This window comes from Ailuropoda melanoleuca, chromosome 16 (assembly GCF_002007445.2).
Source record: "Ailuropoda melanoleuca isolate Jingjing chromosome 16, ASM200744v2, whole genome shotgun sequence".
In the NCBI taxonomy this organism is placed as follows: Eukaryota; Metazoa; Chordata; class Mammalia; order Carnivora; family Ursidae; genus Ailuropoda; species Ailuropoda melanoleuca.
This window is the reverse complement of record NC_048233.1, coordinates 77,762,279-77,824,915: the sequence shown is the minus strand read 5'-3', so window position 1 is coordinate 77,824,915 and position 62,637 is coordinate 77,762,279. Positions and strand designations below refer to the sequence as shown.

The 62,637-nt window shown below is 35.5% G+C and overlaps 6 protein-coding genes across 7 annotated transcripts; all 6 read right to left on the bottom strand.

Moving 5' to 3' along the window:
* Positions 1-3,769: 3,769 nt before the first annotated feature.
* LOC100470545 (olfactory receptor 5AL1) lies at positions 3,770-9,659 on the bottom strand. 2 transcript variants are annotated; one of them, XM_002926886.2, is made up of 2 exons: positions 8,740-9,659; positions 3,770-3,809 (listed from the first exon to the last, which is right to left on the bottom strand). In XM_002926886.2, the coding sequence occupies exons 1-2, from the start codon at positions 9,657-9,659 to the stop codon at positions 3,770-3,772; spliced, it is 960 nt and encodes a 319-aa protein (XP_002926932.2). The 2 variants fall into 2 exon arrangements, with proteins under 2 accessions (XP_002926932.2, XP_034500503.1); XM_034644612.1 differs by lacking the exon at positions 3,770-3,809 and having other exon boundaries at positions 8,718-9,659.
* Positions 9,660-19,787: 10,128 nt separating this feature from the next.
* LOC100470294 (olfactory receptor 5AL1) lies at positions 19,788-20,738 on the bottom strand. Its single transcript, XM_011234352.1, has one exon. It carries the CDS (start codon positions 20,727-20,729, stop codon positions 19,788-19,790), a length of 942 nt encoding a protein of 313 aa, XP_011232654.1. The 5' UTR covers positions 20,730-20,738.
* Positions 20,739-27,563: 6,825 nt separating this feature from the next.
* LOC100470039 (olfactory receptor 5AL1) lies at positions 27,564-28,523 on the bottom strand. Its single transcript, XM_002926884.3, has one exon. The coding sequence runs from the start codon at positions 28,512-28,514 to the stop codon at positions 27,564-27,566; it is 951 nt and encodes a 316-aa protein (XP_002926930.2). The 5' UTR covers positions 28,515-28,523.
* A 4,696-nt stretch (positions 28,524-33,219) lies between these two features.
* Positions 33,220-36,231, bottom strand: LOC100469781 (olfactory receptor 1044). The gene is given in 3 exon segments (XM_002926883.2): positions 33,220-34,035; positions 34,037-34,197; positions 36,195-36,231. Coding segments are annotated over 3 exon segments (1,014 nt in total).
* A 5,197-nt stretch (positions 36,232-41,428) lies between these two features.
* LOC100483465 (olfactory receptor 1044-like) lies at positions 41,429-43,926 on the bottom strand. Its single transcript, XM_011234351.2, is given in 3 exon segments — positions 41,429-41,464; positions 43,020-43,113; positions 43,115-43,926. Coding segments are annotated over 3 exon segments (942 nt in total).
* Positions 43,927-51,734: 7,808 nt separating this feature from the next.
* On the bottom strand, positions 51,735-52,682 carry LOC100483218 (olfactory receptor 8J3-like). The gene has a single exon (XM_002926858.4). It carries the CDS (start codon positions 52,680-52,682, stop codon positions 51,735-51,737), a length of 948 nt encoding a protein of 315 aa, XP_002926904.2.
* Between the last annotated feature and the right edge of the window lie 9,955 nt (positions 52,683-62,637).

Below are 62,637 nucleotides of genomic sequence, written 5' to 3'. Positions count from 1 at the left end.
TTTTTTTCCTTTATACAGGTTTCCTGGCCTCTATGATAATACTTTTAATAGAGATGTATTGATATTTTAACCCCCAACTAATATGACTACTTACAAATTTTAAAACATCTTTATCCTTTTAGTAAATGGATTATTATTAGTAAATATTTTTAGTAGGGACATTTTCAAATATAAACAAAATGAGAAGATTTGATATAATAATCCCTACCCTAACAACAATTGTCCAGCTTCAGTGTCTACATTAATGGTCAGATATACTTTATCCATACTTCTTACCCCATCCACTGGCCCCCAAAAGTTATTTTGAAATAAATTCCAGAATTCACACCATTTCATCTATCAGGGTTCTCCATGCAATGACCACCAGGAAGAAACTCTAGTCAAAGATGTGTTACCGTTGCTCATTTCAACAAGGGAGGTTGAATACCATGGGAAACAGGTCCATCTCAATAAGTGGCTTAGGTATCAAGTTTGATACGGGATTTCATCCTGTGAAGTTATTTAGGGTAGGGTTCAATACAGCATGATTGCACTCTGAATTAAGTGCTGTCATCAAGTGGCTGTGTTTTTATGATTTGATATGTTAATGGTTCTTATTTAGAACATGGACAGATTGGAGTCAGGCTAAAGCTTTAATTGGTAAAGAAGCAACAGTCACTTATATTAGCCAGATGAAAAGGATATTTGACCATTTTTGTGGTTTAGACACAGCATTCTTGATTTTGTCTAGATCTCTGACATTATCACTCAGTGACTCTTTTTGTCTTGCTTCATTAACATTACCAAGTAAACTTTTCTCATGTTGGTGCTCTGTGAAATTACTGATATATCAGTAATATTATTGATATGATGCTACAACTTAGCTTTTAGCGTTAGACCAGATCTCACCTGACAGTTGTCAAGAGATTATTTTTCTTACTCATATCCACACATATCTCACTTAAGATATATAATTTTGATCACAAGGATAAAGTGTAGGGTTAATATTTTAAGCAGATAGTAAAGATCCATGCACCTTACAGATCATTTCCTCATTTCTAGGAATAGTAATCTTGTCCATTCTTTAAATCCTGTCTTGAGTGCTTCATTTATCCAAAGGCCTTAGAATGCACCCACTCTCACTTAAATAAATAGACGTGATCTTACTTACTAACAAATTCCCAAAGCATTTGATTTTCAAAAACACAAACAAAAAATGAGATGACTTGCAATGGAATTTGAGAATTACTGATCAGATTCCTGAGAATAAACCTATATAATTCGATTGAAGAGATGTGAACAAGCAAAGAATAGTGAGGCATCTAGAAACTAACAAGAGTGCAATCTTATCAGCACCTCTAAGTCTGAAGGAACATAGGAAGTTGTAGGAGTCCAATGGGAGCAAGACTGTGGATGAGGGGCTGACTGGAGGGAGCCAGAGAAACACGGTTGCATCTGCTGTTTGAGACATGGTACTAAAGAGAGGAGGAAGCAACGACAGGGACACTTAAGTGCTCAGATCTCCCTCTCTTGGTCCTCTTGTCACAACTTCCTTTTGGCTGCATCCATTTGGATCCAGGTTTCATGCATTCCTGGGAGATGCAGTCAGTATATTTATGCTTAGAGCAGAGAAGGGAAGAAGTGCCAATTCATGGTTGTGTCCCTGGGATCAAAGTATGGCTCTTCCACTTACCCAGTGGGTGACCTTGAGGAAGGTGCCCAATCTCTCTATATTTTGGTTTCCTCCTTTGAAAATAATAATAATAATACTTATGTCACAGGATTGTTATGAAAATTAAATGTATATATAATTATATGTATAATATATAAAATTTATAAAATATATCATATATAAATACATAAAAATTACACACAGAGGCACACTCCTACACAAAGTGCTGGGAACAATATGAGTGACCCTAAATAAGTGTCTGTGAATATTATTGTTAGTGAAGACAGTGATGTTCTTTTATTTATTTATAGAGGGAAACTGAGGGAATTACTTAAGGTCGAGGAGACTTAGTTTCCTCATCTGTTTAAATGATCATGTTAAATTAGATGACCTCAGATGTTTAGATTGAGGATGATTCAAATAATAAGTTGTAAGGCCTTGAGAAATTGAAAGCAAGGGTTAGTGTTGGTAGGGTTGTTGAGAAATTGCCTTGTACATAATTGGTAGGAATATAACATGGCATAGCTGCTGTGGAAAACATTATAGAGGTTCCTCAGAAAATGAAAATAGAACTACCATATAAATCTCACTTCTGGATATATATCCAAAGAATTGAAATCAAGATCTAGAAGAGATATCTGCGTCTTCATGTTCCTTACGTCATTATTCCCAGTAATCACAATGTGGAAGCAACTTAAAGGTCCATTGATAGGCGATGAATAAAGAAAATGCAGCATACACCTACAATAGAATATCATTCAACCTTGAAAAAAAGAAAATTCTGCCATATGTGATAACATGAGGACATTATGCTAAGTGAAACNGTCATTATTCCCAGTAACCACAATGTGGAAGCAACTTAAAGGTCCATTGATAGGTGATGAATAAAGAAAATGCAGCATACACCTACAAAGGATATCATTCAACCTTGAAAAAAAGAAAATTCTGCCATATGTGATAACATGAGGACATTATGCTAAGTGAAACAAGCCAGCTATAGAAGGATGAATATGCATTATTCTAAGTAGAATGAGGCATCTAACAAAGGCTCATAGAAAGAGAATGGTGGTTGCCAGGGACTGGGGGGTGGAGGAAATGAGAGTTCTTTGTCAATGGATAGAAAAGGTCCATAACGTAAGATGACTAAGTTCTAGATCTCTGCTGTACATTTTGTCTATACTTAACAGTGCTGTATTGTGCACTTAAAAAAATTGTCAATGGGCTTGATCTCACATGAAATGTTCTTATCATGATTAAGAAAAGAGAGAAAACTGAAAAAAAAAGTGTGGTTTATCAGATGACAAGGAGTGAGACAATATACATTTTTCCAGGTTTCAGAGGAAATCTGACAAAGAATTGAAAAACGCTCGTTGTATGTATCAGTAGAATAATAAACAGACAAACGATAAAGAACTGGCTTCAGTGGTGGAGGAAAAGCTGGTTTGGAAAGGACAAAAGTTGGGAGAAACTGGAAGCAGTAGACAAATTTTCCAGGAATTTTTGCTTCTGCTATGAGTTTTGTTTTACACACACACATATCTAGCAATATATGAGATATATTAGACTTGAAAATGGTTTTCTAGTTTGAAATTTGGTGAGAACCTATGTTTACCATTAATAAAAAACACATTTCCCTTCTTGTATAGATTCACCAAGGTAGAATCTGAAACTGTCTTTCAAGTATGATTTTGGAAAAATTTTGGCTTAATTTATTTTTTGTTTCCTCTGATTTTTTAAGCAAACATCTTCTGAACACTTATGACTTACCATAGAGTTTACTGAGTACTTCACTTACATTAATTTGTTTAATACTCACAAAATCATAAAAGATGTATCATTATTATATGATTTTACAATTGAGGCTTAAAAAGAATATGGCCATTGTCCAAGGTCTCATAAGATAGTTACTCAGGGCTTAAGTATTGGTCTTTTACTTTCATAAAACTTGAATTTTTATTCAAATGAACCAAGGTTCACAGTATTTTCATGTTGTTTCTAGTAGTATAGTCTACTTTTGCCTTTATGGAAATTGTCTGATTGCTATAATTGAAGTATGGTTCCTTCAGGAATACAGATCATTAAAAGATTTTTTAACCTCCCCAATATAATTTGTCCACCTCACCTTAATTTGAGAAAAATAAGAAAGGAAATGTTACAACTTTCAGACGTTTCCAAAGGTTCAAATTTAATCCCAAAGGGATCTAGGAACTAATAAATCACCCAACTTCAGAATGAGCTCACCGGGATCTAGGATCATTGCCTAGCAGGTGAGTCATGGAGTTTGGGTATGGAGTGAATCACCAATGCTCTACCCATAGCCAGGCTCCCCATTCGAAACCTCTCCCCTTGGTGAGTGGTGGTATTCGATGACATCTGTCTGGTTTTAAAGATAATACCAATAACATCCTAATTGCATTTCTTAGTTTCATACTCCTTATTGTCACACTCTTTGCTTTTCAGTACTTTCTAAAGGATGCCTGCTTCTTTCTTCATCTCCAGTTCCTCGTCCATCTCTCCCTCCCTCCCTCTTTTCTCTGCCTGTTTCTCTCTCTCTCACACACACACATTCCTTCAGTGACCTCATATTGAGTTAGCTAGATAATCTAGAATCACCCTCTGTGTGACAGTAGTACCCGCAAAAGCTAGTTGTTATTATATGGCCAACGGAGGAGAAATACCAAGGCAGGTGGGTTTTTCTGTCTAAAATTCTCTTATGTGAATGGGCGACCAAGAATCGTTCTATACTTAAGTGCTGGTAACAGTGTTTTTCTATCCTTAGCCTTTGAAAACACCAAATGTACTGTAAAAATGCTCCTCTTAAATGAAGAATGGGTACTCACTGTAATTTTTGAATCCTGAAATAAAATAGAAATCCACTGGATTTCATTTTCCTAATTTTGCTTCTCAGAAGAGTGTTTGGCCTCAAGAAGGGTTTTAAGGCAATCAGACTCACACCCATGCTTTCTAAGCCTTTCTCATGCCATGTCATGTCACTGGTATGTGTTTTGGGATACACAGAGGGAGCGTCGGATGGCTGAGGAAGTCACAATGTCTTGCCTAAGTTCATGTGGATGGTAATATGATAATTCTAAATGCAAATATAAGTCTATAATTTAAAAATATATGTGAGGATGACAATCATTGGCACCTAATGTGGGGTTTTTTCTGTGCCAGTTTAATGATCATTATTAGTGATGGACCATCCCAAAGATATGTTCTTATAGATCAAGGATTTTTTTGGTAACTACAATGGATTAGTGTTTTACTTTGAATAAAAATCCAAGCAAATGTTTTGTCATATTGATATTGAAAGCTTTAGACTTTCTATTAGATTTTCTTTAATTGGGCTACTCTTCACTTTTTTCAGTTTGTTGAATGAAGACTGACTTGTTCTAAAAAGAACCGTGCCCTTTCTGTATAACTAGTTTTTAAATGTTTTATTTGAATAAAAGGCCATCACTCAGTTCTAAAATTTTTGCACTAACACTCACAATAATATTAAGAGTAATGCAAATAAAAATAGTTGGCATTTTTAAAGTGTTCAGCACTGTTTGGCCTAATTCCGTGTGGTTAGCATTTATCAACTCATTTAATATTCTTATCGATACTAAGAAATAAGACACACACATCGACGTTTAATATGTGAAAATCAGAATTTAGAAACTACAGAAATTAAATGGTCTTTAACCTATTTTACCTTCCAACAGGATAATTTAAACATGTACAAAGTTAAAATTCCTTAAAAACATAGTTTACTTAAAACAATTCAATTGTTCTAGAGGCACAGGATTTTCAGGAATGTATCTAGAATGTAAATGTTCTGATAAACTTAATGTTTTTGAAACATTTTTGAAATGCTTACTTCTAATTCTCTCACATTCTCTCAATTACATTTCTTACTTATATATTAGTTAAGAGGAACCCATTTTTTCTACATTTTTTTTTGACCTCACCAAAGTTTGTATTAGAAAGTAATCTATAAAGAAGAACCACTAGTGATTTTACACTTACTGGCTCTTTTCCTCCTCAGGCCTTCTTTTTTGGCACTTAATTTGGTCATTAAACAATTAAACTAAGCATAGGGTGTTGGTATTCTATTATGTAAGTAATCACCCAGACTGAGGACTATTAGAGATAACTTTTCTTAAAAGTCTCAATTTAGGGTTGCCTGGGTGTCTCAGTCGGTTAAGGCTCAGGTCATTATCCAGGGTTGGGGAATCCAGTCCCGCCTTGGGCTCTCCGCTCAGTGGGTAACATGCTTCTCCCTCTCCCTCTGTCTACTTGTGCTCTTTCTCTCTGTCAAATAAATAAATAAATAAATAAATAAATCTTGAAAAAGAAGTCTCCATTTATTTTTTAAAATTTTTAAAGATTTTATTTATTTGAGAGAAAGCACAAGGGGGGGTGGGGGTGGGGAAGAGGGAGAGGGAGAAGTGGACTCCCCACTGAGCAGGGAGCCTGATCCCAGGATCCCGGGATCATGACCTAAGCTGAAGGCAGATGCTTAATCCACTGAGCCACCCAGGGACCCTTTAAAAGTCTCAATTTGTCAATGAGAAGATTGTGTCTCCAGTTGCTACGGCCTTTCCTTAGGTTGTCAACCAAGGCAGTTTTGTGATAGCAAATGGGAACCAGCGACATCAAAGTGTTGAAGTGAAATATGGTTAAGCTTTATGGAAACAGTTAAGAACCTGACTTTTCAGGGAGATGGGAAATTCTCAGAAATATTTGAAGCTAACTTCACTGGTAGGGAAACGGATGATAAAGACAGAAGGTCCTCAGCTCTATATGTGGTGACCTTTCTCTTTACTTTTTTCTCCAGAGTGTATGACTAACAGGGGAGATAAATTTTCTGTGCCAGACTAAGGCTCACATATCTTTCTAATTATTTCTTTAGCTTGTGAAAAATTTAGCTTCAATCTAATTTTAAGTGACATTTTTGTGAATCACCATTCAGTGTTTTAAAAATCCCAAGGTTGTATAACTGTAATTGAAAATATAAGATAGCCATTAAAAAAATGAAGTTTTACAGTCGGACAAAAGTGAACTCAAATCTTGTTTTTCCCCCCAATTATTAGATACATGTTGTGTTAACGAATTACATAAACTGTTAAGAATTTTTTGGTTTTTAGATAATTGTCTCAAGTAGGGTGCTAGGAAAATTAACTGAGCAATTAATTAAAGTAACTAATTTAAAGCACTTCTGTAAGCACCTGACACATGGAAAAGCATTCAATAGAAAAACAAACAGTGGGGCACCTGGGTGGCTCAGTTGTCATCTGCCTTCAACTCAGGTCATGATCCCAGGGTCCTGGGATGGAGTCCTACATCAGACTCCCTGCTCAGAGGGGAGTCTGCTTGTCCCTCTCCCACTCCCCCTGCTTGTGTTCCCTCTCTCGCAGTCTCTCTCTCTGTCAAATAAATAAAGAAATTCTTAAAAAAAAAAAAAAAAAGACAAACAGCATAGATTTCACTCATATGTGGAATTTAAGAAACAAAACAAAGGGAAAAAGAGACAAACCAAAAAGCAGACCCTTTAACTACGGAAAGCAAAATGGTGGTTACCAGAGGTGATGTGGGTGGGGGATGGTGAAATAGGTAATGGGGATTAAACAAAAAAAATCAATGTTGGCTCTATTTTTACTTTGAAAAGTTTCAAACTAGTTAAACTCATTATTTATTTGTCCATTCATTGCTAAATATGACAAAAGTAGCTTAATTCTTTTTTTCAAGGGAAAAAAGATGCTTATTTTTATAGCAGGAATGTAAGAACTTGAACAATTCAATTTAAAATATGTTCACAAACAGGGGATGCAAAAGGAAATTTAAAAGAACTGAATTGTTTGAAAGATCACAATAAAATAATTTCTTAGCTTTTACATCTTCATTTTGTTGATTTTGAAATGAAGCATGTCATGTTGCCAACTATTTCCTAAAACCTAATACCTAATAAAAGGGATCACTGATGTAATAACAATTTTAATAATGAAGTCTAATAGGTAACACTTATGAAATGCTTGCTATGTGTTGGGAACCGTGCAATAACCCCCCCTTTTCTTAAAGATTATTTATTTATTTATTTGAGAGAGAGAGACACCAGGAGCAGGGGGAGGGGCAGAGGGAGAGGGACAAGCAGACTCCCTGCTTAGGGGAGCCTGACAAGGGACTGGATCCCAGGATTCCAAGACCATAACTTGAGCCAAAGTCGGATGCTTAATCAACTGAGCCACCCAGGCGCCCCCGTGCAACACCTTTCATATTTAAAATCTTATTTAATCCTCACAAGCAGTCCTAGAGAAAAGAACTATTACTACCTTCTGCACTTGGAAAACCAAGATATGGAAATGTAAAATAATTTACCAATAGCAACACCTCTTGGAAAAGCTAAGATTGTTACCAAACTTATGGGAATGAAGAGTCCACACTCCTAACTATACACTTAATATCACCTAGGCAGTAATTATAATCATGTATGTAAAGTGACTCCACTGAAATAAACTGATACAAAATCAATGTCAAGGTAACTTGGTTGGTGCTATCTCTTAGCTGAATGCCGAAAGTGGAGTATTAGGGATATTATCCATAGTGTTAAAGTAAAAAATCCTTGCTATTCAACATTGACATTATTTGCAGATTATTTATAGAGCAACTTGAAATACAAGATACCAGATATTGATCTATTTCAGTACAACCCAAATTTTTCAATATGACACAGAATTCTCATAAAGCCACTATTCCCACATACTCTGTTCCTTTGATTTTGGAGAGGATGTCATGGTCAAGCAGGTTAAGAATCTCTCTCTGTCTCCCCCCTCCCCTCCCTCTGGCTCTCTGGCTCTCACTCTCTCACTTTCTCTATTTTTCTCTCTCCTTTTACAATTCAATAATTTAAAACTTACAAAATACCGTTCATGTGGAAATCACAGAATGGAATAGGGGGTAAGACATCTGATTGAATTTGAGCCCAGGAAGTGAGGAATTCAAATCTACCATTTATCAGCATGGTAACTCTAGGTAAGACACAGCTCAAAGTCCTCCGATTCTTTCCTGTTCAATGATTTTTAAGTTATTTGGCAGGCAAACACAACTTTCCTATAATTCTTTTCAGTGCATTTTTTACCTCCTGATTTCTCAAGCTGTAGATCAGCAGGTTTAACGTGGGAATCACTACCACGTAAAACACCGAAGCAAATTTATCTGTGTTCAGAGAATGGCTTGACTTGGGCAGTAGGTACATAAAAATGATTGTCCCATAAAATATTGTGATGGAGGTGAGGTGGGAAGTGCATGTAGAAAAGGCTTTCTGTCTTCCTTCAGTAGAATGGATCCTCAGGATGGCAAAGAAGATGAAGATATAAGAAATTATTACAAGCAGTAGAGAGCAGAGGGTATTGAACCCAGCGATGATGAACAACATCAGCTCTTTGGTGTGAGTGTCAGAGCAGGCTAGAGCAATCAAGGGAATATCATCACAGTAAAAGTGGTTGACCACGTTGGAGCTGCAAAAAGGCAAGAGGAATGTTGCCACTGTCTGTATGAGACCCACTGTGAATCCGTACGTGTATGTGCTAGCAATCATTCCATGACAGAGCTTTCTAGGCATGAGAATGGCATAGAGTAGAGGGTTGCAGATGGCTACATACCGATCGTAGGCCATGATCGCGAGCAAATACAGTTCACAAACTACAAATGTGATGAAGAAGCAAACCTGAATGGCGCATGCATAAAATGCTATACTTTTAACATCACACAGGAAATTCACCAAGGTGTTTGGGGTGACGGATGAAGTAAAAGAAAAATCAACAAAAGCCAGATGGCTGAGAAAAAAATACATGGGTGTGTGAAGCTGAGGGCTGACGTGGATGAGCACCATCAAACCGAGATTACCCAAGACACTAGCTAAGTAGATGAGTAGGAATATGCCAAAGAGAAAGACTTGAAGCTCTGGATTATCAGTGAGTCCCAAGAGGATGAACTCAGAGACTACTGAATGATTGCCTCTGGCCATGGAATAGACTTCAAAGACTTTTTATGTTTGAAGACCCTCCAGAGTGTATGTTCTGAATATGCTCGTCTCCATTGGCAATAATCAAGCAGATGTTAGGAGCTGGTTCTGACCACCATGATCTTATGTTGAACACATTCACAGGAGAATCCTCATGTTAGTTCTGGCTTCAGAATGAAGTGATTTGTTCTAGGCAGCAATTCCAAAAGATGAAAATCTGGGGATTTGTAAACAGAGTAAGATGGTATTTTATTTAAATTTAACATAACTGAATAATCTCTGTCATAACTATTTTTAGTAAAAGAAAATAAAGATTGAGCGTTATGTGAACACAGATAAAATATTTTTTAAATTGATGAAATATTTTAAACAAAATTATACTAATTCCTTTGAAATTTTTATTTGAAAGGAAACAAAAATTAAAAAAAATCAATGCCAGAAAAGATAATATGAAAAATCATAAACAAAATTTTGAATACTGATATCTGTATCTAATATAGATATAGTGATATCTATGTCTGATATTAATAATATTTTATAGTTTTTTGAAAGATTTTATTTATTTATTTGACAGAAAGAGAGAGAAAAAGCACAAGGAGGGGGAGTGGCAGGCAGAGGGAGAGGGAGAAGTGGGCTCCCCGCTGAGCAGGGTGTCTGACTTGAGGCTCCATCCCAGAACTCTGGGATCATGACCTGAGCCAAAGGTGGATGCTTAATTGACTGAGCCACCCAGGTGTCCCTGTATAATTTTTGGTTTATGTTATTTTCTTATTTACTATGATTTCTAGTTTTCCTTCAATGTTATGTAGTATTTGTAAATTAAAGGGTGAAAAAAAAAAAAACCCTTAGAAATAGAATCATCGAACTTTACATCGGAAACCGGGGATGTACTGTATGGTGACTAACATAATATAATAAAAAATCATTAAAAAAATAAGTAAAAAAAAAAGAAATATGGATAGTCTTGCTTTTATTAAAATAAACATTAACAACATTAAACTATATTAAGTAGTTCAGAAAACACATTTATCATATATCTTCAAACACCCAAAAGCACAGCGGATGAAAAAAATTCTAGAATAAGTTTTTATAAATACAAACCAGTTTCTAACTAATTAAAAGGGAGCAGCTTTTATGATCTTGAGCAGAAGAGGGAGATAAATTTGATTTTCTTTTTCACTATTTCATCTCAGATTATCTTTATACCTATCCTCTATATTGGCAATATAGCTATCATCTTCATTTTCAGATATGGAAACAGAGTGTAAGAGCTTAAACACTCTTCATGGTTCATAATTAGCTAGGGTAAAGCAGATACTCTTGCTAACTGGTCCTTGGTTCCCTAGCCTCAATTCATAAAGAAATGATCTTTCAGAGAGGCCAGAATTTCCCAGTTAACCAGAGATCAAGGCAAGTTTGGAAAGGGATTTATCAGTTTGCCCATGTCAGGCATTTAGAATAGTGCCCATCTTATACTACGTTAAATAAGTACATTTTAACTGTAATAGTATTAACGATATTCAGACTGAGCCTTACTCTGTGGATAGCTGTGTGCAATCCCCTCATGCTGATGACTGCAGGAGGTTACTATTATTACTATTATTATTATTATTAAGAGAAAGATAACGCGTGCTCCTCAGGGTGGGGTGGGGGTGTAGGGGAGGTAGAGGGAAAGAAAGAGAATATTAAGCAGGATCCATGCCCAGCTCAGAGCCCAACACAGGGCTTGATCTCATGACCTGAGCCGAAATCAAGAGTCCCACGCTTAACCAACTGAGCCACGCAGGAGCCCCAGGTAGTTATTCTTTTGACAGTGCTTTGAAGTGTTCTTGCATCACCTCACAAGCTGTGATCTCAAATCTTTGCCTTTCCTGGCTCTTATTCTTTCTAGTACTGATAGTTTCCTGATGTGTTGGAGGCTGTGTAAATCTTACTCTGATATTATAAAAGTCTCCAACATCTTCAATCATTTTCTTTTCCTTTCCTTAAACTGAAATTTGGGTCCCCCTTGAAAACCTCCTTCTTTCCAGGTCACTTCTCCACAAACCGTTCCATATGAATGAAACTCTCCATATATTTCAAATCGGGCAGGTAAGATAAGTCATTGTTCATGTTTGGAGCAGTGTCCTTATTTATGGTTACATCTTGCACTTGTGTTAGCTGCCCCGATGTTCAAAGCTCATACCCATATTTGCTGTTGTCATCTATATGTCCAGTTTCTACTTCCTTATTCCTTGAAGACTCTGGCCCTAAAATCACTCTCTTCCTCTGCCACAAAGTTGTCATCAGTGCCCATACACCCCACATATTTAATAATATGGCTTCTCAGATTTTTGATCTTGATATCAGTGACCCCACCATCATTCCACTTGAGCTTCCTGCTCCCATGGTTCCATTTTGAAAATTGTTTTATCTGGAAATAAATTAAATGCTAAATAACCAAAATTAAAAAAAAAAATCTTACGATCACAACATTCTACCCTTTTCTTTTCACCTCAGTTGTGACACTACAACTTTTCCTTTATGGATGTGTGTCACTATTCCTTTAACTTCACTCATTGTCCTGGATCTATTGGCATCTCCTTTATTCAACTCCTACCCCACAGGTTGTGTTATAGAATGTGATGTGTTATAGAACGACTCTTTCCAGCTTCCAAATTTTCTGGCCCTATTTCCTCTCAGATATACCAAAACTTGAGTATTTTGAAATATTCCTGTCTTTTGCAATTGTTCCTAAACTACCAAGAACACCATGTAGACAAAAGTGAATTATTACAAATGTATTACATTTAACATCAAGTAGTCACTTACTTGGCCTGCTTTTTTGCAAAACACTGTTTGTCTCTCAGTCTGCATACAGTCATTTCACACCCTTTGGATGCCTTCCCCACCCCCCTCCATCCCACCCCCTTACTCCCAGTAGTCCTTAACAGTTCTGACTTCACAGGAAGACTTAGGGTCATAAAATGGAACATTTCTCAACTTCCTGTCACCATTTGTGCAAAACTACCTGCTTCCACATCTAGTCTTTCCACTCTTTTAGGGAGTGGGGTGTGTATTCTTTTTCAAATATCTTAACTTTTATTTTGGTTCCCAAACTTTTTTGTCTTCTGTTTCTTCTTCCTCTACCAATTCATTCAGTCTTTCCCACCAATCTAAAAATATATGTTAAAAAAAAAACCCTCACCAGTGACTTCTGACTTCTTTTCCTTTACCCTCCATGAAGCTCAGCTCTTTATCCCTTCAGTACCAAACATCCTGGAAAAGTCATTACTTCGTCCTTCAGGCAGATATCTCAATCTATTGTATTCTGAAATCTGTTCTCAGCGTAATTGCAGTGCAATTACTCATTTCAAGTTCACCAACACGCTCCTTATTCCCAAAGACAGTGAGGGTTTCTTTTATGATGTCTCTGTAGCATTAGACACCACTGACATCATCGTTTTGTTTCTGAGTCGCTAAAATCTTTGGGTTTTCCTATCTTTCCGTGCACTTTTATTCCTTGGTGGCTCTGCTTCCTTTGTTTATGCTTTAAATAGACTATTACCTTATGGTTCTTCCCTCAGCCAACTCATACTATTTTCACACATTTCTCTTGAGAGCACTCATCTAATGCTATAAGGAAAATTGTCACATTTATATGCTGGTGATGCAAAAATTGAAATTTCTAGGCCAGATTTCTCCTCTGAACTCCAGGTACATATATTTAATAGGTTCCCAGACAACTTCGTTTAGGTATTCCCAATGCGCCTAAATTTAACATGTTCAAAAGAAAATTCAGCAATCCAAGAACCACCCTATCCTGTTCATACACATGTATTTTCTACCTCAGTGAATGGTACTGTTTGTCAACCAGTTATCCACATAAGAAACCAAGAAAACATTTTTCATATTTCTTTTTAACTTCCACCAATACACAGTGCATTATTGAACACTATTAATTATTTAACTTATTTTAAAAAAATCTGTCTAGTTCTAACACCGCCTATATTCTTTTATTTATCGAGGACTCTATCAAAACTTTCTGGATTATTTCCCTCTAACATTTATTTTATCCACCAGTTTTGCACTCTTTCTATGCATATAGTAGTGCCTTGAGTGTAATTTCTGACGTAATCTCCATGCTCCAGCCATGTTGCAGACTATTTGTTTCTCAGATGTGACCATGGATTTTGTACACATTTGGGCCAGAAAACTCTTCCCTTTATTTTAACCTCTTCTATTTGGCTACTATTTTTCTATTTATCCTTCAGACTTCAGGTGAAATTTCCCCTTTCTAGATGTGTTTCATTACCTCTCAAGTGTTTAATCCAACAATTGAGTCACCTTTTAATTTGTTTGTAACCTACTCTAAATTTCAAATTCTTGGCAAACAAAGATAGTTTTATATTTCCCCCTTTTTTTCCTTCAATACCTCATAGGACTCAACAATTCATAGATGGTCCCAAAGATAGTTTTATATTTCCCCCCTTTTTTCCTCCAATACCTCCTAGGACTCAACAATTCATAGATGGTCCCAATACAATAGTAGAAAATGGAAAAAAAAAATACAAAGTTTGTGATACTTCAAACCCTTTTTATTACCTCAATTACCTTGATTTTTCCCCCCACTACATGCTGCCTTTGAGCAATCCACAGTATAACCAAAGAGTCCAACTTATCTTGAGACAAATTCTGTGAATATTTAAACATTACTAAAGTATGGGGACTCTATCTTGTACTATTTGTTGATCCCTGTAGAACATTTTCTTTGTGTTACATCATTTTAAGCAATTTCTGGAAAAACAGAACAAAACAGGTAATGCTTTTTCATGAGCATGAGCAATTATGTTACGGTTAATCTTTTGAGATCCTATTTGCTTAACAGCCAAAGAGCAATCATTTGAAATTTCAGATTACTGTGCTGAGCCCAAGTATAATAAAGAACTAATAACTAGCACAAAGATTATGTTAACACATGGGAAAATGTGATCACAAAATATTTAATTATATTTTATTTAGTTCTTTTCTTTTAGTATGGATTTTATCAAAGTTTGGATTTTAGCATGAGGTAACAGTATGCATTTGATCAAACTTCATTAGCCTGCTGTTGCAGTTTGCAAGGCTACCAAGTATTGATTTAGATTGCACCAAAGATCCAACCTTACATGGGAAAGTCAGTATCTATTGAGCTGTAGGCAAATAATAATTAACCATGAATTTCTTATTGACCTGGAGGTCCATTTAACTTAATCTCAGAAAATTGTTTGAAAGTTCTTGTCAAAGAGGAACATGACTTACAATGAACTTCACTTTGTCTTCACTTTTGGAAAGCATTTAAGGCCTGCTAACCACAGAGAAATGACCCCCCCTCCTCAAACTCTTTAGCTGACTCTGTTCCTCCCCATTCCACATACACATGTATGTATAGAGTGATACATAGAAAGATACATGGACAGAAAATTCATAGACAATTCCTTATTTTTACAAAAGAAAAAAAGAACATTTAAGTCTTATTGAATGTGGATATTTTATCCTAGGAACACTGTTTTTCTGAGTTTTTATAACACCATTCTGCCTAACAGAATTAAAACAACAACAAAAAATCTAAAACCTAAATTATACAGAAGCCACCATATTTTTTGCATTTTAATTTTCTGCATTTTATTTTTATTTTGCATGTTTTTGCATTTTTAAAAACTAATCTGTAAGGATTATACTAAGTGTAGCTTTCCTCAGAGACTTGAAAAACATCCATCAGCATGTGTGCAGCCATGGCCCTTTGAGAATATGTTCATACTTTGTTTTATATCAGAGGGGAAGAGAGGAAAAAATGAAACAAGACAAAACCAGAGAGGGAGACAAACCATAAGAGACTCTCAATCTTAGGAAACAAACTGAGAGTTGCTGGAAGGGAGGGAGGAGCGGGATGGGGTAACTGGGTGATGGACATTGGGGAAGGTATGTTGTAATGAGCACTGGGTATCATATAAGACTGATGAATCACAGACCTGTACCCCTGAAACAAATAATACATTATATGTTAATAAAAAAATAAACTAAAAAAGATATTTTTAACTTTTTCCTTCTGTCAAAATCATAAAGTCTAATTTTAGGATTTATTCTTAAAACTAATTTAATCTTTTTTTTGAGAGGGATTGGGCAGCAGAGGCAGAAGAAGGGAGAGAAACCTTGTTTGTTTGTTTGTTTCATTGTCTTTATTTTATTTTTTAATTTTTTATTACGTTCAGTTAGCCACTGTATAGTATATCATTAGTTTTTGATATGGTATTCAATGATTCATTAGTTACGTATAACACCCAGTGCTCATCACAACATGTGCCCTCCTTAATACCCATCACCCTGTTGCCCCATCCACTCATCTTCCTCCTCTCTGAAACCCTCAGTTTTCTTCCCAGGGTCCATGTCTCTCATGGTTCATCTCCCTCTCTGATTTCTCCCTCTTCAGATTTCTCTCCCTTCCCCGATGGTCCTCCATGCTATTTCTTATCTTCCACATATGAGTGAAGCCATATGATAATTGTCTTTCTCTGCTTGACTTATTTCACTTAGCATAATCACCTCCAGTTCCACCTATGTTGATGCAAGTGGCAGGTATTCATCCTTTCTGATGGCTGAGTAATATTCCATTGTATATATGTACCAGATCTTCTTTATCCATTTAGTGGTTGAAGGCCATCTTGGCTCCTTTCACAATTTGGTTATTGTGGACATTTCTGCTATGAGCATTGGGGTGCATGTGCCCCTTCTTTTCACTACATCTGTATCTTTGGGGTAAATACCTGGTAGTGCAATTGCTGGGTCATAGGGTAGCTCTATTTTTAGAGGTCCTGAGGAATCTCCATACTGTTTTTCAGAGTGGTTGTACCAGTTTGCATTCCCACCAACAGGGTAAGAGGGTTCCCCTTTCTCCACATCCTCACCAACATTTGTTGTTTCCTGTTTTGTTAATTTTTGCCATTGTAACTGGTGTAAGGTGATATCTCATAGTGGTTTTGATTTGTTTTTCCTTGATGCCAAGTGATGTGGAGCATTTTTTCATGTGTCTGTTAGCCATTTGTATGTCTTTCTTGGAGAAGTGTCTGTTCATGTCTTCTGTGGATATTTTGACTGGGTTATTTGTTTATTGAGTGTTGAGTTTGAGAAGTTCTTTATAGATCTTGGATATCAGGAAGGGAGAGAATCTTAACAGGCTTCATGAGGAATGACCAACATCAAGCCTGACTTAAGGCTCCATCTCACAACCCTGAGATCAGGACCTGAGCAGAAATCAAGAGTTGGACGCCTAACTGACTGAGCCACCCAGGCAACTCAGAACTAGTTTAATCTTTAAAAAAATGCTATTCTTGGGCACCTGGGTGGCTCAGTTGGTTAAGTGTCTGCCTTTGGCTCAGGTGGTGATCCCAGGGTCCTGGGATTGGGTCCATGTCAGGATCCTTACCCTGTGGGGAGCCTGCTTCTCCCTCTGCCACTGTCTTCCTCTCTCTCTCTCACTGTCTCTTATGAATAAATAAACAAAACCTTTAAAAAAATTTAAAAATTGCAATTCTTTTTGTGTTTACTAATGTTTCAAAATCTATTGCAATATAAAGAAAACCCCAAAGCCTAGTGGCCTAAAGCAACCATGATTTATCATCTCTCATGATTCTGTGGACTAACTGGACAATCCTTCTTCATGTGGTGGCAGTTGGGCAGTAGGACTGATGTATGGTAAGATAATCTTGATCACAACTGATACTTGGTGAGGGTGACAGCTGGAATACTTTCTTTTATGCAAGTGACATTTCCAGGTGTCTAGCTTGGGCATCCATAAATATGGTGGTCGGGTTCTAACATTTAGCACTCCCATGGAGATAAAGAGTCAAACCTTAGAAATTACAGTGTAACATCACTTTTTAGCATTTTATTTTATAAAGCAAGTCACAGGGCCAGAGTCCATAAGAAAGGTAACTCTACAATTGTGTGAATATAGACTTAGGAATTTGTGTGGCCTATTTGGTAGTAATCCACCACAACTATGATCTTCCCAAATCTGCCTAAAGGCACTTAAACAAAGCAAACATAGAAAAGATATGACACATTGAATCATTAGTCAATGTCTGAGAGTATTAAAACCATGAATTTTGAATTCAGAAATATTTGGCCCCCCTTCCTAACTTTGCCACATACAAGCTGTGTGTTCTTGAGCAAGTCACTTATTATCTTTAAAATTCAATTATTTATAAAATGGGGATAATGCACACACAAACTTAATACAATTATTTAACCTGAGAAAATGCATCTGCTAATATGGAACAATGAAGAATTTGCTTACCCTTAGTTTCTCTACCAAAAAAGAAAAAGATATATAAATTACTTCAGGGCAGACTTCTTCAAGGATATGTAAACTCTTTACTTTCAAAATTTGTGCATGTACCTGGAAGATGTTATGCTAAGTGCAATAAGTCAGACGCAGAAAGACAAATACTGCATGGTCTAACTTATATGTGAAATCCAAACTTTTAGCAAGAGAAAATGGAATGGTTGGCAGGAGCTGGAGGTGGAAGAAGAAATGGGGGAAATGCTGATAAAAAGTTTTAGTTACGCAAGATGAATATGTTCTGGAGATACAGTGTACAGCAATGGGACTATAGTCAACAGTATTGTAGTGCATACTTGCAATTTGCTAAGAAGGTAGAAGCGTTCTTATGACAGAAAGAAAGGAAGGACCCAGCGATTGTGTTCATTGGTCTTTAACCAAAGGAGCTGAGAACTTATATCCACACAGAAGCTGGCACACTGATGGTTATAGCTGTTTTATTCATAATTGCCAAAACTTGAAAGCAGCTAAGATGTCATTTAGTAGGTGAATGAATCAATAACATATAGCACATTCAGACAGTAGAATGTTTCAGTACTAAAAAGAAATGAGCTATCAAGCCATGAAAAGACAGGGAGGAAACTTACGTTATCACCAAGTGAAAAAACCCAATCCGAAAAGGCCACATACTTTATGATTCTAACTCTATGATATTCTAGAAAAGAATGGAGACAATAAAAAGATCAGCAGTTGCCAGGTGTGGGAGAGGTGGAGGACAGGCGAATAAGTAAAGCACAGAGGATTTTTAGGGCAACAAAAATACTCTGTATAATATAATGATGGATATAAGTCATTGTACCTCTGTCCCAACCCATACAACGCACGACACCAAGAGGGAATGCAAGGTGAATTATGGACTTTGGATAATTATGATATTTTAATATAGTTTCATCCACTGCGACAAATGTACCTTTCTGGTGAGGAATGTTGATAATGGTGTGTGTGTGGGAGGGCTATGCTGGTGTGTCAGTAAGCATCTGTGAGAAATTTCTGTACCTTTCTTCCAATTTTGTGGTAAACCTAAAACTGCTCTACAAAAATAAAATCTTTTTAAAAATGCTCAACCATATCAATAAGGACATTTAAAATAAAGAACAAGGTCAATTTTCAGGCATTTTTCAACCAAAACCCTTCAAACAAGCACCTTGCTATCTTTTACTTCAGTTCAACTATGGAAGAAAATTAGACCTGGTATTTTTAATAACGCTTACATAGTTGATGTCTCACAAGACCACCTAAAATTCTCAACATCACAATGAAATAAGATAAAGTTATGCTTTTAAGTTGCTTTGTTCATCATCTCTATTACTGAAGCATCTCATGGAAAAACAGAATGGATGGTTTTTGTCTCTTTTTTACAATTCAATAATTAAACAAATAAGCATTTTTAAAATACTACAAACATGTAAGCAAAACCGAGAAAATAACTGTTTTTTCAAGGAGATGAGACTGAGCTTCAGAAGACAAAGATTTCTACACTTACTGGCACTGTACCATGTACGAGCCTTCATTTAAAATTTCCTAATATGAGAAACAAACTGAGGGCCTCAGAGGGGAGGGGGAGTGGGGGAATGGGATAGACTGGTGATGGGTAGTAAGGAGGGCACGTATTGCATGGTGCACTGGGTGTTATACGCAACTAAAGAATCATCGAACTTTACATCAGAAACCAGGGATGTACTGTATGGTGACTAACATAATAAAAAAACATTAAAATAAAAAAAAATAAAAGTTCCTAATATCCAGCATTTCTTTAGGAAAAACACAACCCATTATCGATTACTAGAATGCGCTTTTTCAAAAATTTTCTTGAAAGCATTTTTTACCTCCTGATTCCTCAAGCTGTAGATTAAAGGATTTAACATGGGAATCACCACTGCGTAGAACACTGAGGCAAACTTGTCTTTTTCCAGGGAGTGGCTTGACTTGGGGCGCAGGTACATAAAACTGAGGGTCCCGTAATACACGGTAATCGAAAACAGGTGCGAAGCACAGGTAGAAAAGGCTTTTCGTCTTCCTGTAGCAGAACGGATCTTTAAGATGGCGAAGACAATGAGCACATAGGATAGGAGAACAACAAGAAGAGAACAGAACACATTGAACCCAGCAATGATGAGCAACATCAACTCTTTGACTTGGGTGTCTGAGCAGGCCAGAGCAATCAGGGGAACATCATCGCAGTAGAACTGGTTGACCACATTAGAGTCACAGAAATACATGTGGAATGTAGCCACTGCTTGTATGAGCCCCACAGAGAATCCATAAATATAAGAGCTAGTGACCAATTGGATGCAGAGTTTCCTGGGCATGAGAATGACGTACAGTAAAGGGTTGCAGATGGCCACATACCGATCATAGGCCATGACGGAGAGCATTAATAATTCCCAAACCGAAAATGTGATAAAGCAACACACTTGAACGGCACATGCATAAAATGGCATACTTTTAATTTCACGTAAAGCGTTCACAAGGGTGTTCGGAGTGATGGCGGAAGTACCATAAAAATCAACAAAAGCCAGATGACGGAGGAAAAAATACATGGGTGTGTGAAGTTGAGGACTGATTTGGATGAGCACAATCAAACCAAGATTACCCAAGACAGTAACTAAGTAAATCAATAGGAATACACAAAAGAGAATGGCCTGAAGCTCAGGGTTATCTGTGAGGCCCAGGAGAATAAACTCAGTGACTGCTGAATGATTGCCTTTTGCCATGAAATAGATGAACCATAAACAATAAGAGACAAATCTACAATTAACTCTCTAGGGCACACACTCTGAATAAACTTCACTGTGTAAGGAATAATCAATTCAATGTGAGAAGATAGCCCTGGCAGCCAGGGTGTTACGTTAAATTCAGCCAAAGCAGAATCTTGATAAGCACTCTGAATTATGGGTGGATTTCACTTATGCTTTCAGCGTGAAAGGATTTTGGTCCAGGCCGAAATTCCATGATTTAAATTACATTAGGGATCTGTAGAAGAAGAAAGAGAGTATTTCAATTAAAATTTTATAATCAATACAATATCAAAGTCTGTGTTGTACTTTTCTTTAAATATAAAGAAATAAAAATGAACTTTAAGAATGTAAGTGGCTTTGACAGCATATATCAAATGATTTCTTAAGTTGTATCTCATAAAATTATTACAATTTCATCATTTCATAAGAATATTAAAAGTTACTGAAATCAATTGTAGAAAATATAAAAGTCAAAATCAAAATATTAGTACTATTTTTACGCATCCTGCTTGGTATAATTTTATAATTCTCTTCTTTTTATTTATCTCCACGTTGTTGTTTTTTTTCAATACCACATATTGTATCGATATTAAGGAAAAATAGGACTGTGATTTTTCTGCCTTTGTCTTTTGGCAAAGTGCACACCAGAGAGTAATTTTCCAGATTGTAAAACAGCTCTCAATGATTAGGAGACATTATTTACCTTCTTTCTTCAATTATCTAAATGGTCCAAAGTGAATAGAATTGAAGCAGAGTTTATGTTACAGAACATTTCCAAAAACCCAGGCTGGATTCTGAATGCATGAAAGCTGGCAGAATTGAAATCATCTCCCTTCCTTTCTTAAGCACAGCAGATGATAAGTTAACTTGATTTTATTTATCACTACATTGTCTCATGTTACTTCATATGGTTAGGACGCAGATGAGCAAGACAGGTAAAATATAGTAAAATATAAAAAGCACTTCCCCCACTTAAGTTTTGATTAACATCTCCTTGGAAACTTTATCTTGGTTACTATTTTATTTTTTCTCTCCCCTTCAACACTTTCAACCAAAAGCGCTTAGAACAGGCATCTAACCCCAATTTTTCAATCATATTTATGACAACCAGGTATAACCTACCTGCTTTTCCCATTAAACCAAGAAATCCCCTCACCAAGTTAACTATCAACTTCCCTACTCCCAAATCCAATAAAGCCCCCCTCCCTCCCTTTTTTTGGCAGCTTGGTAGCATTGAACTCTTTTGAATACACTTTGGTTTCCAGAACATAGCAGTCTCTGAGTTTACTATTTGTCCATTTTGATTTTCCTACCTTGGAGGCTCTGCTCCTATTATCTCTGCTTGAGACAACATGTTCTTCAGACGTTCTCTAAAGCCCCCCCACCCTTTCCCCTTTAACCTTCTTGTTCACTGATTTTATCCAATCCTGTGTCCTCAATAAGCATTTATATGATGATTATACATATGCAAGAGTATCACATACAGAAAATAGTTTGCTATCTCTGTACATTGGACCTAATACTCAAGACCTGGAGTATGTATTTTACAGCTTCAATGAACAGTGCCATTATCCATTCAGTCTTCCAAATCAGACTAATTATCTTTTACTATGCTTTTCTGTTCCCTGTGCCAATATTCAACTTGTTTCCACTACCCATTTCATACTTTACATACTTTTCAGATCCGTTCACTTCCATTGTTTCCTTGATCCAAAACACAGTGACTTTTTGTTTTGTTTCATTTTGTTTTGTTTGCAACTGACCCCTAATTTTTATTCTTGCCTCCAATCTTTCCTATGTCTTTCTGTTCCTTACATTTTAGCTTATATGAACTTTTATAGACATGGACTTCATTTTCAAGTTCTCCTGATATAATCCTTCAGTGTCTTCCCATAGCTCTCAAGACAAAATTCTAAGGTCTTTAACATGGCTGACATAACTCTTAAAAATCTAGTTCCTGTGTCTCAGATTAGGCTGATCTCTTTTCATAGTCTTCAAATAGTGTTTCGGTCACAGGTATTCCAAACTACCATAGCTATTCAAATGTAAGCCGTAATTTTATACACGTTTTAATCTTTGCCTAGAACACTTTCCTTTTGCCATCATTCTCTTTGTTTGACTTCTCTTCCACTAAACTTCCCGTGCTCTGTTGCACCATTTCCTCTTGCAGGCTTTCCTGACTTTTCAGGGCAGATTAAGTGATCCTCATATATACATTTTTGCATCCATTGGTTCCTTCATCCTAGCACTTGCTACACCATATGGCAAACAACCGTTAACATGTCTGTAGCACATTCTAAACCTAAAACTGTTATTTCTAAGCAATAAATTTGTATTTTATACCCAATTTAATCACCTACCTTTTATAATATCTAATACCAAGAAGATGGTCAATAACTATCTGTTCAATGATATATATAAGTCCAAAGGCTTTCTCACCAAGATAGAGTATATTTTTTCCTATGATTTGATATCTTCCAATATTCAATACACTGTCATTCAGTTCAACCACAAACCCTTAAGTAGTCTGGTCTAGTGTACCTGAAAGGAATCTTCGAGAAGCCAGTAACTTTTAAAATTACCCAGGTATTATGGGACAACTATGTATTGTGTGTGTGTGTGGTCCCTCAGGAAACTTTTTTTGGGTATTACACTATTTTTAACAAGCATTGAAAACCAACATAATTATATATATACAAGAACAGGCATTTATTTGATATTTATTGTTTGGGGACCAAATTATTTCCCTTGAAATGGAAGATCACCTTCTGGGCTATTACTTAAAGGAAGAACCTAGGGTAGAGGAACATTTTAATTATCTCTTTTGGGAAAACAATTTGATTAATTGCTATTTCTGCTTTGATTATTTGCTATATCTGCTTTCATTTTTATTACACTGGTTTCATGTTAAAATTATGAATTTATTTCAAATAAACATTCAGTTTGCGGGCCTTGTAGTTAGTAGCAGTTTTTGAAAACCACTGGGCAAAAATCAGTTTCCCAATGAGCAACATCGAAACCTTTCTTCTGAGATTAATGTTTCAAACTGTTATGACTCACATTTCAATTCAACAGCAAAGACGAATTTAAAAGAAAATCCATTTTCTTCTTCCATCTCTAGAAAACTGGGAAATAAACTGAGGGTTTTAGAGGGGATGGGGGAGGGGGGAGGGGTTAGCCCAGTGGTGAGTATTAAGGTGGGCACGTAGTGCATGGAGCACTGAGTGTTATACACAAACAATGAATCATGGAACACTGCATCAAAAACTAAGGATGTACTGTATGGTGACTAACATATCATAATAAAAAAATAGAAAACTGAGTGCATACAAATCATAGGGCATTTGATACCTTGTTGTAATCACTGCACAAAACTGGATGAACGACTCTAAATTTGCTTTAGATGGAAACCAATGGTGTCCTCAGCACCAGCGATGCAGAACAGAAAGCAAATGACGTACGAAGTAGAATCTCATTTTGGTTTTGATTTGCATTTTCCTGATGACTAATGCTGCTGAGCATCTTTTCATGTGCCTACTGCCCTTTCATGCATCTTTCTTGAAAGAATGTCTACAAAATGTTTTGTCCACTTGGTAAACAAACAAACAAGCACAGAAACAAAAACCTGTAGAGGAAATATGCTGTTATCTTAGGGACAAGGAGGTCAGAGCAAAGAAAAGGGAAGAGAAGGAGATGAAGTCTGCTAGTTGACATGGCCGCACCATTCAGAACTTTTTGGATCAATGTAAAGACTTGCCTTTTATTTGAATGTAATTAGATGCACCAGAAAGCTTCTGCAATGAAGGTCTACTTTTTTTTTTTTCACCTTTGACTTTTGTTTTTTAATTCCTTGAAACTTCGATATGCTTCTAAAAACCAAAATGGATAGTGTAATATATTCAAAGTTAAATTGCCTTCCATACCTGTCAGCCCCCACTCCATTCCCTGTTTTCCGTGTAGGGAACTGCTTTTGTTCATTTTGACTTGTCCTCTCAATGCATTTTCTTTTTTTTTTTTTTTTTAATCAGATGTTACAAAATACATGTACATATCTTTTCCTTTCCTTTTTTTTCCTTTCCTTTCCTTTTCTTTTTTCTTTCTTTCTTTTTTTTTTTTTTTTCCTTGAGAGATAGAGAGGGTAGGGAGAGGGAGACAGAGAATCTTAAGCAGGCTCCATGCTCAGCACAGAACCCCATGCAGGGCTCGATCTCACAACCCTGAGATCATGACCTGAGCTGAAGATCAAGAGTAGGTGCTTAACTAATGAAGCATCGAACTTTACATCGGAATCCGGGGGTGTACTCTATGGTGACTAACATAATATAATAAAAAAATCATAAAAAAAAAAAGAGTAGTTGCTTAACAGAATAAGTCTCCCATGGGCCCCACATGTACTTATCTTTAATCATCCCCTTTTCTTGTTTTATATGAAGCATCCTTTCTTCTTTTCAATAATATATTGAATTTTTTTTTCTTTTTAATATCTTTCTGATTTAATATTATATTCTGATGCTCATCGCGTAGCACACCTAGAAATCGTCTTCAGTTCTAGAATAGCTGCCCCTTACCACTGGAAATTTGGGTGCCAATATGTTGCTAATATCAATAATACCCCAGGAAAAAATCTGACTGTATTTCAAGCATTTGCTCACAGGGTCAGGGTTCACTTCAGGCATGGAAAAAAGTGTCTGCGTACACCCGCATGTGCGTCTGCATGTGATATCTGCAGACAGGTGCCTGCATATGACAGATACAAAGGCTCATTTTTTTCTTTCTGTCATGCCTGTAAAGTATAAGACTTCCAAATGTGATATAATTAAAATGAATCTGAAAGAGCCAGATTCATTCTCACTCAATGAAGAGCTGAATCCTTATGAGGAGACATTGACATGTTTCAATAACTTGGCTATATTTTTATGGCTGATCATGAAGTTATTAACAAAATGCAGTAACTTTAAGAATTGTTATATAACATTGTGATTTAAAGGTTTCTTGTTTTTTTAAAGATTTTATTTATTTATTTGAGAGAGGGAGAGAGAGAGTGAATGAGAGAGAGCACAAGCATGGGTAGGGGCAGAGGGAGAGGGAGAAGCAGACTCCCTGCTGAGCCAGGAGCCTGATGCAGGACTCAATCCCAGAACCCTGGGATCACGACCCGAGCCGAAGGCAGACACCTAACTGACTGAGCCAACCAGGTGCCCCTGATTTAAAGTTTTCTATAAAAGGTATGGTATATTGTTTTAGTTTATAATAGGTGAAAAATGCAATTTTAGTAATAAGTCCTTATATAGCAAAAGTCCATTTTGTTAAACTAAGTTCTATTGAAGATGAATGGATGGTTTCATTTATTTATTTTCTTAAGAAAGATATAAGTATTATTTGTTAAAGTTATATAATAATAAATAAATAACAAATAAAACTTCTATTACTTATACAAAATTGTAGCTTTTTATTTTTAGTTTTTTAAGTTTTTTCTTCTTTTTTTTATTTGTTAGAGTGAGAGAGAGAGAGCGAGCACAAGCAGGGGGAGCAGCAAGTAGAGGGAAAGTGGGAGCCCGATGTGGGACTGGATCCCAGCACGCTGGGATCATGACCTGAGCTGAAGGCAGTTGCTTAACCAACTGAGCCACCCATGTGTCCCCAAAGTTATAGTTTTTTAAAGTTACAAAGAATTTGGGGACACCAAAATGAGAAATGTGTTAAAAGATACCAACCAACTAAAATATTGAAATTTTTAACATTATTTATTTATTTTTGTTTTAGAGAGGAGGGAGGGACAGAAGTAGATGGAGAGAGAATCCCAAGCAGACTCCCCACTGAGCACAGAGCCCCATGGGGGGTCAATCTAAGGATCCTCAGATCATGACCTGAGCCAAAATCAAGAGTCAACACTTAACCCACTGAGCCACTCAGGCACCCCAAACGTTAAAATTGAATAATAAATGCTGAAGGGCTTATTTTAGTTTTAATTTTTTATTTTGACATAGTTTCAGAATTACAGAAATGATGCTAACATTTTACAAAGAATTCCTGTACATCCTTCACCGAGATTTCCCAAATGTTAACATTTTACCACATTTTTTTTATCCTGAACAGTTTAATAACCAGTTGGAGACATAAAGCTTCCTTACTTTTATATACTTATCAGTGTATATTTACTAAAAGCAGGGGCATTCTTAAATGACCACAGTACTATTATAAAAATCTGCAAATTAATATTGGTGCAGCATTATTACTTAATCCATAGACCTTATTCTGCTCCGAAGGACTTGTCTCATTTGGTAGAATTCAACTTTGTTCTTTTAGGTTTTTTTTTTGGGGGGGGGTGTTCTACCAGTGTTGATGCCATTGTCCCTGTGAGGTCACCAGAACCAACAATTCTTTTCAGACTCACCTTTATAGACAATGTTAATAACTTAAAGCTGCTTTAGTGATCTGCAGTAGACATGGTTTTTATCAATGTCAAGCTCATGAATTGGAGTGTTCAAGCCAAAACTCCGCTATGGTAAAGAGATTGATTATAAATGATCTGTGGACCAAAATTTAACCTACGCTTTGCAATCGAATTTATTTTATTTTCATGTCTTTCAATATTTTCAGGAGTTATAATTTTCATGACAATAGAAAATAAAATCAGAAAATTAAAGTATCCTGTGTTTTGATATGAATTTGTCTAATATTACAACATTTGAAAGCATGTTACTAATGGAATGCTAATGCAGAAAACTTGATGACTTTTTTTTTTGTTTGTTTGTTTTTTTGTTTTTTTGCATCCCAACTCTGAGGACTTTCAGTTAGATCACAGGTCATTTATTTTACAGTAGAGGATGCTTTTTCCATAATACTTTTCAAAGCATTTTTGACCTCCTGGTTCCTCAGGCTGTATATTAAAGGATTTAGCATGGGGATTACCACAATATAGAAAACAGAAGCTATCTTGTCAGTATTCAGAGAATGGCCTGTTTTTGGCTGCATATACATGAAGATGATTGTGCCATAAAATATAGTGATGGAAGTCAGGTGGGAGGCACAAGTAGAGAATGCCTTTTGCCTGCCTTCAGCTGAATTAATCCTCAGAACGGCGAATAGAATGAATATGTAGGAGATGAGGACAATAAGAAGGGAGAATAGGGTATTGAAACCAGCGAGTGTGAACAATACCAGTTCTTTGATATCTTTGTAACGGGTTTTACGGCAGGCCAGACCAACCAGGGGAACATCGTCACAGTAGAAGTGATTTATGATATTTGAATTACAAAAAGGTAAGTGGAATGTAAGGACTGCCTGTAGGAGTCCAACAGAAAAGCCATACACATATGTACCAACCACCATTTGAATACAGACCCTCCTGTTCATGATAATGGTATAGAGTAAAGGGTTGCAAATGGCAACATACCTATCATACGCCATGACTGAGAGCACATACACTTCACAAACCACAAACATGATAAAGCAGCACAACTGGGTGGCACAAGCAGGTAAGGATATTCTCTTAATTTCTTGGAGGAAGTTCACCAGGGTGTTAGGGGTGACAGAGGAGGTATAGCAAAAATCAACAAAAGCTAGGTTGCTGAGGAAAAAATACATAGGTGTGTGAAGCTGAGAACTGATATGAATTAGCATAATCAACCCAAGGTTACCTATGACACTAATTAAGTAGATCATTAGAAAGATCCCAAAAATTAGGACCTGAAGCTCTGGACTTTGTGTAAGTCCCAAGAGGATGAATTCAGTTATTTCTGAATTATTGCCTTCGGCCATGGAAGACGTGTAGAAGCATTTCATATTTATCTTGAGAATATCCATGCTGGATAATCTTCCACTTCTTGGATTAAGAATTCAACTTATGGGGCGCCTGGGTGGCACAGCGGTTAAGCTCTGCCTTCGGCTCAGGGCGTGATCCCGACGTTGCAGGATCGAGCCCCACGTCAGGCTCCTCTGCTATGAGCCTGCTTCTTCCTCTCCCACTCCCCCTGCTTGTGTTCCCTCTCTCGCTGGCTGTCTCTATGTCTGTCGAATGAATAAATAAAATCTTTAAAAAAAAAAAAAGAATTCAACTTACACTTATTTTATGATGACCATATTGGAAAGATAATCCTCACTGGTCCTATGGACCATTCTTAGGTTTCAATACTGCCTGCTTTTGATCTGAAGGGCTTTGCTTGAGGCAGAAATTCCAACATACCCAGTGGCCTGGAGGATTGATGAAGAAGACAGAATGCCTTGAATTAAAATGTGGAATCGCATATACACAATGAAAACCCAGTATTACAGCAATAGCAAGAAATTATTTCAGTGATAAAAGAGATGGGAGCACATTTCAGTAATATATTAAGATTAAATACTGAGCATTTCAACTCAACTGGGAATTAAAACAATCGTGACTCTCACTAAACATTATTAGTGTGCTAGCCAATGCAATAAAGGAAGAGGTAAACATATTGTTTATAAAGTACATGATATTGTATCAAAATCAATAACTTTAGTAGAAAGATATTAGATATATTATGATTGTGGAAAAGTCTTCTGCTGCAAGTCAATATAATGAAAACGATGCTGTAATAAAAATGTAACTTCAAAGAAATGTGAAAATAGGGGCTCCTGGGTGGCTCAGTCAAGTGAACATCTGCCTTTGGCTCAGGTCATGATCCCAGGGTCCTGGGATCGAGTCCCACATTGGGCTCCCTTCTCAGCAGGGAGTCTGCTTCTCCCTCTCCTCCCTACCCTTGCTCTTTTTCATTATTTCTGTCACTATCTCTGTCTCTCTCCCTCAAATAAATACATAAAATATTTTTAAAAACAAACAAAAAACCAAATAAAACCAACAAAGAAATGTGAAAATATAGTTTTTAAGATTCCATTTAAAACAGTAAACACATTTAAAACCTATGGTTTAATTTAATATTTACTTAGCAAACTCTTGACCTTATATGTTCCTGTTGTTTAAGCTGAATAAACTCATAATTTCACGGTATGTCTTAGTGGAATGGTATTTAGGAAAGAAGAACATTTGTATAAGTTAATTCAGATATGTAATTCATGCTAGGTAAACCTAAATAAATCTACTAAATAAACCTGGAAGAACAGTCTAGACATTTCTTAAAATAAAGTGTAATGTAGGGTTATTTATCCTTATAAATAGCAAACTGTACTATAAACTACAGAATGTAAAATCAAATGGGAATCTGTGGCAGGACAGCGAGTGTTTATCAACTGGCTTTCAAAAAAAAGTGCTGATTTGTAGCATCTGTTGGTTTTCTGATTTCTATGGTGTAAATATTCCCACTGTCACTGATTTCAGGCTACAAACTTGAAGCCACTGAACACGGAGTTGGGATGAATACAGATTATATCTTCTACAAGCTGGCACTGGTGGAACTTTTATACAAAAGTAGGTTGGTATTATAAGCAAAATCATATAAAATATTTAATAAAACACATACATATTTAATATATACCGTATGCTAGAGAAACACTTAAAATCAATGATGAGTCTCTCTTCACAATGTATTTGTATCTATAATTATAAATATCCCTCTCAATATACTGATTAATTTCAAAGAGAAAAAGTTCATTCTATAAAATATGAAAGGATCAGCAAACAATAAGTTGTCCATTAGATTGATCAAATTAAAAGAATGGTTATATCCAGGGCTGGTAAAGTGTAGGAAAACAAATATAGCCTTACACATCTAAAGAAGATGAAATTTGTCTTCATATTTCTAGAAGGTGATGTAATAGTAAGCATCAAAATTGTTCAAATTAGTCCTGCTGTGTGTACAATGATTTTAATGATAGGCAATTAGGGAAATAATAAAAGTATGCAAGTATATGAATGTTTTCATTTTTACTTACCAAAAAACGAAAGTTGTGTAAATGTATTCTGATAGTTATTCATTTATTGCACATCTCAGTAAAATATTAAGTAGCCATTCAAAAGCTGAAATAAGTCTACATTTATTGATACTGAAAAATGTTCACAGTATAGCAGGTGGAAATGAGCAGCATGCTAAACAGGTTATACGTGATAAATGATTTCTATATATGCACATCCCATTATGGCCTATTCATTTATACATAGAGGGAAAATACACAAACTGTGTATGCCACAATGTTAACACTAGTTACATCTACAAGATGGTGTTGTGGTCCTTCCTTCCTCCCTGCTCATTGTAATCATCCTTTACATTGTGCACTGTAGAATACTGACAACTTGATTTTTCATATTGGTTATTCCTATAATTTGTGCTCACCTGGTGCCATACAGATGTTTGAAGTGTCCATTATCATTTATCACTAAAAATGACTCCATAATCCCCACATTTTGGGGGCAATATTTCATCGTGTTATGTTGCAAAGGTGGACCAATTTGTTAACACATTAAAAACAATTCTCAAAGAGGACAAAACCAATTTACAAAATCATCAAATATGAAAGGAAAATCGTGACAACTGTTTTTCCTCTTATATTAAACTTGTGTGGCAAATCTTCAGATTTAATCTGAAGTTCTTAAGTCTTACTTTGTGTGGTTTCCTAAATGCTCAGCATTTTAAAATTAAGAGAAAGGAATCTAGAAATTGTCAACTTAAAAGTCTTTTACTCTGAAATGTTTTTATTTTAATCCATTGCCTTTTTAAATCCTAAAATGATAGATTCATCAGATGATACTGTTTTTATCTTCTCATTGCTGAGGAAACTGAGGAATAATTTGTAAGCGAATATATTCTTTCCATTCGGCCAATGTTAGACCCAGCATTCACATCCGGGCTTTTAGACGCCAAGGGATCCATGATTTTTAATGGCACAGCAAATGCACCAGTGGCCAAGACAGGAGGCTGTGAATTCAAGGATGTTAATGATAAGCTTTGGGTATATAGCATACAGAATGAGAACCTGCTGCAGGAGTTTTGTCAGAAGACAGGGAGCCACTGAAATGTTCAAATAGTAGGTAAATGTGTTTAGAGAAAAGATAAGGAAGGAAGATAAGATAAGGAAGGAAGCTGAGAATCATAAATCAGAGCAGCCAGCTGTGTGTCCCTACGATCCGTCAAAATGTATAGTAAGATCAAAAGCACATCTTGACCTAAAAGGCAAGTTTAAATATGATCTTCACTCTCTGGCTATTAATAACATCCCAGTCTTTTCTGTCATTAAGCATTTACATGACCTCCTAGATTGAAAAAAAAATTAGTACTAAGCATGAGTTGCAAACTCAAAACCATTTTCCATATAAATTAAAATTGTAAAATGAGCTTTGCATTTATTTGAAACATTGTAAAATGAGCTTTGCATTTATTTGAAACATTTGAAACATATCTACATATAGATATTATATAATCTATAAATGTAACTGTACATTTATCTATATCACAAATATCAGTTGTGTATGGGAAAACTTATTTATAAATTGCTCCCTCAAGTTCATCAATACACCTGGGACTAGAACTCAGGTCTTCAGGCTCATAGAAGGAGGGAACATGATTTACAAACATCCACCATTTACTATTACCCCTTTTCATGTTGTTTAAGACGACTCCAAAATGACCATCATTGTCCTTGCTTGAGAAACTAGTGAAAGCCCACACATAGGCTACATTGTCCAATGGGTTCTCTGTGCTTTAAGCTATATTTTGATTAATAAGGATCAACTTACCCAAGGTTTGCCCAGTATAACTCATACGAATCTTGTTACTGGCAAAATGTTCTGTAATGTTTCCATTGTTTTGAGTTAATTTATTTGGAATGGATGATGCCCTTGGGATGTTATCCTTGAATTACCTTATTATTTTTTAAATTTTAGATAATTGGAAAAGATATATGAGATCTCATAGGCTTAAAAAAAAAACAAAACAAAACAGTTTACTTAAGAGTCTTTTGGGACCCAGCCAGACTTCCAGATCAGTAGAAAGTTGTGTTAAATCAGTCAGAGAGTAAGTTAGGATGTACTACTATTCTCTTTAATAAAGGCAGTTTGTTAAATTACAATAGGGAATGGTATTATATTGTCATATTTCTTCAAGAAATTAGCACATCAGGAAAATAATATTTATATTACTACTTTTTGCTTTTCACATGGGAGAGTGTTAATGTAGCCAGAGAACACTGAACTGGGAATTTTGGAGAGGTGGGGTCAGAACTTGTGTCCATGCTCTGCTTGTAACTAGTTATATACCAAATTAATGGCTTTTTATACTTTTTTTTTTTACTTGAGAATTGGGAAAATCAGTAATTTCCTATGGAACAAAAATTAATTATTTTTAATACACATTCCATTTAAAATGAGAGAGTGGGTATAAATTCTTACGGTTATTTTTACATCTGAAATCTCATTCTAAGTGAAAATATTTAGAAAATTTCATTATATAGTGAACAGATATACAGAAATCACATTAAAAATAGTCATTCTGACAGTTTTTTCAGAGGAAAAACCAGACCATGAAGAAAAGCCTATTTATATTTATTCAAGTCACTTCCTTAATTTCATGAACATTTTAAAAGCCTGGTTTCTACTGATGATAACTTTCTTCAGGGCATCTTTCACCTCCTTGTTCCTGAAGCTGTAGATCAAGGGGTTCAACATGGGAATGATCACTGTGTAGAAAACTGAGGCCATTTTGTCTGTGTCTAGAGAATGGTTCGAGCTTGGCTGTAAGTACATGAAGATGAGGGTCCCATAGAATATGGTGACTGCCAGCATGTGAGAGCCACATGTGGAGAAAGCCTTGCGCCTGCCCTCAGCTGAGCGCATCCTCAGGATGGCAGAAATGATAAATACGTAGGAGATGAAGACAATCAGAATAGAGGAAATGAACATGATCCCAGCACAGGCAAAGATCCATAGCTGTTTGGAGTGAGTGTCTGAGCAGGCTAGCCTCAGGAGAGGCATGTCATCACAATAGAAATGATTGATGATATTGGAGTGACAATAGGAGAGGTGAAAGGTGAGGATGGTATGGAACAGTGCCACCAGGAAGCTATAGATGTAGGGGACAGCCACAAGCTGAATGCAGATTCCTGGAGACATTACAACCATGTAGAGGAGAGGGTTACAAATGGCCACGTATCGGTCATAGGCCATGGACGCCAGCAGCAAGCACTCAGCCGTCATGAAGGCCAGGAAACAGCCTAATTGAGCAGCACATGCACTGAAGGAGATAATGTTTTGTTTGTACAAGAAATTCCCAAGCATTTTGGGTGTAATGACAGAAGAGTAACAGAAATCGACAAAGGCTAGGTTGCTAAGGAAGAAGTACATCGGTGTGTTGAGTCTTGAGTCCTGTTCTAATGACTAGGATCAAACCTAGATTGCCTACTACTGTGAAGAGGTAGATAGATAAGAAAACCACAAAGAGGGGCATCTTTAATTCCTGTCGACCTGTGAGGCCCACAAGGATAAATTCTGTCACCTGGGTCAGTTTCTCTGGGCCATATGTCTTTGGTGTATCTGGATGAAGAGAAGAGAATTAGATTTAGTTTAATTAAATTAAATGTAATGTTTATCTCCCTCCCCTCCCCCACCAGAAGCTCTCAGAACCCAGTCCTCTGGTGTCTTTATGAAGACTTCATTAAATAGTCATGACTAACTCATTGGCCATTGGCTGATTCAGCTTCCTGTCCCCCACTCTAGGGTGGGGTCCAAAAGGTATGTCATTAACATAACAAGACACCTGTGTCTCCTTTATGTCTCTGTATCATTTTCAGGAACTGTGAATGAAGACCAAATATATCTAAAAAATAAATATTTCTTATAAATCATTATATCACAGTGTTATAAAAATAATGAGACTAGAGTTCCAATTATGGCAAAGCAATGACTAGTGTCCCTTTTCAAAGCACTCAAACTTTCTTGGCTTATTTGGTGAAATTCAAAATACAGGTAATGTTCTGAAGGAATAAATGTAAAATTTCCATTGGAGCTAATTCAATTTATTACATCTTGGAGAAAGAAGATGAACTTGAGTTTCCAGCTCATTTAGCATTTTTATAATGAACAATTGCTCTTCTGATGACAAATAACTATTGAAAGATGACATTTCATTGGGATTGAAGCCAAGAAGGATAGTAGAAAGAACCCTGATACAATTGGGGGACCTGTATTTTAATTTGGCTTTGTTACTCTCTAGTCACATAAGCTTTAGGGTGGCAAAGCTTCAGTTTGTTCTTCAGTTTCCTAATTTATAAATGATGCTAATTTGTATCTAAAAGGATTGTAAATATTAAGAGGAAATTATTTATCCCCAGCCCAAGATGGACAAGAATACATTTTAAAATAGAAAATATTGGGACACCTGGGTGGCTCGGTCGTTAAGCGTCTGCCTTCGGGTCAGGGTGTGATCCCAGGGTCCTGGGATAGATCCCCCAGACTCTGCTGGGAGCCTGCTTCTTCCTCTCCCACTCCCCCTGCTTATGTTCCCTCTCTCGCTGTCTCTCTCTCTGTCAGTCAAATAAATAAATAAACTCTTAAAAAAAATTGTTCCCCTGATACATTAAAAGGTAGAAGTACAGAGAAGGCAATTGAAAATTCACTGGCAGCAGGGTAGACAGTGCTTATGGATCAGGGTACGATCGCTCCAGGCCTTAGAACAGAGGTTATTGAACAAGAAAAACAGAAAATTCTTAACTGTTGGATACAGATAGCCATAAAGTTTTATGTGCAATATGTCTTTCAAATTAAAGATGGAGAAGAGTGCCTTAAAATTTTAGATTGTCAAATACAGTTTCAGCAAAGAATAATTACCAAAAGAGAAATATACAACTTAATTAATATATTTCATTATGTCAGGAAACAGATGAAAAAATACATAGGGAGAAGATAGATGTTCTTCATAAAGCATAAATATGGAAATCAGAAATACATTTTTAAAGTGTGTACGTGCAATGTTTATACCACTTTCTATGGGATGGAGACAACCTCTTGGATGATATTGATCATAGATGTCAGTCACCATTACATGAAATGAGTAGGTCATTAAAGCTTTTAAAATCCTAACTAGAGATCCTACAAATATGTAAATTCCATTTTGAAGTAACTTGGCAACTATTTGATTGGGAATATTGTTTTCAAATCCCAAGATCCTGAATCTTTAAGGCTTCACTGTTTGGCAGCTGTAAGAACTTCAGTATGTCATTTTATCTTATCTTGAAGGGAGGGTATGCATATCTATGCAAATATCTTTGAAGGCATATTATATATGATCTCTTACCAGCAAACCCATGATATATCATATTCAAATTCCACTCACATGTCTTCCCTCTGTCACAGCAAACACACATAACCTAATTAGAATGATTGTGTTGCAGTCCTCAATTACAACACACCCCTATAGGCTTCCTTACTTTCATATGTGCTTTTTCATAAGTGCTCATCTCTACCAGGTGAATGGTGGATGGAGAGCTGGAAGGAAAACTATTTATCCTTCAAGGGGTCTAGCCAAATCTTACCTCTCCTGTAAAGACCTCCCTGATTTCTAATTTCCATGCTGCATGACCCACCAGTTTTCTTTTTTGTGCTCCAGAAACATCTTACACATAACTCATTTACATTTTATCTCCCATTTCTGGCAGCCATCCGTTTTGATATATCTTCTCTTAATAGACTGAGACTCCATTCACTTTGTAATGTAGTCTTTTTTATGTGCTTGGTAGTGGGGTATCAAATATGACTTTTTCTAATAATATTTCAATATTTATTTCCCTTGCTTATAATTTACGCTATTTACTTATATCAAATATATTAAAGAAATATTGATGACGATTTTAATGTGCTCACCTGTCATTCTGGGTAAATTGACTAGCTTTCACAAAAAAGAGAAGGGCAATTTTGATAGATTATAATCTAGTCGATTAAGTGCCTAACTTTCCCAAATGATCTAATAGACACTATTTTGGAGATCTCATTTTTTTAAAAAATTTCAAATTAATAAGAAATATATTTTATATAATGGCACATACATGTAATTTAAATAAAATTAGAGGAAACAGTCTTTACCTTTATTTCAGAAAATGCCACCTAAAAGGTTTATTCTAAAATCCATTCCATTCTATTCTAGTTCATTTTGAAAATACTCATTTTGATCCCAATTTTAAAGATAGTCTTCAAAACTACCTGGGTAGACGGTCTTCCTATTTCTCCTCCAGGTGTGTTTGGGCAGCAGCAGACTGCAAGGTTTTGTCAGTGACTCTATCCCAAGGGATCTTACATAGAAGTATGATGCAAGTAGATCATAAAAAAAATTACAGTTCATATCCCTTAGGGATCCCACAGATGGAGATGAATTAACAAGATTCTCTGGTTTTATGGAACTACAAAACTATAGCTCTTTCTTTAGTATGGCGTTATTTCCCTAACATTCCTAATTCTTGATATGCTATTATTTATTTATTGCTATTTTAAGCATTCGTGTTGTTGTCGATGCTTAGTAACAAGGTTTGAATTTATCTGTGAAAGAAAGGTAAGAGTTACCTTGTGAACCTTCTTACAACTTATCTTTCAAAGAACTGGATAGTTAATTCTCTCAAGAATTATTCCTGAATATTTTTAACACATGATACTCTTCCTTTAGCTCACTCTTTGAAATGCTTACGAAGCATTTGTTTCTTCTTTCAGGTTGTCTCTATCAGTTATTACTTCATTTCCTTGATGACTTGGTCTGAATAGCACTTTTCCACATTCTTTAGTTGGTCCATCTAAGACCAGAGTAAGAGTGTGCAGGAAGAACACAGCTTTAATAGTCTCTGGAGGAAAATGCATCTATGGTGGACTGAATTGTTTTGTGTCCCCCCTCCCACCATTCCTGTGTTGAAGCCCTAACCCCCAATGTGATGGTACTTGGAAATGAGGCATTTGGAAGGTAATTAGGGTTAGATAAGATCATGAGGGTGGGGTCTTTATGATGGATTAGTGCCCTTGTAAGAAGAGATACCAGATTACCTCCCCCTCCCCCTACACATGCTAAAAAAAGAGGAGGTCATGTGAACAAACAATAAGAGAGTGGCCCCCAGGAAGCCTAAAAGAGAGATCCCACCAGGAACCAAATTGATCAGCAAATTGATCTTAGACTTTCCAGCCTCCGGAACTATGAAAAAATAAATTTCTGATGGTTAAGTCACTTGGTTTATGGATTTTGTTATGGCAGCTTGAGATGACAAAAGCATCTTTGTGGAAACAAAAAAATCCTCTATAATGCAAAAGGTTTCTTTTGTGGGGGGTGGGGGGATTATGGAATTATTTCTTTTTTTCTGATATAGTGCATTTTCTGTTGTCTTCTCAGTAATTTAAGGAAGACAGCATTTAACTGAGGTTGTGCCAGATACCCCAAATGTATCTTTTAAAGGTATCAAATAGACAGGAGGTGAAAAATACAACTGAAATTATACACAGTAACCTTAAAAGATGTAAGTGAAAAGGTCAGGAAGGCATTTGGTGCAAACACCTGTGGTGCAAAGCAGGGAGAAGTTTGTATCACCAGTGACTGTCTCTGGGCTTCAATATAATGGTGGTGGGGGGAGGTATCTAACATTACTTGTGAATGATGCATTAACATATCTGGTTCACTGAAGACTAAAAAGAAGCAATTCCCTAAGGATCACAGCCTGACATGGTCACATTGTGTAAGTGTTAATTAGAATATATGTATAAGCAGAACTATGTTTGAAAAATTATTCTATGAATAATCAGTACTTGATTTTGTTTTAAGCTGGCAAGCATACTACAGATGGCAAAATGCCCTGCTCTTGTTTATGTACTGTTATGAAATGCCGTGACTTGGTAGGTGGGATTGGGATGTCAGAACAAAAACTAAGAGATCTTCTACTTAAGTTCATGCATATAAATAAATTGGATTGAATTCAAATGACAATGAAGAGAAGTTATTCACCATAATTTGTTATAATCGTGTTTTTGTAATGTTACTGAAATATTAGTTTTATATATGTAATCAAAGGCTCTTCCCAGTGAACGTTTCATCTTCCCACTTTTTTTTTTTGCATTTTTTTTCACATTTATTTAAATTCACTGCAGGAAGTAAACACTAAAGGATTAAAAAACAAAACAAATTCTCTAAATTCTTAAATCTTTAAGTAAGAGTTCAGCTTAGTTGATCAAATTTTGGGGGAGGGGACAGTGACTAGGAGACACCTAGGGAAACTTCCAAACAGAAGGAATTGTTTTTCATGTTACTAAGGGGGTGGTTCCCTGACTCTATGCATTTGTGTCACTTGTCACAAATGCATAGCGCCATGCAACAAAACAAGTAAAATTTATATATAAACAAATAAAAGATTAATGAGACTGTTGGCAAATACCAGGAAGGAATGCATGCTCTGACAAATGCATCTAACCCTATTGCAAATGTATGATGTAATCACACTGAAGTGGGGGATGAATTGACCAAAGTCACTTTGGACAGTGGTGTTTTGATTAGAAACTGAAATTATAGACAAAAGGAACTGCATATAAACTCTGTATTCTAGTTTGCAAATTTGTTTCTCATGGGGGTTCTAGTTAACAATTCTGAAATTGGTATTCATGAATATTAGAACTGAACAAAGAATTAAGAAGTTTTTAAGTGGAAGGGTCTAGGCTTCTCCCTGTTGGAGAGGACTTTACAGATAAGCATGAACTTAAGTCTGGAATGAATCCTGTGGTACTGCATTAGAGTGGAAGATGTCAGAACGAACTCATGTTTAGCTTAGTACATACACACAGAGCTCTCTCTCCAATCCTCCACTGGAAAATTTTCCTCAAAATTATGTAGTGTTGGGGGATTTCTTCTTTTCTTTTTCTCCCTTGATCCTCATGTGAAAGCTCTAGAGCACTTGAAAGATTTCATGGCATCTCTCGTGAGAAGATACCACTGGGACTCATTTATCCCACATTCCTGCTCAAATTGCAATAAGAGAGCGGTCTGGGAGAACTTGGGGTTGAGCCTCTTACAAATAAATATATTAATGCAGTTATTTAGAAACTTCCTCATATTGTGGAATAAATTATAACAAATTATGATAAATGATGACAGTGGAGGGGCGCCTGGGTGGCTCAGATAGTTCAGCGTCTGCCTTTGGCTCAGGTCATGATCTCAGGGTCCTGGGATTAGCCTTGCATCCGGCTCCCTGCTCAGTGGGCAGCCTCCTTCTCCCTCTCCCTTTGTCTCCCCGCCACTGGTGCTCTGTCTCTCTCTCTCTCTCAAAGGAATCAATAAAATCTTCAAAAAATGATGACGGTGGAAACCATGGATCTCCAAACATGTTGGTAAAATTAAGTTCATTTCAATAGCATGTGAGATCAAATTTTAAATCAAACCCACCCAATAGTTTTCCCAACTCTATGTTTTCCTTAGCAGCATTATTGAAGAGATGTTATACTTCTTAACAATTTGGAAAGAACCACCATCTTCCAAGCAACGTTAGCCATTCAGATCTCAAATTTTCCAAGCGACGAAATGTCCTTTTCGAGCTTGGATATTACAGCTACAATGCAGTAGAAGCCCTGGGGACCTATATCTCCTCATGAATGACACTGCAGCTAATAAAACTGCTTGCAATTGGAGGTGCAAGTGGACATACATGGATGTTATAAGGAATGGAGGAGTTGCAGGCAGGGGTCAGGGGCAGTACTGGTGAGAGAGACTTCCATTGGCAACGTTGAACTTTTGAGATGCCCGTGAGAAAGCAAAAATCAGAGAATTATGGGCTGCAGGGGACAATAGACTATATTTAGATCCATAGTTTTCAGACAGTGCTTTGAGCAGTCATGTGATTCTGAAGAGATAACTCAAGTGTTGTTGAGTGACCGGAAGGAAGATGTCTGGAAACTGTGTTAAGAAGAACAATAGGGTCAGTCTTTGTGTCTCCATCCCATTCAACCAGAGTAGCTGTAAATAGTATTTTTATTATTAATAATAATATTAAATATTCATTTGTGACCAAAGTAATTCTGCAAAAGAAAGCAAATTAAAGCCATATACTTTGTACAATCCCATCATTTTACCAATGAGAGGGAAATAATGGATTTCTAAAAGTAATTCTACTAGTGGTTATGTGAAGGGTCAGGTTCACACCCCCTGACATTGATATCTATTCATTTGTCTTCTTTCTCCTAGAAGAAAAAGGATCCAGAGTTTTGTGGTCAGGAATAAGCTAGGCCTAACTATACATTCTAAAGTATTATTCAGACTTTTATTTTTTCAAAGTTTTGTTTTTAAACATCTGAGCCTATTTTGTGATAAGAGGTAATGGAAACATTCAAGAAAGGCTCCACATGCTGAGAAAGGGTGATAAATGTCAAACAATTTTAATGTTTCAAGATATATTTATTATTAAAGAGGCATTGTTTTCTGCCAAATTATACAAATAATGTAGTGTATAGAAATTACAATACCATCTTAAATTGGGCTTCCCAAAAAGGAGACATTGAGTCAGTTACATTTATAAATTTGATTTATTAGGAATTATCCCCAAAAACACTTACTGAGTTGAGTAGAAAGTGAGGCCTGGAAAGGAAATAGACCAAGCATGGGTGCAGTACCAAAATCCTATAATAGGAACTTCGATAAGATTCCACAGGAGAGTTTTGAAAACAGAGTAGGTCAAACTTGCAGTTGCTCTAATGAATAGGTACAGGAACTGGAGTATTTAGACTCTTGTGTATATAGCAGTGTTTGGCTAAGGGCTATCCCTTACAGGGTGTAAATTCCCAATAACTTCTCAGTCACCTGACAGGCAGGCAAAACATCTTCACAAAGCCTGTTATCATTCTCTGACAAAGAGATGTAGGCACTGGCTCTTGAAGGGAAAAAACACCATAAGGTAAAGGGATCACATGAGGGAGTGGTTATAAAAGTGTGGTCCTGGACAAGCAGCATCAAGCCAATTTGGGAACTTGTTGGAAATGCAAATTATTTGGTTCCACACTAGAACTACGGAATCAGAAACTCTGGGGATGTGGCCCAGCAATCTGTGTTTTAATAGGACTTCTAAAATGCATGCTTAGTTTGAGAACGAACCAAAGATGGTTCACAGAAGTACTGATGGTATCCACTGCAAATACTATTTTACTAAAGAACTAATTTTAACACAAAAATTATAGTGATATTTAAATCCTAAATAACAACTGCCTTAAACTAGGTACATTTTTAAATATGGAGAGTCTCTTTATGTTCTGATCACTTTGATGGGTTAGGTATATAAGTTTGAGAGCAGAAGGTTGAGGGAGCTTGGCTACCTGCGTAAATTTGGAAGAATTCTGAGCTGTCTGGTTCAATCTGGATTACTTATATTAAAGTAAAAAAAAAAAAAAGAGACTTTAAGGTAAGAAATGCTGCCAGAAAAAAGGGGTGCATTTAATAACGATAAAAAAATCAGAAAATTTAGCCATTATGAATGCATGTATAACTTACAAAGACAGCCCAAAATATATGAAATAAAAATGAGTAGATAAGAAGGTAAAAACAATTTAACTGGTGTTTGATAACACTCAACAATTGATTGAGTAAATAAAGAGGAAACTATCAAGGCTATAGAAGAAGGCTTGGACAACACTCTCCACCAGCTTGACCCGAATAATATCTCTACGAAAATTGTTTCAGAAACAATTGTTTAGGACAAGCTTTCTCAACTGATACTCTTCGGTTTTTGGATTGGATCATTTTTCTCGTGTGAGGGACTTGCCTGTGAATTGTAGATGACTTAGTAGCATCCCCAGCCTTGATCTTCTAGGTACAAATTGTCACGGTCAAAGCTCCACTTTGTCATGGTCAAAATCAATGATATTTCCAGACATTGCCAAATGAAAATCAGTCCCAGTTGAAACCACTGACTTACAGTTTTCTCTTGTCATTTAATTTATAATATACTACTGAAGCACTCATAAATATATTATTAAAGCAATCTTATGATCCTAAGCTAGCCGTTCATGGTGTCTCTACGTTTGTCTGTTCTTAGCCAGTACCTAGTTATGTAGCTAGCAGATGAGATAAAAACTTAAAAAAAAAAAAAATATATATATAGTTTCGTTTGAGAAATAACATGATATAATTTCTTCTGGTGCTTTCAACATACAAATTTTAATTCTAAGTCGCACTTATTTACAAAGAATTCAGAGGATGATATTATTTTACAGTGAACAAATGTTTATTGACCACCAACTGAAATCAAGGCATTCTACTAGTTTAATTAATCAAGGAAAAAATCAGGAAAGTCCACTTTTATTTATTAAACTCATTTTTTTGAATTTCATAAACACAAAGCCTGGTTTCTGTTGAGGATGACTTTCTTCAGGGCATCTTTCACCTCCTTGTTCCTGAAGCTGTAGATCAAGGGGTTCAACATGGGAATGATCACTGTGTAGAAAACTGAGGCCATTGTCTGTGTCTAGGGAATGGTTCGAGCTTGACTGTAAGTACATGAAGATGAGGGTCCCATAGAATATGGTGACTACCAGCATGTGAGAGCCACATGTGGAGAAAGCCTTGCGCCTGCCCTCAGCTGAGCGCATCCTCACGATGGCAGAAATGATAAATACGTAGGAGATGAAGACAATCAGAACAGAGGAAATGAACATGATCCCAGCACAGGCAAAGATCCATAGCTGTTTGGAGTGAGTGTCTGAGCAGGCTAGCCTCAGGAGAGGCATGTCATCACAATAGAAATGATTGATGATATTGGAGTGACAATAGGAGAGGTGAAAGGTGAGGATGGTATGGAACAGTGCCACCAGGAAGCTATAGATGTAGGGGACAGCCACAAGCTGAATGCAGATTCCTGGAGACATTACAACCATGTAGAGGAGAGGGTTACAAATGGCCACATACCGGTCATAGGCCATGGACGCCAGCAGCAAGCACTCAGATACCATGAAAGTGAGGAAACAGCCTAATTGAGCAGCACATGCACTGAAGGAGATAACGTTTTGTTTGTACAAGAAATTCCCAAGCATTTTGGGTGTAATGACAGAAGAGTAACAGAAATCGACAAAGGCTAGGTTGCTAAGGAAGAAGTACATCGGTGTGTTGAGTCTTGAGTCTGTTCTAATGACTAGGATCAAACCTAGATTGCCTACTACTGTGAAGAGGTAGATAGATAAGAAAACCACAAAGAGGGGCATCTTTAATTCCTGTCGATCTGTGAGGCCCGTGAGAATGAACTCCTTTACATGGGTGCAATTTATCTGAGCCATATCTTTTCAAGGCATCTGCATAAGGAAGTAGAGAAAAAAGTTAAGTTAAATCCTATAAGTAGTATTTTTATACTTTAATATCTTGTGAAGAGGTTTTGTTTTTAATATTGAGCTTGTTAGCATTTTGGGATTCTGGGAATGAAATGGAGAACAGAAAGAGTTGTATGTGACAACAGCCTATTTCTCTTCTCTCAAATCCCATGTATATGCAAAGAAGGGACCCATGGAACCGTCCACGTTTTCTTGGTTTCTGTTCAAAGGTCTCGTGCATTAAGCTATTTAAAACTATAATGTGCCTTGTTGAAATGTTTAAGCTATTGTTTTTATTGGAAAAAATGTTGACATTAATAACCTAAAGCAAAATAGCTCTTCGGCCATGGCAACACCCTGATAGATCTGTTACTCTCCCTGTGCAGACAGAAATCCACATTGTTCCAATGTTGGTGGAAACTGTATTTTCTATTTTACTTTATTAATTTCACTTAAAGGCCCTTCTAGGTTGCAAAATAATCTTCATAGTTATGTTAATAATTCAAATAATGAAAATGGATAAGTATGGAACGTACAATGAGGTATTTATTGGCCTCATTTGATCTCACTAAACCTTTATTAAAAACTGTATTATGCCCAGGAAGAGGAAATTGAAACAGCTAACACCTGAAACAAAAGGAGATAGCCATTCTGAGTAGTTAGTTGGGTTTCACACTCATATGTTTTTGATTCAGGAGTCCTTATCTCATTATTATTTTCAAATTTTGCTTTCTACCATAGTGCACAAACGTTTTTACCTCTGAAGCATGAACCTACGTGACCAAAGGGAATGAACCCTCACAAATTTATAATATGTTACAAAACATATTATATTTTAATATAATCTATATTACATCAACATAATGTAATATATTTAATATAATCACTCATAGTAGCATAATATAATATATTCAATATAATATATTACATAATAATATACAATTTAATAAATTATATTATAAATTATGATAATTTATAAATTAATACTTGCTTTTCGAGAGATTTGGAAATTTATATCTCTTTATCAGTCAGTTTATGTTTCTTCCAACTTTACCTTTTATTAAGGAACATAGATTTGAATTATGTTTTATGTATTAATTTTAATTTTCTTATTTAAGTTGGCTCTCTATTTCTCTTACTCATTTCACCCAAATTTCTTTTTTTTATTTTGAATGATTTGTAATTAATGTTATTTATCATTTTGAGATAGAAAGTGTTATTGTGTGTTGCCCATGGAGTTAACCAATTTATATCTTTTTATATATCCATATAATTCTGCTAATTTTCAATCGTTAGGTATTTTATCTTTAGTGGTCTCTAAAAGGCAGATAATGACATTATCTAAGTCAGAAGAATGGAACAGATAGTTCTTGGCATTAGTGATTGACCTTTATATTGAATTATTGAATATCTAAATAAAATTTTTGGAAATTTATTTTAGGAAAGCATAAAAATTATAGAACCATATTCTTACTATTAATGTCAAATGTCATCTCCCTCCTCTTTTTCTTCTCTCCTCTCTCTCTCCCTTTCTATCTGTATCTTTATCTGTCTCTCTTTCCTACTTTTACACTTGAGAAATGAAAACAAATCTTGTTACATGATGGCAGGGAGCTTATAAATATATCCAGAATAATACTCTCATGACCCAACATGTGCTTATCTTGCATGTTCTTTTGTGTCCTACTATAATTAGTCAAAATAATCCTGGTTAAGATCCTAAAAATTGAGGGGCGCCTGGGTGGCACAGCGGTTAAGCGTCTGCTTTCGGCTCAGGTCATGATCCCGGCGTTATGGGATCGAGCCCCACATCAGGCTCCTCCGCTATGAGCCTGCTTCTTCCTCTCCCACTCCCCCTGCTTGTGTTCCCTCTCTCGCTGGCTGTCTCTATCTCTGTCAAATAAATAAATAAAATCTTTAAAAAAAAAAGATTCTAAAAATTGAACCATGATCTAGTAGTAGTTACAACACAGTTTCAAAAGCTACACTCTGGTACAACACGCACCATCACCATTTTCACCAACTTTAGTAGATAAGCAACTCACCTACAAACAGACCTAAGCAGCACCTCCCACTCTGATCTATAAGCAAGACCGTGCACATCTTACCCTTGTCTTGGTTTGTCCAACTGTCACTTCCTTAGAAACCTATGTCAATTCACTCATTCTCTCTTTCAGTAATATATGTTGAGAACCATTAATTCCCAGGCACTACTGTCTGAAGACAGAGCAGCCAAAGAATAGGCAATAGGCTAGACTGGAATGAAGGAAAGCTTTATCCAAATTTACTTTATTTTTCTGGTCTCTTTTCTTCTCAATTGTTTTGCTCCATTTCCAAAACACAAAACTCTGGACATTTGTACATACAAACCATTTTACTTTGTTGTAAAGGTAAAATGTGGGTAAGAATATTTAAAAATGTATGCAACTTTTTACAATCTCTTCTCTGATTATTTTTATAATCACAATTCCATTCAATCATCTCCACCATCAGTGGACATCCATTGGTCCAGTTAACAGAATTGGTCTCCACTTGTCAATAACATGCCTTTCCATGCTTCTCTACTTTGTTCTTGCTGTTCCTAGTACTCTCCTCTACAAGAAAAATGGATGATGAGAGAAATTCATTTATCCTTAAGGCCTGTTGAAACATCATCTATTCTGTGATGAGCTACTTCCCATGTTAATATATTTCATATTTTTGTTCTAGAATCACTTTAGGCATAATTCGTTTATAATTCTTGCCACATGTATAATAACTGTCTGTTTCCATACCTCTTCCCTTGCTGGATGTTAGTTAGACATGGTTGAGGGCCAGGCTGGCTTTTTGTCATTTCTTAATGCAGTCTCTTCTAAATGTTAGGTAATGAAGAATTAAATATTAATGCTGGGTTAACCAATTTAAGATTAATATCGTGGGGTGACTGGATGACTCAGTTAGTTGAGTGTCCGCCTTCAGCTCATGATTCTGGAGTCCTGAGATTGAGACCGAATTGGGTTCCCAGCTCAGCAGGGAATCTGCTTCTCCCTCTGTCTTTCACCAGATTCTCATTCTTTCTCTTTCAAATAAATAAACAAATAAACAAACAAATAAATAAATCTAAAGATTGCTATCATAATAATGATATTTGAGTATTTCTTACCCTAATTTTTATTTTATAAAAATAAAAATTGCTTTGGAAAATATTTCTAATGACACATTGATGACTCCTGTCCAGTATATAACTCCCTGCTAATCCTGAGTAAAATCTCTAGCTACTGTAAATGCAGAAACACAGTTTTGTTAGATTATAATCTGGTAAATCATGGGCTTGATTTTTCCAAATTTTCTCATCGATCCTAAGCTGGAATTTTTATTTTCTTTATCTAAGAAGAAATTACATATATGAAATAAAATATATATAATAAATAAATATATAATCTAAAAAGAAAAAATATGGGTATATAAAATAAATTTTTTAATCTAAAATATATATAAATATATATACAACTAATGTAAAATCAGAGAAAACACTATTTTCTTTTATGTTACAAAATGTATTCCAAGTTTTTTTATCTAGTCCATCATATTATACTCTATTTAATTTTTAAAATTCTGATCTCGAGCTCCTATAGGGATGTTATTACAACTCAGTAAGTCATAGCCAGCCATTTTGAAATACGCTCTTCTAACCTGCCCAGGTAGAAGGCACTCCTATTTCTCCTCATAATAGCTCTGAATAGCAGCTGAGTGTATTTATTAGTGTCTCTGTCCCAAAGGATCTTACCTCAAAGCACAATGCAAGTAAGATTGTCAGAAAAATTATAATCCATGCTCAGCTGGGATCTCAAGACAGGCTGAAGATTTATTGATGTGATTCCCTGTTTTTAAAGAAGCGCATATCTATAGCTCTGCCTTTAGTATGATGTAATTGCTCTAAGGTTTTCCTAACTCTTAAAATATTATTAGTTAATTTTTTGAAAAAAATTACTTTTTATAGTAGATTATGAGGGTCAATGTTTGAAATTGGCTTTTAAGGACATGATCCCGGCATTCTGGCATTGAGCCCCACATCGGGCTCCTCTGCTGAGAGCCTGTTTCTTCCTCTCCCACCCCTCTGCTTGTGTTCCCTCTCTCCCTGGCTGTTTCTTTGTCAAATAAATAAATAAAATCTTTAAAAAAAAAAAGAAACATTTATCTAATTCTCCCTGGCTGTTTCTCTCTCCCTGGCTGTTTCTCTGTCAAATAAATAAATAAAATCTTTTAAAAAAAAAAGAAACATTTATCTAATTCCTCAAAGGATCTACCCCTAAATACTATATACACAAGACATTTGGTGAAAGTTCTGGGCATTAGCTTGCGTCCTAGTCACTTTGACCTAGATAATGAATAAGAAGTATATTTCCAATTTAGTGTGTGGGGAAAGACATATGGATATGTGAGTTTTATATACTGGCTATGAATTTAAAGTTTGCCCCTTACTTTTCCTTTAATGAAAATTTAACTATAACACTGGCTACAATATAATGAATAAGGCAATGGAGTCTTACATTTCTTTTTCATGATGTGTAAACAGGACACTTTGACTGAAGGAGAAAATATAGCGAATGATTAAAAATCACAACCTGCTTACTTTGTGTAAATGACGATCAAGCTAGGTAAAGATCAAGATGGGGTCAAGATAGGGAATTGTATATGTTTGAGTTATATGTTCCAGATATTAAATAATTCTTTTTTATATATTTAGTGTGTCCCTCCCCCCCCCCGCCCGGTTAGGGAACACATCTGGTACAATTGGCTAAACATCCTGTCTCTGCTTGTACCTTGTTATAAAATGCTATGACTTGTGGTTTAGTATTGAGATGCTTGACCATTAAGTACAGTTCTATACTTAACACAAAAACAAACAAAATCCTTAGGGGTACCAGCAGTGATTCTGAACAAGCCATTCAACCCTAAACGTAATTAAAAGGAAACTCTTTCTAATTAATCAGAAATATTTAACGAGTCCAGAAATTACATTTGATTCCTCAATCCTTTTTTGTTTTTTTATCTTAAAGTATTGTATCAAGTTAAACAATTAAATAAAATAGAACTGATAGAAGACATTTTAAGGAGGGCCATAGAAAACCACCACTACATTGTCTATGGGAGTTTATAAACTTTATTCAGTGAATCCTGCATGTACTTCACATGATGGTCTTGTTTAATGTCAGTTCACAGCTTTCTATTCGGACTTGTAGCAACCACTGTAAGCATCTGTATGTAACTCATGGCTTAGTTCCTCCTGAATATCCATTTCCTCACTCATGTCTCATCACAACGAGATTTATAAGGCACAGTGTCTGTGAATAAATGGGTAATAAAGACCATGCCCGGTGAACAGAGCTTGGCTGCTCAAACAAATATAGTAAATTAAGGATTTCCGTCTTGTAACATTAGACTACATCAATATACCAACATTTTTTTATTTAAATTTTTATTATATGTTACTCACCATACAGTACATCATTAGTTTTTGATGTAGTGTTCCATGATTCATTGTTTGCATGTAACACCCAGTGCTCCTTAATACTTAATATGTGCCCTCCTTGATACCCCTCACTGGGCTGGCCCATCCCCCCTCCCCCCTCCCCTCTAAAACCCTCAGTTTGTTTCCTGGAGTCCATATTTTAACATTGATTAACAGGGGGCATGTACTAAAAGATTCTACATAGTTTTATTCTTTCCTATTATTTAGTGGACCTGTAAGTTCCCACACCTAAGTTCAGGGTAATAAGAAGATTCCAAAGGACTATGTGGCCTCCTTGCTTACTAAAGCATCTGATCTAGCTGTCCATTCTAAAACTAGGACCATTCATCAATAATTTTATAATAAACTAAAGGAAAGAAGAGACTATGTAAAGTATCAATTAACAGTTTTGTCACAATATTAGTGCAATTGACAAAAGAAAACATTTCTTTGGGATGCTTAATATTTCTTCTCCTTAAGTTGGGGACTTTAGAACTAATTTAACTTGATTAGTAAGGAAATTAGTAGGGAATAGTTTAAAAAGGATTTGGGGGAGTAATCCAAGGATACCCCGATTACAATGTTTTCATGTCTATGAGTCTAATTTTGTTTTGTAGGATTACATTTCTTTTCTTATATCATAATTATTGTGATTAAAGATTTAACGCCTATACTTGAAGAAACTCTTCAACACTGGAATTCATTTATAAGTAAAGTGAACATACCCATAGAATATTAATATGATTTTCCAGATACAGACATATCCCAAAGTATTGAGGGGTAGGTTCCAGCCCAATATAATAAAAAGTATCACAATAAAGTAAATAAAATGAATTTTTTGGTTTCTCGAGGCAAGTAAAAGTTATGTTTACACTATACTGTAGTCTATTAAGTGGGAAATAGTAGTACATCTAAAAAATGTACAAATCTTAATTTAAAAAGAAACAACTTTATTGCTAAAATATGCTAACCATCAACTGAGCTGCCAGTGAGTCATCATTATTGATCACAGATCACCATCACAAAAGTGTGCCAGAGTACAGAGTGAATAAATGCTACTGGAAAAATGGTGCCCATAGACTTGCTCAAGGCAGGGTTGCCTCAGACTTTTTAAAAACTGCAATATCTGCAAAGTGCAATAAAGCAAAGTGCAATGAAATGATGTATGCCAGACTCTCTTCCAGTTTAGTTCTTTGATTATTTGTCAAGACATTCTTAAGTTTTAAATGTCAGATCACCCATAGAGCAGATTAAAATATGGGTTTTTTAACCTTTATGTGGTGATGCTGATTTGATAGTTCTGAGAGGCAGGCTGGTTACCTCTATTCAAATTTGTACAACAGATTTTGGTGTACACTCACTGATCAAGATCTATCAGAAGACAGAACAAAAATGTTTATAAAAACAATTAAAAAAATAAAAAATAAAATAAAATAAATAAAAAAATTTAAAAAATTTTAAAAATTAAAAAATTAAAAATTTAAAAAATAAAATAAAATAAAATAAATTAAAAGATTAAAATGTCCCTCTAATGATATAAGGAATTATCACAAACATAATTCCTGGAATGTCTGATGATATCACGATACAGTAGAGAGAGAGGAAAATAGTACAGAATCTGGTAAGTTTATGAATCAACATGAAAATATCAATGATTGTACTCCAGGTCTTTCACTAATAAGCTATATACATTATATTAATTGTATTAAAATAATTGCAATCATATTTGGTTAGCGTTCAGAATGTTAATTTTATCAGTGGTATTTTTTTTTTAATCAAACAATATTAAGACAGAGTTAGAGAGTTCTGTTTTAAATATACTTTTCAGTTTAATTTTCCTGACTTGGCTGTGGAAAGGATTTTAGCCACCTGTAATTATAGTTCCTCAGATGCTGTGATCCACTCTACCCCAAAATACCCAGTCAGAAAGCAAAAAGGAAGCCAAAGGATAAGAAAGATCAACTTACTTCTCTCAGCCATGTTGTATTGCTCTGTTCAAACCTATTTAAATTTTTTTTTTTAACTTCTATCTCTCCCGACTCCTGAAAATATTTCTTTCAAATTTGGTACCTATGTATGAATAATTCGTGAATAATTCTTGTTTCTGTTTTAACCTCATATTTCCAAGAACTTCAGTTTACTTTTTAATTCAGTACTTCCCAAATCCCAGCTCCTTTTAATCCTGGAGTTACTTGTAAACGTATAAGTCAGCCACCCAATGTTTGTTTTCTCTGACATGTGGTACCTTATCTTAACCATCTCATCATTTATCTATGGAGCTCTAAAATTACATTGATTTAAAAGAGCAGCATGAATTTGCCAGAAATCTCTGTAAGGCAGCCTTCACATCCTTATTCCGGAGGCTATAGATCATGGGATTCAACATGGGGATCACCAGTGTATAAAACACGGAAGCAATTTTATCAGTATCCAATGAGTAGTTAGTTTGAGGCTGCAAATACATGAATAGTAGTGTCCCGTAGAAAACCGTGACTGCCATCATATGTGACGCACATGTGGAAAAGGCTTTCTTCCTTCCTTCTGATGAACGCATCCTTAAAATGGACAAAATGATGTTGAAATAAGACATTAGAACTATAATCAAGGATAAAACCAAATTTGTAGCTGCAGATATAAATACGATGGTCTCTGGAAGGTAAGTATCAGAACAGGACAATGTCAACAGAGGGACAATATCACAGAAAAAATGATTGATTACATTGGAAGAACAATAAGACAGAGAAAATATACAAGATGAAACCACAAGAGCTGTGGAAAAGCTGTAGAGGTATGTGAGGGACACCAACAGTATGCAGATCTGTGGGGAGACCACCGCCATGTAGAGCAGGGGGTTGCAAATGGCCACATAGCGGTCGTAGGCCATCACAGCTAACGTGAACACCTCAGCCACAATGAAGACCAAGAACCCTCCCAGTTGGGTGGCACATTCATAGTAGGAAGTGGTTTTCCTCTTTACTAAAAAATTGATCAGCATTTTAGGGGCAATGACAGTAGAATCGCCAAGATTGATGATAGCCAAGTGCCTGAGGAAGAAGTACATGGGTGTTTGAAGCTGAGAGTCAACACTGGTGAGGGTGATGATGCCCAGGTTCCCTGCCATAGTTATCCCATAGATCAGCAGGAAAACAAAGAAGAGTGGAATCTGGAGGTCTGGATGGTCTGAGACTCCTGTGAGAATGAACTCGGTGACCTGGGTGAGATTTCTAGGAGCCATGTAAGTGTTTTCATAGTCATCTGTTTTGAGAGGCAAAGGAGAATGTTACAAACTTTAAGAAATTATTTTCTAGGATGGTCATTAGATGGTATATTCCTTAGGTGAGATTTCCTGGAATCATATATTAATCCAACTCAGTTATTACAATCAAGGTGCAAGGATTAGTAAATAAATTTTGCAATCATTTGGAAGAGAGAAAAAGCAAGTATAGCAAACAGATGATCCAGGGTCATGCATTATTTGAGGATTTACTTCCTCACAATCTCATTAAATTATGAGTATCTTATTAGCTTGCAAACATTGAAGGTTCATATCTTCATATCATGTCTTTTGAGTGTGAGAAATGTCTTCTTGTGATTTCCTAATCTAGGACTTGCTTTTTCTGAAGATTGGGTGATTCTAGTCTCTGTCCTGCCTCATTCTCTTCATCTTATTTTTCTATAACTTTTATTTGACAGACATTGAATTTGTAATTTCTACCATCCATGTTTGTCAATTGCTTTTTCTCATTTTCCATTTTGTTAACCCAGACAAAAATACGTGGAGATATGTCTTTTATTTTTCTGATAACTGATTTTTTTCCAGCTTTCAGAAAATGAGGTCTGTGAAAATTACAAATTTTGTAAAACAACCCACAATGGTTTCTTGGATACTACTTCCTTTGCCTTCTCTCTCAGAACCTTTCCTTTCTTTTCTTTTTTTTTTTTAAGATTTTATTTATTTATTTATTTGTCAGAGAGAGAGAGCGCACAAGTGAGCACAAACACAGAGGGTGGCAGACAGAGGGAGAAGCAGGCTTCCTACTGAGCAAGGAGTCCATGTGGGACTAGATCCCAGGACCCTGGGATCATGACCTGAGCTGAAGGTAGATGCTTAACTGGCTGAGACACCAGGTGTCTCATAACTTTTCCTTCTTGTCCCACAAGTTATAAAATTCCTTGTATTCTTTCCACTATGTTTATTTTTAAGTAATATTTTTAATTTATAGAATTTTGTAGCATTAATTTTTTAAATGTCTAACATATCTAGACTTCATTTTTAGTTGATCTTTTTCTCAATATATTTTCCTAGTTTTGGCATTTTTCACTACTGTAATGATGATAAACCTCCTTACATTATAGAGCTTCCATGATAATTTCATTGCATGTATTTGTCAAAGAATCAGCATGCTATTTTAACATGACTCAATAGTCTCCTAGACATTTTTTTTTTTTTTTAAAGATGATCATCTGTTTGTAACTAAGCCAATTAGAATCCCTTCCCATTCACAACTGATATTTCCCATGGTGGGCACCTGGCCCAAAGAAGTCCTATGATTGTGTCTTATCTGAAGACCTGGACTTAAGTTCAGAGAGTCAAGACTATATCATCATTTAACCTAACATCTACCCTTTAACAACGGTTTAAGTATGCATACACATAAAATAATAATAATAATAATGATAATAAAAGTGGGTGGAAGGAAACATTTGGAGATGATGGATATGGTTATGATACAATGTGGTGATGGTTTCACTGATGTATCTCCAAACTCATCACATTCTACCCATCAGACATGTACACAGTTTTTTGTATGTCAACCTCCACCCACCCCCAGGCCTCTTTCTGATCTTATCTTCTTTGTATTTACAATTTTTAATATTTTATCTGCAGCTTTCAGGCTTTCCATTGTCTTCCTTGGTGAACATATCAACGTTAAGCAAAAAAGAGTGTTTCTAAATTATAACAGCTCTTCTATTTCTGCCGAAATCTAATGTGTTGCTGGTTAAATGCTCTATACTAAAGGGCAATAATAAATGTTAAAAAGCAACCATTTTAAAAGACAAACATCCTATTCATCCTCTAATTTTCTCTTTCTAAATTCCATATGTATTACTGGCCAATTTCCATAAATACTTTTCCATCCTAAACATCCTTGTCTTCATCTTCCTTGGATCAAACTTTCATTAACACCGTCATTGACTATTGCATCCTTCTTGCTTTCCATATCATAATTCTCTCAGATCAGCTGCTAGACAAATGGAAGTCATTAAAGCTTTTGAATCATTAAGGTATGCAATCTGAGCTTTTTTTAAAAAATAATAATTGCAAAGCACTTTAGCTTTATTTTCAGTGCGTTCCACAATCAGGTCCATACCAACTTTCCAGTCATCCTATCCTATCAGCACACACTGAACATAAATTTTCACCTCTGGCCCTCTGTGTTGATTCTTTTGAGATTGCTCCATTATTGTGTGTTAGAGGTGACATGTTACCTGAAAGAATTTCGCTCATCCTGTGTAGCAGGGGCCCCATGTGATCAGAAAGTAGAAATGAATATAGTGTCAAATGAAGCTACAAACTTTGGATTTTGGAGTATTTAAGAATGTCATTTCGGATCATTCTCTAGATATTTCAAACCTTCTTATGAATACTAATGAGTAACAGGGAGGGTAAAAAAGTGATTTATTTTTAAATTAGTACCAATGTATAATGGCTAATGTGTAATAATAATAGTCTTAAAGTATATATGGAAATAGTTTTCATGCATTTGGAATTTTCTTGTATTATAAAATTATAAGGCAGAATTTTTAAAAAGTAAATTTATTTTGGGGACACCTGCTTAGCTCAGTCAGTTAAGTGTCTGACTCCTGATTTTAGCTCCGGTCATGATCTCAGGGTCATGAGATTGAGCCCCAGGTCCGGCTCCATGCTCAGCAGGGAGTCTGCTTGAGAATCTTTCCCTCTGTCCCTTCCCCCACATGCTCACTCTCTCTCTCTTAAATAAATAAATCTTTAAAAGAAAGTAAATTTATTTTTAAATGTCTTATTTTGGGTCATGCGAATTAAGGACAACCCAGCAAATGAACATTTTCTTCCTGTGTTTTATTTTCTCCTTGAGAATGTTATAGAAGTTCTGTCCTATCAGACCAGGAATCTCGAGGTTTGTCTTAAGTCTCACTCCCACTTATGCAGTGTCTTTCCTCAAATAGAAGGGTTTTGGGTTTTGGGTTTTGTTTTTTTTTTTTTTGAGATCTTTTTAACTGAAATGTTGGCAGATTTATTTTACTATAAGATAGATGGCTTATCTAAATATGTTTTACTATTGCATTGATTACATGCTATGCTTCTATACAAATTTTTGCCTGGTATTATCAGATTTAATGGAAATTTTCTTGTGAAAATTTGTAATGTTATATTCTCAAAAATCATTTGGAGTTTGGGTAGTTGTGTATCTAGTTTCTTTTCACAGGTTGCCTGTGAAACATGCAGTTTTCATTTTAGCTAATATTGCAGAAACAAAACTATGATATAAATAAACTCAGCAAAAATTCATTGTTTCCTCAGAGATATAATTTATTTAGGTACATAAGACATAAAGATTCCAGTTCTGATTTGGAAACATAAATAGTTGGATTATATTTAACAACATGTATTTCCCCCAAAGTTACAAATCTTGGAAACAGACTACTTTAAGCATTGTATTATTTGATTATACGTAGTGTCAAGTGCCTTCCAAAATGGAAGTGAAACAGTTCAGTGTGAGGGATAGTTTTGGACCTTTCAAAGTCCATTAGACAAAAATAAGATAAATATTTTCTACCTACCTCTAATGGAGTATCTGCTTTAGGCTCTTAGTAGGAATCTCTAAATGGAGTTCAATAAAATACCTGAAGCACAAGTGATTCTAGGATCGACAAATTGCCTTTTACATCCTTGGAGCAGATGCCACTTGGGAATGGCTCCTTAACAAGATTTGCCCCTAGGAATTCAACCAGACCCTCCTGAGTCATCGTAGTGTCAGTATGGACCTACATTACTGAAGTGAATTCAATTCCCTGACAGCTAAGGGACATGCTGATTAAGGTGTATCTGCCAAAATGACTCATTTGCATTCAGAGATTCATTATTACAAAATGCCAGTATTAAAGAGGTAGAAGCCTATGGTCTAGCAGTGAGCTTAGAACAAACTCTGTGTGGGGCGCCTGGGTGCTCAGTCGGGTAAGCGGCTGCCTTCAGCTCAGGTCGTGATCCCAAGGTCCTGGGACTGAGTCCTGTGGCAGGTTCTCTCCTTGGCCGGACGCCTGCTTCTCCCTCTGCCTGCAGGTCCCTCTGCTTGCTCTTTCTCTCTCTGACAAAAAAACAAAACAAAAACCTTTATGTATAAGTAGTATTTTTATTATGCCACCATTTCTCTTTTTCCTTCATTTTGACTTCAAAGAATACAATGAGCATAGTCATTATTTCAGGGAATAGAGTGGCGTGGATGTTCAAAGGAGTAAGTGTCCTACAAAAACAATCCAGAGGTAATAAGATTATTATTTGCATCTTTTATTAATGACTGTATTTCAGGTGAGAAGAGGTAGAACATAACTAGAAGAGAAGAGTCATACCCAGTATTTAAAATGGAAGCCCCTCAGTCATGTTCATAAACTTCCTGTCACCACATAAATGTTGTAAGCACTGAATATTATATACATATGTTTATTATATATATATAATATATAAATGATATACGTATATATTATATACATAAATATATACAGTATTCAGTATTTAAGTATATATTTATTATTATATATAACATTTATGTAACATAAATATATATGTGTGTATATATAAATATATATCATATTCAGTGTTTAAATGTTCATTATTATATATAAATATATAAATAAATATATGTGTATGCATAATATTTAGTGTTTAAATATATATATTTGTTGTATATAACATATAGACATATATAAATAAATGTGTGTGTATATATATAGTGTGTGTGTACATATATGTGTGTGTGTGTGTAAAGAAATGTATATATATAATGCATGAATGACTAACAGGATTATGTAGAAAGGAAACTCTCCTATAAGAACACAAGAAAAACAGATTCACATGAAGTACGTCAAGATGGTTGCCTGGTGGTGGTAGAGGGAACCAAATAAAAAATAAAGATGAACGATGGAGAGTTTGCTAGAGCAGCATAACAAAATACCACAGACTGGGTGGCTTAAACAACAGAAATATATCTTTTCAGTTCTGGAGCCTAGAAGTCTAAGATTGTGGGGTGGGCAGGTTTGGTTTCTTCTGAGGAGTCTCCTTGCTTGTAGATGGCCACTTTCTTGCTGTGTCTTCACATGGTAGTTGCTGGGTCTGGGTACATGTCTGGTTCTCTGGGTGTCTTAATCTCCTCTTCTTATAAGGACACCAGTCAATATTGGATCGGGGTCCCCCTTCCCAAGTCATTTTAATCAAATTACCTAGCTAGAGATTCTAACTCCAAATACAGTTACATTCAGAAATAATGAGGATGAAGCCTTCAACAGGAATTTTGGTGTGACACAATTCAGCTCATAAAAAATTGGAATGATAAATAAATTAGGAAAAGTGGGAAGTCTGCTTGGGATTCTCTCTCTCTCTCTCTGCACCCCTGCACTTGTGCTTTCTCTCTCAAATACATAAATAAATATTTTTTAAAGGCCATATTAAAACAGCATAGAGATGTCTCAAAAAGTTAAATATAGAACAACCTTATGATCCAGCAATTGCACTACGAGGTATTTACTTAAAGCATACAAAAATACTAATTTGAAGGGATACATGCACCCTGATGTTTATAGCAGCATTATGAACAATAGCCAAATTATGGAATGAACCCAAATGTCCATTGACTGATGAATGGATTAAGAAGATGTGTATGTGTGTGTGTATATATATACATATAGACACATATATTTGAATATTAGCCATCAAAAAGAATGAAATTGTGTCATTTGCAATGACAGGGATGGAGCTAGAGTGAAATAAGTCAGTCAGAGAAAGACAAATACCATATGATTTCACTTGTATATAGAATTTAAGAAACAAAACAAACAAATATGGTGGGGGGCGGAGAGAGTTAAACCAAGAGACAGACTTTTAACTATAGAGAATATACCTATGGTTACAGAGGGCAGGTCGGTGGGGGGCATGGGCTAAATGAGTGATAGGGATTAAGGAAGGCACCTGTGATGAGCACTGGGTGTTATATGTAAGTGATGAATCACTAAATTCTACCCCTGAAACTAATACTACATTGTATGTTAACTAACAGGAATTTAAATAAAAATTTCAATTTAAAAAAGGCCATATTACACTGGTTTCTTTTAAAACAATATATTTTTAAAAATAAAATAAAAAATATAAATTAAACAGTATATTTATAAGTTATAACTTAGGTAAAATCAAATGCCAAGTATGCATGGTTAATACTTGAAAAATAACATCTCCTGAGTTACTACTGCTTCCAGTAAGAGAATATTTCAAGACCTTAAAATGCTCCTCAGTGTCTCTTTGCAGCATGTCCCACACTATATTCTAAGCCACAATTACTATGATTTCTCTTACCGTAGATTCATTTTCCCTGTTTTGGAACTTCATGTCAATGGAATAGTATAGTTTGCTTGTATCTGGTTTCTTTTGCTCAACATAATGCTGTTGAACTACATCCACTCTCTTGAATGCATGGATAACTTGTTCCATTTTACTGCAAAGTCACAGTATACACTGCACTTTATCTTCATATCTATTGATGGACAGTTGAAATATTTCCATTCTATACTCTCATGAATACAGTTTCAGTAGTGTGAATATACACATATCTTTCTGGACATCTTTTCATTCCCCTTGGGTAAACATCCAGGAGGGAAATTCCTGGGACTTTGATAGTAACATATTTCTAAAATGAAGGACTTCTGTACACACCGATCAGCAACGTGTGATAATTTTAGGAGCTAAACACAGCAGCTGATAGGATTCTTCGTACTTGGGAATCTAGTTTTTTCAATTTTATCCATGCTAGTGGGTGACAAGTGGTAGCTCATAGTTGTTTAATTTCATTTCCCTGGTGACTAAGGATGTTAGGATTTTTGAACGTGTGCATTGACCTTTCATATTTCTTCTGCGAAGTGTCTTTTCTGATCCTTTTCTCCAGTTTTATTAGGTTGTCTTTTTGTTGATTTGTATATATATCAATATATCGTGGATCCTATTAAATTACTTTGGCTTCTTAGCAGATGATTGAATATACATATGTGCTCATTTTTTGGGCTCTCTATTCTCCTGACTGATGTAGGTTTATAGTTGGTCTTACAATTAGTATTGTAAGTTCTCTAACTTTGTTCTTTTTTTAAAAAATTGCTTTAGTTACTTTGGATCTTTTCGGTACTGTATAGAAGCAGGCTTTAAACCAGACATGAGGGACTTATTTATATATTATGAAGTTAGGTTTAAAATTTTCAGATCTGAAAAGGGTCACATGTAGTAGCAGTTATTAAATTATTTTCATGTGAAAACTTGATCCTTAACTTAACATTGAGTCTTGTTAAAAGTTGTACTTTGGTCTCAAACCTATGGTGTTAAGGCCTGAGCCACTTGGATGCCTAGGATGACATATTAAGACATCATTTTTCTTTTTTGAGCCAACTCCCTCGAGCTTCTTAAAGCCAGAATGGCTTTCATGTTCCACATGGGAAATTTGAAGTGTTTGAGAAAATCCCTTCAAGAAAGAGTATATCTTGCTCTTTTTAAAAAACAGATGTAATAGGAAAGGAATTCATGAAATCAATGCACAGTCCATGTAGGAAATCAATCTCAAGGACTTTTAGAAATAATTGGAGTGTGAGCTTTTTAATGGACTCATTAGGGTCTTGAAACTGTTGCCATTTAATAATTGATGCAAATATATTCCAATTTCCAAGTTAAGAGCTTGGATGTATGAAGCTATTAATTTGATATGCACTGAAAATACTTCAAGGAAAACTAAAGTTTCTAGCTCTGGGAAAAAGTTTAAGAGTGTACAAATACTAAAGGATTTTCACATTAAGTTGATATCATTATTTCTAAACTATTTATCATTATAATTATGATAAGAATATGTACTTCAGGGCCATTAAGGACAATGGCCCTATCCAATGAAATTGGAAATAGGACACATTTCCTGTAGAAAAGAGGTAATATTTTAGAATCACTCATGTTGTATTTAGAATATCCAATAGCTCATGATATCATCACCTAATGATAATAATCACGCAATTATGCTAATTAATCCCCTATTATTGACATTTTGCAATTTTATCATCATGCAATTACACAATGAAAATGAGATGTCAGGAAATGTTAGTATCCCTTTTTAAGAAATAATAAAATAAAAATACTACTTGGAAAAAATCACAATGCATAGCACTTTTCTTCTGTATTTTCTTTTTTATTTCAAGTTATTATGCATATTTATGAAACATCTACCCAACATATCATTAGAATGTGAAAGAACTCTTACACATTTATTTTAGAAATAAAAAGCAATAGTATATCATGTCATAAGTACGAGGGTATTTATTATGGCTTTTTTTTTTATTAATGGTGAAAGAAATAAAAAGCTGCAAACAGTCAAGTGTCCATCAATCAAGGGAGGGCAAATACAGAGTGATTGATGGATACCCCACAGTTGTATGCTGATATTAAAAATTATATTTTATGTTTATTGACCAAGAAATGCTTATGATGAATTCTCAAGTAAGAAAAGTAAGTTGCAGGGGAATGCTGCATTATGATTTTTTTAAAGCCCTTTTTGTAATGGGTGATATAGGAGAATGCTATTAATATTATTTGACTTTATTTTTAGTTCATGGATAGCAATGGAAATGATAGAATTTGGGAAAGAAAAATGTATATGACTAAAAAGGACTGTGTAGTATAATATAAAATGTTACTCTAGAAAATAAAATGTATTCATAGCAACATATATGCTTAAGGACAGGATCCAAAGCCAACATGGTAAACAAAATTGATATGATCAGAGAACAAAACTTTACATTTCTTTTATTGTGTTCAATTTATGTTTTATTTTAGTCAGTTTTTTAATTTATAAAAATTTTAGAAGTCCAACTTTATTGAGATTACAAGTGATAAATAAAAATTGCATATAATTAAGGTGTACAACAATGATGATTTGGTATATGCATATATTGCAAAATAATCACCACAACCAGGCTAATTAACGTATCCATCACCTCACATAGTTAGTTTTTCTATTTGTGATGAGAACACTTAAGATCAATTCTGTTAACAAACTACAATGCATTAAAGAAGGGAAAAAATAAGCAAAATACATGGATTTGGGACAAGGAGGCCATGGTTCTTACTTGATTTAATTCCCCCACAGTTTTAACTTTGAATACTAAGTTAGGTTGAAGCAAACACTATTAGGATAGTGTACATATAAAAAATGCCCAGTAAACATCAAGGAGTATACAAAGATATAAGGAATCTGTTCGTTTGCTGAGTGAGTGCACAATGTGAATGAAGCCTTGTGTTAGCATAAGTCCAAGCAAAATATCATCACTGTATATACAGGCTGATGAAGGAGACAAAATAGACACGAATGTCTCATTTATCTTTAGTTTTTGCTATTACTGCTATAGATTTTTCAAAATGTTGATGTCATTCCGGTAGATGACCAGATAAGTCCTTTATGATGAGTTTGTTGATCCTAAATCAGTTTACCAGCAGGCTATCGTGATTCAAAGTTAGCTGTCTTGTGTGAGGATCTGTCAGACTCAGCCAATATTTTTCTCATGCTCTTAATGAAAAAAATCTTCCTAAAGGACCACTGTATCCATGAGATAGAAAATATGAACTCAATTCAGTTGAAAATTTCATTCTGAGGTCGTATACTTAATTTTCCATTTAGCCTAGATTCTTGAAACAATTTGTTCATGTTATGTTGTAATTATCCATTTACTTACTTTCTTGCCTCCTGTCTAGCTTACACATTCCTCGTGATTGGATCTTACTTATTGTTAACACAAAGTGACCGCTATAAAATATACATTACTAATTTTCCGAATAATTTTATTCTATTTGGACTAAGGCTTTTTTTTTTTTTTTTGATGTCTACAAGCCTACTTTCAACATGATTTGCCTATAACCTCCAATA

What these genes read in the sequence shown, in the direction of transcription:
- LOC100470545 (XM_002926886.2), bottom strand. Translation starts at nt 9,659, where the DNA reads ATGGCCAGAGGCAATCATTCAGTAGTCTCTGAGTTCATCCTCTTGGGA. An exon ending in CTGAAAAGAATTATAGGAAA is followed by an intron (nt 3,810 to 8,739) that starts GTTGTGTTTGCC and finishes AACGTCTGAAAG; the next exon opens with TTGTAACATTTCCTTTCTTA.
- LOC100470294 (XM_011234352.1), bottom strand. Translation starts at nt 20,729, where the DNA reads ATGGCAAAAGGCAATCATTCAGCAGTCACTGAGTTTATTCTCCTGGGC.
- LOC100470039 (XM_002926884.3), bottom strand. Translation starts at nt 28,514, where the DNA reads ATGGCCGAAGGCAATAATTCAGAAATAACTGAATTCATCCTCTTGGGA.
- LOC100483218 (XM_002926858.4), bottom strand. Translation starts at nt 52,682, where the DNA reads ATGGCTCCTAGAAATCTCACCCAGGTCACCGAGTTCATTCTCACAGGA.